We start from the raw sequence: 60,948 nt of genomic DNA on the forward strand, positions 1-60,948 counted from the left end.
GAACTTAGAGACATGGGCAGCAACGAAGAGCCCTGCCTTCATTGCTGTTATTTTCCCTTCTCTCTGCCAGCCTTACACACTGCCACTGTATAAAGTGGGGGCTTTGGAGCCAGATGTATACAGTGCTCCAAGGTATGGTTGAGGGGAAGGTTTTATTGTAGATATGAGGGAGAGCACAGCCAGAGGCATCTGGAAGAGTCCAGAGCAGGGAGAGAAATGAATAGACTAAACAGGGCCAGGAGACGGAACAGGACCATGAAAGGAGAGAGAGTGAGAGAGGAGGACCCAGAGAAAGAGGCAAGAAAGAGGAAGGAGGTCAAGAGAGAGGGGACCAAGAGGTGCAAGAGAGCACGTGGCTGAAAAGGCAGGGCTGTATAGGAAAGAGAAGCTGGGGGAAGGGAAGCCCGTGAACCGGAGAGGTTTAGGGAACGGGGAGGGGTGAGAAGAGCCGAGTGGAGCCATAGGTACTGAGTGAGCCAGCACGCACTTAGGCATGCTAACAGGCACCATTTTCTTTTGGACATGATAAGGGTCTTGGAAGTTCAAGCCTCCCTGTGCTGGTTCGTTGCCTGTCAACTTGACACAAGCTAGAGTCACCTGGGAAGAGGGAACCTCAACGGGAAGAGGGAACTCCATCAGATCGCCAGGAGGCAAGTCTGTGGACTATTTCTTCATTAATTAAGATGAATGGGGGAGTGTCCAGTTCACTGTGAGTGCTGCCACCCCTGGACAGGTGCTCCTGGGTGGTCTAAGAAAGCAGGCTAAGCAAGCCCTTAAGCAGTTTACCCCATGGCTTCTGCCTCAGTTCCCTCCTCAAGTCTCTGCCCTGACTTCCCGTCATGATGAACTGTAAGACGAAACAAACTCTTTCCTCCCCAAGTTGCTTTTGGTCACAGTGTTTACCACAGCAATGGAAAGCAAGCTCCCACACTCCTCTCGCCCCATTCATAATTCCCAGGAAGAACTTACGCTGCTCTCTTCACTAGGAAAAGCTTTAGAGACATTATCCTTGCAGAATGGTTAAAATCAAGGTTCCTAAAACTAGCAACATGGTGTTCATTATAAGCATAAGTACTAATTCCAGCAATATGTTGCTAGGCAGTGAGAGCTGTGTGCAGGATTGCCAACTGTCTGCAAGGGCCTGAGACGGAGTCATCTGTTGTTAGGTTCCTGTTAGGAGGTCAGTAGATTATAGGGAGGGCTTTCTAAGAACACTGGCAGGCCCAGTTTCCCTCCTAATGGGAAATGTATGACTTGCCTGGGCTTAGTCTCCGCTGATTTCCCTCTTGCCAAGCCAATAAAAATGAAAACATTCCTCAGCTGGGATATGGAGAGCTCAGGTTGTCTAGCACTGTACTAAAGAGAAACCAAGCTAGCCCCAGTGAGGAAATTGATATTGATGAACCTAGGCAGAGCCACATGTTACACAAAACAAAAACCATCTTCCCAAGCTAAAGAAACCATCATCAGGAACCCCCTTCTCGGGAGTGAGAAAGAAACAAAACAAAACAAAAAAGTAAATTGAAGTACCACATCTAGGGTAGTATGGAAGTCTGGGAGACTTCATGCAGACCCGACTCACCTTCATTTTCCCTGGAGGAAAGCTGAGACTCAGAGGTGATCCCTTCGTGTGACTATTGGCAGGGCTGGAACTGCCCCCCAGGTCTGTTTACCTCCTCCCCGGGACTCAAAGCCTTCAGGCAATGCCTTGTCCAGGGCTTCATAAGAGCCCCAGGGTCATTCAAGCAAGGCAGAGCCCATGGTCTAGGATTTGAGATTTGCAACCAACTGAAGTAGCTCATGAACAATGCCTGGAGTTCATACCCTCATTTCTCCTGTGGCTGTTTAACTTGTAAATATATTTGTCTTTACTCTGTCTCTTCCTACCCACTGGCTACATAGTGATTTCTAAGCTACTGAATAGTGAGTTTTAAGCCCTGTCTTTAAAAAACCAAAAATAAAATAAAAGTACAAAATAACTTCATTAAGGCAACAGTGAAACATTTAAGTCATCCTGGGAAGGAGGTTCCAGGGCTCCTCCGGGGACACCAACATCCTCTGGTGCTTGAGTTTCCCCTCTGTCAGGAAAGCATTCAATCCTCATCATCTGAAAAGAATAAATCCGTGTTCCCACATCTCTACCCAAGCCCTTTTGTTTGATGCTGCTTCTCTTTGGAAAGGGGAATGGGGACCACTGCACATTTTTAAGCCTCCTTCATCCTCGCCGTGCCTGAAGTAGACTTTCAAGACACTCCTCAATGTGACCAGTCGTGTGTAGGTAGAGTTTTCCTGCCTGGCCCACAGTCAGGACAAATCTCTGTCACCCGCCAGTCCCACAGCCGCTCAGACCCGACCAAGTAAACACAGAGACTTATATTGGTTACAAACTGTATGGCCGTGGCAGGCTTCTTGCTAACTGTTCTTACAGTTTAAATTAATCCATTTCTATAAATCTATACCTTGCCACATGGCTCGTGGCTTACCGGCATCTTCACATGCTGTTTCTCATCATAGCGGCTGGCAGTGTCTCTCCAACTCAGCCTTCCACTTCCCAGCTTTATTCTCCTCCTTGTCCCGCCTACACTTCCTGCCTAGCCAATGGCCAAACAGTGTTTTATTTATTGACCAATCAGCAACACATTTGCCATACAGACCATCCCACAGCAGTCGTGGATCTTGCCGATCTTCTTTCCTCTTGGCCTTTTGGTCAGTGTGACTGGCCACGGCTTCCCTCGACCATCTTCTTCCTGTCTCCAACAGCCTCCGTTTCTTCCTGATCTACCCTTGCAGCTTTGTGCAGATCTATCCATCCTGCTTTGTGTCTTGAGCATCACACTGGTCTCGAACTTAAAGTCTCTCCTCTCCGGGACCAAAGGTATCAGCATAGTGCCCATCGCTCAGATGGAGGCAGGAGGCTGTACAGTCTGACATCTCTTTCTGTTCCTCCCATTCCATATTCAGTTTACAAAGTTTTACAAAGCTGCCTTCTTTGGGTCACCTCCTCTCTTACCCTTGCATGTCCCTTTTTGTTATTTACGTTAAGACACCTAGCTTGTCTTCCTGATCACACAGTGAGAGATCTTTATAAAGGTACAGAGTCAGGTGTGGTGGCTCATGCCTGTAATCCCAGGACTCAGGAAGCTGAGACAGGAGAATTGCTGTGAATTCAAAATCAGCCTGGACTACATAGTGAATCCTAAGCTATGGAATAATGAGTTTTAGGTCCTGTCTTCAAAAAAATAAACAAAAACAAAATAAAAGTACAAATATAACCACATTAAGGCAACAGTGAAGCATTTAAGTCAGCCTGGGGAGGTGGTTCCAGGGCTCCTCCTGGGACACCAACATCCTCTGGTGCTTGAGTTTCTTACATAAAATAATATTTCCATATAACCCACACATATCCTCCTGCATTCTTTAAACCATCTCTAGATTACTGTGGAGAGGGAATTCAACAGAATGCAGAGTTGCTGAGGAGACAGGCCTCTGGGCTTGCCTGTGAGGGAGCTGCTATAGTAAGTGAATTGGATGAGGAGACCTACCCTAAGGGCACACAGCACCATTCCATGGGCTGTAACCCAAGGCTGCATGAGAAGCAGAAAGCTGGCTGAGCACCACCATCATCTCTCTCTGCTTTCTGACAGTGGATGTCGTGTGACCAGCTGCCTCAAGTCCCTGCCACCATGACTCCCCCATCATGACCATGACGAACCATGTCCTCAAACTGAGATGCAGTGAACTCTTCCTCCTTGACTTTGCCTTTATCACACATTTTATCACAGCAGCAGACAAGTAACTAATGTAATTATTTACACTGATATAATGTAAACATGGTGAGAGTAATTGTTATACTATACTGCTTAGACAAAACTGCAAGAAAAAAAACATCTGCGTGCCCAGTACAGACACAAACCTCACAAGCTCTAACTCCATGGCACTCTCCGATGTCAGTTGAGTTGGTGAACGGGATGCACAGACCTCCATATGGAGGGTCAACTATAAACCAAACTGACTACATTTGGGCCCGAACTTCCTGGGTTAGAGTCAAGACTCTTTGAAAAGGAAATTTGCTGCTTCCAACCTTTAAAGCCACTTTAGGTCCACGCAACCTGATACCACAGCTCTCTCCCACTGCCTTTGCTCCTCAGCTCTCCTTCGTGAGAGTCATACACCTACCTATACTTCATGATCAAATGTCCCTCTATCCAGGTGTCTCCCCACCTGCACCATCTTCCTCCCTGATCAACCACTGGTTTTATGTGAAATGTCAGGGGCTGATATGTGGGCCAAGTGTGTGAAGGGCAGAAGACAATTTTGTTTTTTGAGACAGGGTCTCTTAGTGGCCAAGTAGGTTCACTTAGCTGGACAGCAAGCCCCAGGGATCCTCCTGTCTGTCCCTACCTCTCTATTGGTGAGATTACACACACACACACACACACACACACACACACACACACACACACACACACACAAACACACACAAACACACACACACACACACACAAACACACACACACACACACACACACACACACACACACACACACGCACACACGCACTCATCATGCCCCCGAATTTTTACATGGGTTCTGAGGATCAAACTCAGGTCCTCACGTTATGACAGGGCTATCTGCTCAGCTCCAATCTTGTTCTTCTAGAATGCAACTGTGTCTAGCATGGTAACTGATATACCATAAGAGCTTCATAAAAGATAAGGATGACCATGGAAGTCCACAAATGAGTGATTAGTAAGTATAAACTGATGTTTCCAGGACTTTCTGGAAGGAATGAAGGTGAGAGATGGGAGAAGGCCAAGGCAGAGAACACACTAGCCTATTTAGATCAGGGAATCGTCCATTGACTTTAAATGGCAGGATCTGGCAAACACTGACTGTCTTGGGTATCCCAGAGCAGTCAGAAATTATAGCAAGCCAACGGCAGGGCCTGTGGTGACCTGTAAGGTCTAAACTGAAAGGTGACAGCAGACAAGTGATAAAAACAACAGCCACTTTATAAATTTCCCTCAGGCCATTTGTCAAATAACAGTTCACAGGGTTGGTGGATTGGCGTTATGAAGAGAAGAGAGAAAAATCCCTGAAAGTCACAGAGTTTTTTCCAAGAAGTCAGATTCAACAGTGTGGTTAGGGTGCCACCCTATGGCTTTACACAGAATGAGTAAAGACTCCCAGTGAATGTAATCCCAGCCTTCCAAACTGAGTTCCAGCCTGAGCTACAATAAACAACAAAATACAAAAAAAAACAAAAAACAACAACAACAAAAAAACCCAAAAAATCCAACCAAACAACAACACAGTATAGCTAAAACAATCCCGAATAATAAAAGAACTGAGGAGATAGTGCTATCCCTGGTTACAAGTTGTAAACAGACATGCTGATCCATGGAATCAAATTGAAGACCCAGACATAAATCTACCTACGGACACCTGGTTTTCTATAAAGAAGCCAGAAACATACACTGGAAAAAAACAAAGCATCGTTAACAAATGCTGCTGATCAAACTGTACAGCTGCATGTAGAAGCATGCAAATCAATCCATACTTATCACCTTGCACAAAACTCAAGTCCAAATGGATCAAAGACCTCAACATAAAACCAAATACATTGGGCCTGACAGAAGAGAAAGAGGGAAATAGCCTTGAATGCTTCGGCACAGGAAAAGACTTTCTGAACAGAGCACTGTTAGCACAGGCACTAAGATCAACAATCAATACAAGGGACCTCATGAAGATGAAAAGCTTCTGCACAGCAAAGGACACCACCATCCTGACAAAGTAGCAGCCTATAGAGTGGAAAAAGATGTTTACCAACTACATGTGTGATAGAGGACTAATATCCAAATATATAAAGAACTCAAAGAACTAGTTATCAAGAAAATAAATAACCCAACTAAAAAATGGTTAGAAATCTAAAAAAGAATTCTCAAAGGAGGAAACTCAAATAGATGAAAACACACTTAAAGAAATGTTCAACATCCTTAACCACCAGGGAAATTCAAATCAAAACTACTTTGAGATTTCAACTTACACTTGTCAGAATGGCTAAGATCAATAAAACAAGCTGCAGTTTGTGCTGTTGAGGATGTGGAACACTCATCTATTGCTGGTGGGAGTGCAAACATGCACAGCCGCTATGGAAATCAGTTCCCCAGAAAGACAGGAATTGATCCATGTCAAGATCCAGCTATACCACTCTTGAGCATATACCCAAAGGATGCTTCATCCTACTACAGAGACACTTGCTCAACCACATTTATTGCTGCTTTACTGATAATAGCCAGAAATTAGAAGCAACCTAGATGTCCCTCAATAGAAGAATGAATAAAGAAAATGTGGTACATTTACACAATGGAGTATTATTACTTAGCTGTTAAAAAAACATAATGAAATTTGCAGGTAAATGAATGGAACTGGAAAAAAAATCATCCTAAGTGAGGTATCCCAGACCCAGAAAGACAAATATGGTATGTATTCATTTATATATGGATAGTAGCTGTGAGGTCAGTGATAACTAAGCTACATCCAAAGAACCACAGAGGTTAGGCATAGAGTAAGCAATGGGAAATAGAATATAATTATGGATGGATGGGGAACTGGAATAAGAGGATCAAGTGGGGAGGGGAAGGAGAGAAGGGAATGAGGGAGGGAGTAGTGGAGAGATAAATTAAGGGACATTTGAGGGGTAGTATGGAAACCTATTATAGCAGAAACTTCCTAAATTATATACATATATGAAGAAGATCTAGATGAGATCACCAAGTAATGGGGGAGACAGAGTCCCAGCTGGCCATCTTTTGACACCAAATGAAGCTTCCAATACCAGGATTGGATTACACCTAGTTGATTTGTTGGCCAAAGGAGTCCCATGGGAATCCTCAAACAACCCAGGCAGTTGCCAAGACTGTAGGTTGCTCTCCTCAAAATGAAGCCAAGGCCCCATTGCTGAAGGCAACACCTGTACAACTCATTGAACATGGAGAAGTCAACCTGGTGCTTACATAGAGCTTTCACCCCTATGTTCTAGCACCTTTGATACAGGAAGTTACTTTTCATACTACCAAAAGAGAAATGTAAATACCAAGCCAGCCATAAACCCTTTGATCTACAATGGTCTTCTGCCTGCAACATATGCTAGGGCAATGGTGCACAAAGCTTGTGGGAGTCACCAACCAATATCTAATTTGACTTAAGGCCTCTACCATGGCATGGAACCCATACCCAACACTGTTTGTCTGACCAAGAAGCTGAGACTAGATAGCCCAGAAACATAGGGTAAAACTTAATACTATTATTGTAAAAAAAATAGCAATAAAATGACTCCTGATGACATTCTGCTATACTGATCCATGCCCTACATAGCCATCATCAGAGAAAGTTCCTCCTGTGGAAAATAGAAAAAAAAAAAAAAGACAAGACCCACAGCCAGACATTATGAGGAGAGTGGGTGACCTTGGAACACTCAGCCCTCCATGGGATTTCTCCATATTACAGCTTCCAGTTTAGTGGGGTTTTTGTTTGTTTGTTTTGGGTTTTGTTTTGTTTGAGGCAGGGTTTCTCTGTGTAGCCGTGGCTGTCCAGGAACTTGCTATGTAGACCAGGCTGGCAGATCCACCTGCCTCTGCCTCCTGAGTGTTGGGATTAAAGTTGTTCACCCCATGCCTGGCCAGTTTAGTGTTTTTATAAAATTCCTGAGTGTGCAAACAAGTAGTGGATCTGTGTCTTGTGCTTTTTCTTGGGCTCTTTTCCTTCTGTGTGTTTATTCTGTCCTATTCCAATGTGTTAGTTTTCATCTTAATCTTCTATTCTATTATCATCCCTAAAAAGCCTGCTTGTTTTCTAATGAACAGAGTGGGAATAGATCCAGCTGGGAGAGGAGGTGGGGAGGAACTGGGAGGAGTAGACGGAGGGAAAACTATAATCATGAGATATTATATAAGAAAACAGTCTATTTTCAATAAAAGGAAAAAGGCCAAAAATAAGTAAATTAATTAATTAAATGAAGCCAAAACAAAATGGACAAGTTTATAATTCACTGATTTTTTCTTAAGCTTTCATCTTATTTATATTCATGTGTGTGTGTGTGTGTGTGTGTGTGTGTGTGTGTGTGTGTGTGTATCTGTATTTGTTTTTCTGTTGCTGCTATAACAAATTCTACAAATTTTGTGGCTTAGAAACAATACATTTTAAAAAATAAATTCTTACTGTTCTGTAGAATAGAAATTCAAAATAAATGTCGGTGGGCGAACATCCAAGAAATGGCAGGTGTTCTCTTGCAGGATAAGAGTTTGGGGAACCTGTGTCCTCACTTTTTCCAGCTTCTTGAGACCTCCATAATCCACAGCTCACCGTTTCTTCCACCTTCAGAATCCTCTGACCCTTCTCTGGCTACACTTCAGGCTCCCACCTCGTCTGGGATAGTTCTTCCATTAAAGAGTCTAGATAGAGTCCATCTCAAAAAAAAAAAAAAAAAGCCAGAATAATAGTCCCATCCCACGACTCATAATCACACCAGCAAAATCTCTTTTACTACAAAAAATGTATTATATTCTCAGCTTCCAGGGATTTCGATGTTGTTGTTGGGGATCTCTCCTGGAGCTGTCCCCTCCAAACCCTGCCCCTAAGAAAGCCCGCCAAACATGGGCTCCACCCCCAGAGGGTATTTAAGATCTGGCCCAAGACTTCCCCTGGTGGTTCCCCTTCATGGCTTCTCCTCTTCCTCTGGGATCACCCAGAAATGCTCTGCTCAGATTAAACCTGGATTTGCTAATCCAGCCTGATCTGATTTATTGCATCAGTGGTGGTGCTGCTGCTGGGGGATTTAAACTTTTCAGTTGTTGGAGATCAGGCAACTATTCCCCGGGATGGCTGTCTGACACACTGTCAGGCCGGAGAAGCTGCTCAGAATCCAGGTTCCTCCCACCTTGCCTGGCTTGTCTCCTGAGCACAGGGACAGGCTCACTCTGGAACTCACTTATCTGACCAAGGAGAGAAGTCTTAACCCCACCACCACCACCATCAAATAACCCCAGAAGATTAACTACCAGGATAAGAGATGCTACCATCTCCACACCTAGGACACCTGCCTAGACAGCTTTTCCAGTTTTTCTTCTTTGCACACATGGATGCACTCTACCACTGAGCTACACCTCCGGCCTCTCCACCCCCTTGACTTTTCATCTATTCTTCTGAGGGCAATTCCTGGAGATTGCTTAAGAGCCTTTATCTACCCACCCGGCCAACCTTTGTTCCTCTGTACATTCCTTTCCCCATCTCTCCCACAGCCTGCTGACAACACCCTCCAGAGGATTCCAAGCCTCTTCCTAGCCAAGTCCCTTTTCTTCTCCATAGCTGAGGAATTATGAAAGCCACAAGTATCAGAACTTTTAGGAGAGATTAATCCTCTGTTCTGGTCTTGCCCAGTGCATACCCTCCCTTATCTGCTCCCTGCAGCAACTGAGGGCAGCCAGGGTGGGTTTGGTTACTGAGACTTAGACATAAAGGCATCTGCTCAGGCACTTCAAGGGCTAAATCTGGTTTGCCCAGGCCCCTGTGTGTATGTGTACCTTAATCATCTCCTAAAAGGAATGTGCCAGAAACAACCGCTTTGTTACCCAGTAATGTGACCTAGCCAAATCTGGGTCCCCACCCTGAGAACAGGATTTCTCCTGAAATGAAAGCCCAAAGGTAGACGAACCAAAAGCACCTGGATCCAACATGATTGTCAGAGAGTCCACCAAACAACCTGCAATTCCATTATGATCTCATTTCCATGCTAAGTGACGTGCGGGGGACATTTGTTTGAAGAGTGCCTGGGGCAGCAAATGTTTGCAGTGATTTCTGCTTGTCCGTGCTTCTCTTAACTCCTTTCCATCTGACCAGCACTGAGTGGGTGGGGGCAACACCCGCTGCACTGACATCATGCACCAGCTGCCACACTGAGCCACGTGACACGCAGGCAGCTCCTTTTTGGAATTGTCCTAGGGAGAAGACAACCTGTAGAAAACAAAACCCCACCCATTTGTTCGGGGAGCTGGGAGGAGGGCAGGGCAAGGGCTTCAGTGAAAGAAAGAAAGATCCGGACAAGGTAGGAGCAAAGAATGCCTACAGAGAACTCTGCTCTAAAGACAGGAGCCGGCTTCTGCCTGTAATCCCAGCATTCAAAGGTAGAAACAAGAACTCTGAAAGTTTGAGGCCATCCTGGGCTATATAGTGAGATCCAGACCAGTCTGCTCTATGTGACAAAATACTCCCCAACAAAAAAAAATATTTTTTACTTAAAACTTGTAGGCATAAAAAAATTAAGCATGTGTAAACTCCACAATAATCATAATAAATAATAAACCTTCAATAAATGAGCTACATCCAGTTGACCAGAGGGATTTATTTGTCTGCCTTCCTTTTTGGATGCCTTTTTCAATTTAGTGTGGAGTCTACTGTCCTCTTCTGGAAAGAATGGGAATTGAACCTTACTTTGTGCTTGTGGAAGTCTGAGGCCAGTTTCGCTCTGAGAGTGAGCTAGAACGGGCAGGTGGCTCCAGACAACGGAGAAGTGAGATGGAAACAGATGAAGGTGGCAGCATCGTGGCATCTTTCTCAAAATATGAAGAAAGGTTTCTATGGCCTATTTAAACTTGAATAATGATTCATCTAAAAAATGGAACTGTGGTGGTGAGTTGGTTGAAAATATTAGATGGAGATCTGAGTTCAGATGACCAGAACCCAAAAGCTGCATGCCTGTAATCACTGCGCTACAGAGAAACAAAGGTAGACTTCCAGGGCTTGCTGGTCCGACAGTCTACAGTGTGCTCCAGGTTCACTCTTTCTCCAAAAAATAAGGTGGAAATCAATTAAAGAAGGCACCTGATGTGAACTTCTAGCTTCCACAAATATGTGCATACACATGTACATGAAACTATATCCATACACATAGGAAAAACCTCTACTAAATGTTATTCATGAGCAGACAGCATTTATAAGGATCCTGGCTTAACAAGGAGGGGACTCACACTTGGGAGTCGTGTTGGTCTGAGTTCAATACAGGCTCTGCTCTTTGCTGTGTGAGAAGCGACAATCTGAAATCAAGTTCATCATTTAACATCTCAGACTCAGTTTTTCCTCTGCAAAATGGTACCATCATGCCAAACCCAGTGGGATAAAGTGAGAGGCCATTTAGAGTACCACACATCATGAATTTCCTCTTGAGATATGTAGTTAAGGAAGATTATTAAAACCCTCAGGAAAAAAGATGAAAAGGAATCTAAGCTGAGAAATGCCTGAGATCTTTGAAAGTCAGCACAACTCATTAGTGGGGATAGAGTTAAGATTCTTGTAGGTGGGGCTGAGTAACTAGGAAGAAACATGAGGAAAAATGTGTTTTCTTTCATCAGACAATATATATATATATATATATATATTTTAATTTATCTCCAAATTAATCAAGTATACACTTAAAACCTACATGTGTTGAATGTGTTACACTCCAAATTAAAAGAAAGTGATAAGGAGAGAAGACTAGAGAGAGAAAAGAAAGGAAAGGAAAACACTGGGGTGGGTGGGGAAATCTTAGCTGTGGTGTCAAGACAATGATCTCAGCCTGTTCACCCTGCCCCACCACACCCTTTCTAAGTGTCCTTGCGCCATCTGTGGGCTCTGGAGCCTCAGGAAGAGACAGCCTCATGCAGAAGCTATGCGGAATCTGCTGGTGCAGCTGTGAGCAGAGTCAAAGCAGCCGAACCTGTAACTTGACACAGGGAAAAGGAAAGTCGATGGAGAGAGATGGCAGCCCCTGAAGGAAACACAGAGATGCGAGCAAAACAAAACGTGGTTGAAGAAAATTCCACCCCCAGTTCAGCAGTGAGAAATAATCATGCAAATAAGTATCATTTAATTTAGAAAGTCAAGATAAAACTGTATTTGAAAGCTGAAGGGCAGGCAAGGGGCCAGCCAAGATATTCAATGTCCATCTACCATTCAATGGAAACTGTAGATTATATCAAATTGCTATCAAATCAAGAAAAAGCTGGGCAACTTCCATACTATAATAATCCTGCTGCAGCATTATAACAATAGTAATAATAATAACAGATAAAAATATGAAAATCAAGGATAGCAGCAACTAATGGGAGCAGATACAGACCCCCACAGCCAAACATTAGGTGGAACTCAGGGAACTCCTCAGAAGAAGGGGAGGAAGGATTGTAGGAGCCAGAGGGGTCAAGGATACCACAAGAAAATGGCCCACAGAATCAACTAAGCAGGGCTCATAGGGGCTCCCAGAGACAGAAGTGACAATCAGGGAGCCTGCCTGGGTGTGTGCTAGGTCCTCTACATATACGTTATGGTTGTGTAGCTTGGTGTTCTTGTGGGACTCCTAACAGTGGGAGTGGGGTGTATCTCTGATTTTACCTGCTCTTGGGACCCTTTTCTTCCTACTGGGGTGCCTCATCCATCCTTGATATGAGGGTTTATGCCTAGTCTTGTGGTAATTTGTTATGCTGGGCGGCCTGCTCTTTTCTGACGGGAAATGGAGAAGTGGATCTGGAGGAGAGGAGAGGGGGCAGTGGGGAACTGGAAGGGGTGTAGGGAGGGAAAACTGCAGTTGAGAGCTGATGTATGAGAGAAGAATAAATTTTAAAAAAATAAATGAAAGAAAATAGAGGGTGGGATTCACTAGCCATAAAGAGTGGCTCAAAAACTGTTGAATTTTTGAAAGATTTTTGAAAGTGTATCCATATGTATGTGTGTGTGTGTATACTATAGGCATGCATGCAGGTGCCCGTGGAGATCAAAGGCAGGTGCTGAGGTTACAGGCGGTTGTGAGCTGCCCAGGGTGGGTGCCAGGAACTGAACTTGGGTCCTTTGGAAGAGCACTCTTAAATGCTGACGCATCTCTCTAGCCCGAAACTGTTGCGACTTTAATATGCACCCATTGGTGGAATAGCGGCACAACTGTTATAGTGTTAGCTAACTGCTCTCTGGCTGGATTTGGACTGTTCCACAAGACAGTCTCCATGCCTAGTATTATAAACTGAGTCAAAAACCCATGATGGCAGTGGTCTTAGGACCTAAGTGAGAACATACTACTCCTGCATCGCTGAATTGACACAGCATCAAACCACCTTCTAAATAGCTATATTTATATGATAAACAAAGGCTACTTTCCACCTCACTTAAAGAAAATTTCTGTGGTGATATTTTAATTGTGCTGAAATGTGATTTTACTTGTATGTTAATAAATAAAGTTTGCCTGGAGATCAGAGGTCACACAGCAAGGTCACATAGCCATAAACAGGAGTCAGGCGGTGGTAGCACACGCCTTTAATCCAATCACATGGCAGACAGAGTCTCTGTGTGGTCAAGGACACAGCCAAGTGTGGTGACATGAGCCTTTAATCCCAGTACCAACCATAGAGACCTGGAGGTCTGTATAGACAGGCAGTGATGAGGAAGTGATGCGGCTGGGCTTAGAGCCAATGAGAAGGCAGAAAAGGAAGGCAATAAAAGTGCAGGTTAGGCAGGAAGAAGCTCTCTCTGGCGAAGGTGAGGTGTAAGATAAGGTAGTCGTGGCTCTTCGCCAGTTCTCTGCTCTCTTTGGCTATTAGCTCTGTGTTTGACTCTGTGTTTCTTATTTAATAAGACTGTTTAGAAATTCGTCTACAAATTTCTCTTTGCAGTGAGTGGCGGTGAACATGGAACCCATGGCAACACAAGATGCCAAGAATTAGGCTGTTGAGGTCTTAGCCCTAAACAACACATCTATACCCATCTATACCACCTCCTTAAGGCTTAGTGATCATCTTGGAAGAGGAGGCAGACAGAAAGAAAGATCTGGGAGACAGATAGAAGAGCTATGAAATGCCACCTTCTAGGCATGAGATGGCCATGGTAATCATGAACTAGCAGCAACTGTGTTTACTGGCGCTAGGCCAAAACAAGACTGTCCTGGCCAACAGTCAGTTGTCGACTGGGGGGCCTCGTGGAACTTTACCAGTTACTGTTGAACTACAGGCAGCTAACAGATTCTAGAGGGTGAGGCATAGTATCTAATTGTGTGCCAACTGGTGAGCCCATCATCCAGACCCATAGTCACAGATGACCCGAGTTAAACTCAGTCAGAAACAAAACAAAACAAAAAAGTCATGAATGGAAAAATGAGATTTGTGAGGAAGTGGGACTTGCATGGGTGGGAAGGAGATAAGAGAGAATGTGGGAGAATGTAACTAGAATGTACTACATAACATATATGGAACTGTCAAGAAACAAAAGTTATTAATAAAAATCTGTCATATTTTTCATATATGAGGTATTTTGTTTTAGCTATGGTCATGCATTGTTTAATAGTTACAGTCTATCAATCCATTATGATGAAAGAATCTTTAGGTATTTTCCTGGTTGTGGGAACATGAACTCAGACAGAGCCTGGCCTGGTGGTATAGGCCTGCCATCCTAGTTTCACAGGATGGAGGTCGGAGGATCATAAGTTCAAGGGGTGTGTGGGATATGGAATGAATTCAAGACAAGCCTGGGTAACTGAAACAAAACAAAAAGCAAAAACAAAGACGAGGTATAACTCAGTGTACGAGCACTTCCTGGTTGACAAATCCTGAAGGTGTGGCCCAGCAAACTCCTGGCTACATGGTATAGCCTTCTTTGTTCCTAAGCCACAAATCCGCAGGGCTCATTTCTGAAACTGAACACTAGAGACAATGGTAGAACAATTCAGGTAACTCCACAAGTGGTTAAGCATCTGAGTATCTAAATGTATCCAAATCAATAAAAGGTACAATGGCAGGACAGCATGAGAGCCTCAATGGCACACCCACTGGGGCACGTCCCCTAATGGAGCTTGCAGGACTAGAAGTCTGGGAGTCAGGGACTGGGTGGGGATGGAATGCGGAAGATGTCACCATACCCTGCTGAAGGCCTTATGAGCACTATACACACGGACTTCGCTACATCTATTTTAATTTATTTTAAGTAATAAACTAATTTAGGTTGCTCTAACATTTTTACTTTAAAAAGTTTCTAATTTTTCTGGGTTTCTAAAAATTTTTTTTGTCAAATAATACTTGGCTAAAAAAAATACAACTATACAAAAATATTTTTCTAGGTGAGCCTAGTCATGCGTGACTGTGATTACAGGACGCGGAAGGCTGGGGCAGGAGGATTGTTTTGAGTTCAAGGTAGACCTATGTTACTTAGGACAACCATCTATAACATACCTCCAACAAACAAAAATAAACCCACTAAAATATTTTGTCTTTACAGATTCATTATATAAACTTGTTGCTACTTTTAAATTTATTTTTTTTTTGTTTATTTTTTTTGTTTTTCGAGACAGGGTTTCTCTGTGTAGCTTTGTGCCTTTTCCTGGAACTCACTTGGTAGCCCAGGCTGGCCTCGAACTCACAGAGATCCGCCTGGCTCTGCCTCCTGAGTGCTGGGATTAAAGGCGTTCGCCACCACCGCCCGGTTAAATTTATTTTTTTAATTAAAAATTAAGACAAAAGTATATACAGTAGTCAGACCTGTACAAGGTCTTCTACCTTTTTCTTACTGGAAGTTTTCCAGAGGTAAAAGCTTGCATGGACTTGTCATTGCCCCTATAATAACAATGCCTGAATTCTTCTGAATGAATCCTAAAGGACTTCCCTGAAGCTGTTCTAAATACAGTAAGTAGGGGCTGCAGATGGAGTTCATATTAGATGCACAAAGCTGGGGGTCCCATCCCCAGCACCAATATAAACAGTGTGGTGGCACATGATTGTAATCCCAGCACTCAACTCTGGAGAATAAGGAAGAAGGATCAGAAGTTCAAGGCCGGTCTGGTTACATGAGACCCTGTCTCAAGTGTGTGTGTGTGTGTGTGTGTGTGTGTGTGTGTGTGTGTGTGTGTGTGTGATCATCATAAAAAGTATATAATGGGGGCTGGAGAGATGGCTCAGTGGTTAAGAAAGAGGACCTGAGTTATACTCCCAGCAACCACAAGATGGCTCACAACCTTCTGTAACTCCAGTTTCAGGGGATCTGTTCTCTTCTGACCTCCAAGGACATCAGACATTCACATGGTACAGGGACATGCATGTAGGCAACACAGTCATACATAAAAAAGTAAAATAAATAAATCTTTAAATAGTGCAACATGGTAAATACATAAACCCACTAACATGGTTATTTATTGTCATTAGTAAGTGTCACACACATAACTGTGCTCAACTTTGACATGACTGGCATGGAAGGTGTATATACGCCAGTATCTCCATAGACAAGTGTGGCATTAAGACAAATCACTAGGAAACGAGAATATTTGAGCTTTATTATAATCTCATGGGACCACTATCATATTCAATCCACCGTTGACTAAAGCATCTTCATGCAGGAGACTGTGTAATGACTCAACCTGGTGGACAAATCTAAACAGACCTTGATCACTCTCCTGCCTCTGCTAACACTGTGTTCTTCATTCTCTAGAACAAGAATAAAAGGGGGAGGGAGAGAAAGGGGAGCTGGAAGGACAAAAGGAGAAGGAGGGCAGGGAAGAGGAGGGGGGAGGAAAAGGAGAGGTAGAAGTAGAGGAAAGAGGGCAGAGAAGAAAACGGGCGTGGGGGGTTACAATTGTATTTCTGCGATGGAGGCGCAGGCTTGCTGCCTCTCGGCTTTGCTAAAGGCCCTTCACAGAGGCCCTGGCCCTGACTCTCTGAAAGCTATGCCTACATCTTATACATGCAGAGGAAATACAGAAAGCCACGTCTGCAGACGCTGATGCTTTGGCACAGACATGTGACAGGACAACGTCCAGCTCACATAGACAGGCAGGACAGACAGGCAGGTGTGTGAATTAGTCAGCTTTCTTACCACTGTGACTAACTCCTGCAGGATAGCTGGAGGCTCCTGGTTTCAGAGGGCTCCAGCCCATGGCTAATGGCCCTCCATATTGGGGCAGAATGTTAGGATGGCACATGGCAGAGGTCCTTATTCATCTAAAGGTGGCCATGAAGCAGGAGAACAGGAAGGAGCCAGTACAAGACAGCCCCTTGAAAGACCCCCACCCCTGTGACACACCTCCTTCAACTATGCCTCGCCTTACAGTTTACAGAACCTCCTAAAATAACACCATTGACTGGGAACCAAGCATTCAATATGTGAGCCTCAAAGGGATGTTTCATATTCAAATCTAACACTTCGTTTACTCCTACCCCTGTTACTTACGACCGCTCTTCTCTTAAGCCCCTCCCAGCATAACTGGAGAACTGTCTGGCTGTATTCTTCCATGATCCAGAGAGTGTGTGTCTGGTACACAAGGTTGTAGGGTGAATTCAGGAGGCCCAAACTGGTGATGTATAATCCCTATGGATTCTGGTGATGGCCCATGTAGCTCTGCCTACACAGGTACAATTAACAAGAACTAACTAAAGACCCCTCAGACTTCCTGCTGCGTGCCACCTGTGGGACCTGAGGTGCTATGTGGACAGGTTACATCGCCCTTCCTTCATGTCAACCTCAGAGGACTTACACACGAGAGTGACAGAGTGCAATCTTTTCTAACAGTCACTTCTTCAACTCATGCCTTACCATAGAAGAATGAATCCCATAAGGAAGACAACACACTGGGAGAGAACATTCTTCAAGTCACCCCAGTCTCAGCTCACTGACATTGTAGGACCACTCAACTGTGGACGCATCCTGAGGCTCTGAGGATACCATAAGCAGACCTTTCTAGAAGGTGCAAGCCATGTTAATCCTAGCTTCTTGGACTTTGGTTCCTCTCCATATGAGTTTTCCTGTCTCTCCCACACCACTTTCCCTGCCATCATCCTAAATATCTTTTCTGTATTTCTCCAACCCCTCCTGTTTGGTCTGCCTCTCCATGAGATGCGGCAGTGCCACACATTTGTAGTAGGAAATAAAGGCTTTACGTTTGTCTACACTCTGAGAGTATACAACATCTCACTGGCATTTTCTTCTGCCTTCTTTGCACTGCCTCCTTTTATGAGGAGAAAAGTACATCTCAGTTATTTTGTGGGGCAGATCATCTGCTGCTTGGAACAGCTGCTGCTTTTTCACTGGATTGACATTTTCAATTTTTGAAGATTGTTATGACCTGCCAATGTTTGAGGCTTACCATGCATTCTTTTTATGTTTCTTACAGGACCACTAATAAAGACTAAGTTTATCCTCCAGATAACTTCAGCTAAATTCTTCCTTTGTTTTGAAATGCTCACTAGCTGTCCCTGTAACAAGGCCGACTTTTATTACAAACCCCACCCACATGGATGTGCCCCCTCCCTTCCCTCTTTAAAGCTCTGGTGGCCTGCATACGTCTCTCTCTCTCTCTCTCTCTCTCTCTCTCTCTCTCTCTCTCTCTCTCTCTCTGCCTTCATTGGGAACTATGGCTTAGATATTCAGGTAAATTATGTGCTAATTTCACCTTTAGGCTTCTTCAAAATGCGAGAAGCATGTCATTGCACTAAATGATACAAGTCTATCTGGTTCTGCAAATCAAGGAAGTCTAGTTTTAAAACCAAACTCCTAAAAACACATCCACTAATCAGATTATTCATTGTCTACGTGACACAGATTCATGCTGTGACACTACATGACACTCATATTGAGAGTCAGCCAAAATGAGTTCTAGTGAATTAGGGTTTGTCCTGAACCTATCCAGCTCCCAGGGAAGAACATAGTCACCCAGGTGTCACTCCGGGTCAAGGCTGAACATCCCTGTCTGACATCAAGGCACCTCCACAGCATCCTTTCTCCACCTCTGTCTCTGCTATTATCCCCAACCCAGACCTGAGCATCCGTGAATAGTATATACTCACTTGGGTTGTTGGTAAATTTTATTCTGTTTACTTAAACAAATGAAAACTACTTAGGGTAAGTGTCATGTCTCCAGTACCCTTGCTTCTCCATCACCCAATAACCATTTCAATAATGTAGCAAAATTTACAACACCCACTGTATTTTCCCACACACTCTCTCCTGCCACAAAGAGGCATCTGGCTTATCATGTCTGAATTGGATAATGACTTACTCATTGACACGTGTGAACAATGAACGACTTATTCTTCTCCTGGTGTTAGGAAACACACATTGGGAGACATTTCAAGTTTCTCTTCACTTCATGCAGAGAACTCTTGAGTCTAATGCAATGTTCTTGGTTTGGGGTTTTGCTTGTTTGTTGGTTTGTTTTCTGTCCTTCAGCTTCTTTTATTTTAAGAGTTTAAGAGGTTCAGGAAAGATACAAACACAGACGTAACTCAAGCCTAAGAAAGCTGCTTGTTTTCTTTCAGCTGGGTAATGAAAAAAGTAGGAAGGCTTCATTTAATGAGGGTGAAGTCATTTTACACATACACCTACACATAAAGATATATGTATATATACATATATATATTTAAAATAAGCAAAAGACTATCTATTGAAGCTCAACTGGGAAAAGCAGGGGGAACAAATCACAGGACAGAGATCAAATCTCATGATCTGTTGGGAATATGTCAAAGAAAACCAGAGAGCAAAGCCGGGCTTGCCATTGGTCCCTCTGGTTTCACAGGCACATTGTTCAGGACTGCCTGCAGGAAGTGAGTCATCCCTTGCAGAACTTGTCACAACTCAACTTCAATCAGCCTCACTTTGGTCTGTCAGGAAGTAGCACTGTCCTCCCACAAAAAGCGGGCCACCTATGGCATCAAAGCAGAGGGAGAGTGGTGGGTTGCACAGGTGAATAAGGGCAAGACATCACTGAGAAGGGAGGAAGGGAGACACCCAGATGAAAGGGAAATAAAACCCGTCCAATGGTCCACAGTGATCTGGTCCCTGGGGAGCAGGTCGTCACTGAAATCCAAGCCTTGTGGAGTCACCTGGGATGGGGCACAGGTATCACCCTCTTCAGCTACTCCTCACTTCCAGGATCATCACTGTTCTCCCCTAAGGGAAACTCCTTTGTGGGCTTCTGGGCTGCATACATCTGGGTCTCCATGGGACATTCCTGGCTCAGAATAGCCTGCAGCAAGAGACAAGAATAGATGTTGCTGCATAGCTTTGACCATCCTGTTTCGTGTCCACACTAACATATCCAAGTTTAGTGTTAGAAAAACTCAAGATGTAAGTATAGCATCCTCTTTCTGCCTCATGGATAGGCCCAGGCCTTCCAAAGTACCTAGGCATATCAAGTCCAGTCAGGACAAACATCTGGTATGCTTGTGTTTGAATCCTAGCATCAGTGGGTACAAGGCATAGCAAGAAGTTGGCTGAAATGGGTACTCCTCCCTCCAGACCGTGTGCCTATTCCTGTTCCTTTGAGTAGCTTCTACATCCTACCTGAATCCATGAGGCCCCTAAGATGCTGGAGTGTTCATGCTACAATAAGACCAAAGTAGCATACCATGTGCAGGATCTTCTACCTGGAGACTATTTTTTTTAACTTTAAATGATATGGCCTAAGCTGCAAGCAAAAGGACTGAGCTTGAATCCCCAGTGCCCATATAAAAGACTGCATGATCATATGCCTGTAATGCTAGTACTGGTGAATACAGACAGGCAGGTCTTGGGCGCTCCCTGGACAGCCAGCCAAGACAAAAGGGCAAGCCTCTAGTACACTGAGAGACCCTGTATTGAGGCAATAAGGCAAAGAATAATAAAAAGAAGCCGGGCGGTGGTGGTGCACGCCTTTAATCCCAGCACTCGCGAGGGAGAGGCAGGCGGATCTCTGTGAGTTCGAGGCCAGCCTGGTCTACAGAGCTAGTCCAGGACAGGCTCCAAAGCTACAGAGAAACCCTGTCTCAAAAAACCAAAAAAAAAAAAAAAAAAGACTAATAAAAGAAGACAACATCCTCCTCTTACACACTAACTTGCATGTGCCATACACAGACAAAATAAATGAAGTAAAATTTTTAAAAAGACATCACCAGATAAGGATAAAGGCAGATTCAAATGAATGAGTATGTGATTAGATGAAGGAACATACTCAATGGAATGCTGCTATTTATAGAAGAGATAACTTAGTACATCGAGTCTTGCTATAGTAACCACAGGATGCCTTGTACAGCTAATATCCCTAACTCTTAGTAAGATTCACATTTTTCTTTTCTTTTTTTTAAATTTAGTTTTGTTTTGATTTGATTTTTTATGAGTAGGTCTTATGAAGGCCAGGCTAGCCTTTAATTCCATATGTAGCTGAGGATGACCTTGAACTTCTATCCTACCACCTCTATCTCCCAAATGCTGGGATATCAGATGTGGGTGACCATGCCTGCTCCCCAGTTTCCTTCTTTACTTAAGATCCAGATAATCGGGGATCTGGTTGCTTAGAGAAAGAAGGAAAAGTCAAGGATAAAAGGGAAGGAGAAGTGTGTTAGGAAGAACAGAAATGCTACAAAACAGAGACATGACCAGCAGAGAGGAAATGAGCTCAAAGTGAAGGGTCAGGGGAGCACAGGAAGAAAGAGACATGTATTTTATTCAGCACTCAGAGTGCCTTACAAGCTTCTCCTCCTTCGCTGGGGGGTTCTGCAGGAAGCAGCAGAGAGGGGCATAGACGATATTGATGACACCAATGATGACCATGAGCCATGGGAAACCAATGACCTGAACAACAGCACCCCCGGTAGATGGGCCTGTGGAAAAAGAAATCAAATTCCAAGTGTTTGTCGAATCAGTCACCTGTAAAACACTATGCTAGGGATATTGGTAAACACAGAGGCTGTAGCAGATTCCACGATCTTCAGATCCCTAAGAGACTAAGGCCTCTGGTTCCACATCCAGGTAAACTACAATAGAGAGGGGAGACTGGGTCACTTACACCTGGGAGCTCACATCTGCCCCCAACCAACATACCAATAGCAAAGCCCATGCAAAATGCCACATCAGCAATGGCGTAGACACTCCCATACACAGAGGTGTGGCGTAAGTCCACCAGGTATCCCATGATGGGCATCAAAGAGGAATCCACCATGCCTGTGGCCAGAAAAAAAAGCAGGATGCTATCAGTCAGCTTACCCATAGCTACAACATCTCCCTCCACTCTGCCTCCCTGGCCTGCTGTCCCCACACTCAGAACCAACACAGGTCTAGGTAGGAACCAGGGGCCCACCTCTGCACATCTGCCAGCTTCCCTCCCCTTCCTGCCTTTCCACCATCCTCTTCTGATGGGAAAATGAGGAGGAAAGGAACCCCACCCAAAGGAAATTTTCAAAGGCTTCATTTTGACTTTGAGGGCACCACTTACCTATGGCAAAGCCAAGGCCTGCATTGGGGCCAATGAGACCAAAAATATTGTGAGCCAGAGGCACCTGGAAGGGGATGGAAGAAGAGTTCTTCAGAGTGCCACTGGGATGAGGGCACGGAGGGCAGAGTTTTCATATGACATATATTTGAGACATGTGCCACATGTGTTACCTCTGATTTCTCACACCTTCTTTTGAAGAATAATCTTCCTTTCCACTTTGATCACATGAAAACTGGACTGGTACCAACCAAAGTTATGAAGCCAATAAGCAGCAAGATCAACTTTGAACCTCAGACTCAATTCCGTTATTTCAAAACAAGGGATCCTTTCTGTTCATGAACTATTCTTCTTCATCATCTGCCACTCTCTACCAAACACACACTGCTGTCCTCATTGGTCATGTGGTCATCTTTCTTTTCATCATTGACATCATTGAATTTGCTTGTTATTTATTTTACAGTATTGAACCTAGGGCCTTGTGCACATTAGGCAACCCCCCCTTCTATTTCTTTTGAGATAGGAGGTCTCACTAAGTTTCCCAAGATAGATTTGAGTTTACTCTGTAGCCCAGGCAAGCCCTGAACTTCTGATCCTCCTACCTTAGCCTCCTGGGGTAGTTGGCATTAAAGGCCTATACCACCCAATTAAGTCCTAACATCTTATTTGAATCCCCAACTTGTTAGCCCTAGTGACCAAAAAGAAAAAAAGGAAAAAAAAAAAAAAAAAACGAGCCAACAGTCCACAGCTCATCAACTGGAGAGATTGGTGGCATCACGTGGGTGCCACAAGAGCAAGCTATGGTGTGTATTCACCCTACTGAAAGCCTGTCCTTCCCTTTCAGGCAGTGTCCCTACCCTTTCCTTGGTACCTGTTACCCCACCCACTATTCCATCACACAGCCCTCAAGGTTTAGCATGCCATTTAGCATTGACAACTCATTATACTTATGGATAACCCCTCAAGAGGTGCTCATATTTATCAATGGCAGGGCTGACTTGCTGAGGGCTTGACATGGTGTCCTCTCCATGCTGCAGTCTGTGTGGATTACCTCAAACATCCTGTGAGATGCAAGCAGAATCCTCAAGTGAGACTACTGAGCAGGGAGGTGACTCAGTAGCTCAGGGCCACACAAATGGCAAGTGGCAAAGCTGGTGTGGAAGCCTGAGCTCATGCCTATCTCCAGGGGTTCCAGCTCGTCCTGGGTGCAGTGCTCAAAGCTCTACATACCCCTTGAGCCTGGAGCCAAATGGACTGATGGACTGATAGTCTCCACTGAGACCAGGAAATAGTAAAGGCCTAGGAGTGCAAAGGCCTCTTAAAGATGGAAATCCCTGCTTTCTTCTTCTTCTACCAAATTTTCTGGTTCTAGAGACTGAGCCATTGATGGTACCTGCCCTGGTGGCTGGTGGGAACTGTCACAGTAGATTGAACAAATGGATTCATAAAACACCATTGGCTGGCCAGCTCCAGAAATAGATACCAACATGTTTCACTTCACACGTCTATGTGCACAGCCTCACACCTCTGGTTCCTCCCACCCACAGCCCCTACGCCTCTGTTTTTTCCCCTTCTTTTGATGGCATGCCATTTTAGTTGATGGCATCTCCTCCAGCACCAATGTCTGTTCATGTACAAATAGTTTTCTAGAAACTCCTACCAAGTCAGCCTGCTGCTCATTTGAAGCAAAGTTGTCTTAAGATGTCTAGTGTGCTTCCTTTTTCAAGTGGGTCTTGTACTTACACAGAGCAAGCTGATTCCTACTGCCACCATTCCAATGAGGGAGCACAGCCACCTGGAAGAAAAGCGCACATGTAAAAACCACATGTAAATATGCCTACCTCTTCATACCTATAACAGCACTTTCAAATGTGTTTTTAGAATCTTCGTGCTGAGTTACAATGATAAAATTAAAACCAAAGCTATTTCGTCATTGTAGTAGGGAAGAGAATCTAGATTCATACTTCTTGGCCCCCTTGTGGGCTTCTGTTGTTCCTGTCTAAGAATACCCTAGGGTTCCATGGAATAGACTTCGGCAATGCTGCCCCAAAATACATACTGCTTCCTTTTTCTTTTTTGCAGCTGTTGCCTATTGGGCTGGCATTACCTCTTTAGCTGGAAAGAAAGGGCTATCTCTATGTAACCACTGCCTCTTCCAAAGCAGTCAGCTTAGGATAACCCATCCTCTACTGCCCTCATCACCTACCCGTCAACCTCCCTTATGGCAATTTTTATCATTGTGTCCTAGACTGTCTCAGAGAAGCTGTCCCAAGTACAGGGACAAGCTGAAAGGACACTGTTAAGTGATGGTTCAGTCATTCTTCCAGTTTCCCAGGCTACATACCGACCCATCTTGTTGGCCAATACACCAAAAAGGTTCGTGCCAATGAGGTAGGCCACACTGGCAGGCAAGAAGGCCAGACCTGTGGAGGACACAGAAGCTCACCTTAGGACATGCTCAACTTAACCTAAAGCACCTAATTTCCTACAGTTCAGCAGAGTACTCCTGATACCTCCAGGTCCCCAAACCACTTTGTTGTCTACTTTGGAGATCTTTGTGTTCCTCCAGAGCAGAAGTCTCAAGACCCTGCAGCCCCATTTTTTCCTCAGGACCAGGGCTTTTTTAAGCCTCAATATATTTAATATGCTCTCAGCTCCCAGACTTCCTGACAAGAGACTCAGTAAGCCACTGGCATGTATAAGATTGACTTGGTTATCAGCACTAGAGTAGGAGATTCCTGGGAAGTCAAATCCCTCGCTTGCTTGTGACCTATCCTCTTGTTGCTTTGCCTGTGGTCTTTGCCTTTCTCAGCCTTGACTCCCACATCAGAGCAGAGCGAAGCTGTCACTATATGCTGCCAGTAACGGTGGGGGCAAGTTGGACAATGTTTGTGAAAGCCTTTCATTAACTACTGCCCTGGCCACATGCCTTTACGACAGTGGAGTGAGATGATCTGGAACATGGGTTTTGGAGCACACAGTTTGGGGTTCAGTATGTGGCTTGGCCACTTGTGAACTATGTGACTTGGAAATTGTACTTGTTATTTCCGAGTTCTTCCCCCACCCCATCTCTTTCTTTCTTGTGTTCTGTCTGATGAGCTTTTACCATTGGCAGGTAGTCTGAAGGCCAGTAATTGAGCAGTAAGTTAGAGCAACACAGAAGGGCTGGAGAGATGGCTCAGGAGTGAAGAGCACTGGCTTCTCTTACAGAGGACCCAGGTTTGATTCCCAGCACACACATGGTGGCTCACAACTGTCTGTAACTCCAGTTTCTTGGGCACTAGGCACGAATATGGTGCATAAAACATACATATAGGCAAAACACCCATGCACATAAAATATAAAATAAAATTTCTTTAAAAAGATAAACATAGAAATAAACACGGTGCAAGTCTGCAATCCCAGTACAGGGGAGGCCATAGGAAACACAAGGAAAATGTGCTGTCTTCTCTACCAAAGCATTAAACAAGAGAAGGGGAGCGCTATTTTAATAGAAAAATTATTTTAAAAAAAATAGAAAAAATACAAAAATTGGCATTTTCTCCAAAATCAGAATATATGGTCAAATGTTTTATTGTGCTTAAACTGTGCCAGTGTCCATAGACCAATGAGGTAAGAATGCAAAGCCAAATTCTAATCACTGAGAATGAGGCACAGGAGCCCCGTGGAGTGCTTGCTTGATTACGCAGTTAGCAGATAAGTACCCTTCTACCTTTTTGCCTTACAGAAGTACTTTGGATAATGTGGCCATTTTTTCTTGAGACGCCTGATGGCTGTTCTACTAGGCTGGATGGAGAGGATTGTAAAATTCAAGGTCTACATAGCAAGACACTATCTTAAAACACACGAGTACAAGCAAATAAACCCAAAGGATGATCATAACTCAAAGGGAGTTCACATTCAAGGAGAGACAGATAGTGAATGATAAAATAGTTTATTTTATTATGCTAAGTAATAGTGCTAAAATAAACACTAAAAAAATGAAAAAAATGTGAAAGAAATTTCATGTAGCCATATGTCAGCGTGACTGGAGGAAAGACAACCAAGCATTTGGGAAGCCAAGGAAAGGCTGATGGGTGGTGCTTAAGCTGAGACCTAGTACCAAAAAAGAGAAGACAGAAACATGTGCAGCACCTAACCTGAGCTCAGAGGCATAAAGAAACCACTTAGTGTGCTACAGGAGCAGGAAGGCTGCCTGGGTGGCTTGGGACCTGTGAGCAGAGAGCACACAGGAAGTTTCAGCGAGGAATTACACAGCCCAACTTGTGTTTTCTATGAACTCCTAGAAGAATGGGTTCACAGGACGAGAGTGAAGCCAGAGATCATCTCAAGCCCCGAGGAAAAGTCAGTCTCCACTTGGAAGCCATAACAGAGAGGAGTAAACAAAATTGGAAGTATTTTTAGGGTGGAGCTATAGAGCTTCCTCTCGTGCCCTGGGGTGGGGGGTGGGGCACAAGGAGAGTGAGAAGAGAGGAATAATGAGAACTAGAGCTTTTCGTTTCCATCAACTGGGTGACGGAGATCAGTGGGGAGGAAAGGTCAGGGGGATCATGAAGGGCTCGAAACAGCCATGTGGAGGGCCAGACAGGCAAATGTACTAGGGCAGGGCTCCAAGGAGAGGTCATGAACACACAAGCTCAGGGCTTGCTGGTTTCTACTTGGTTTTTAAGGGCATGAAAGTGGGGATTGAAGAGATAGCTCAGTGATAGAGAACGCTTACTGCTCTTGCAAAGGACCTGACTTCTGTCCCTAACAACCACATTAAGTGGCTCACAACTGCCTGTGCTAGCTCCCGAGGGATCTGACACCTCTGGCCTCTGTGAGTACCTGCACTCACATGCACATACCCAAGGCCACCCACAAATATTCATAATTATAGAGGGGTTTTTTTTGAGACAGGGTTTAACAGTCCTGGCTGTCCTGGAACTCATTGTGTAGACCAGGCTGGCCTTGAACTCACCTGCCTCTGCCTCCCAAGTGCTGGGATTAAAGGCATGCATCACCACCACCTGGCTTCATTTTTTTTAAGAGCACATACTCTTTTTGTTTTAATATTGGAAATGGTTGGAATTATCTGCAAAAGCTCAGAAAGAGAATAGATATCCAAGTCAGCACACCACAGTATAGGATTCCCTTTTTTTTCTCTTCATAACCCTGACTGTCCTGAAACTCACTATGTGGACAAAGTTAGATCTGAACTCACAGAGATCTAGCTGCTTCTGCCTCCTGAGTGCCAGGATCAAAGCTGTGTGCCACCACACCCAGGTTAAAATGTTTTCCTCATGTGTATCAGTGTGTGCCTGCTTGTAAATATGTGCACCATGTCTATATGTGCATCTTGTCCATGAAATGCCATCAGTAGGCATCAGGTTCCCCTGGAACTGGAGTTACACATTGTGAGACAGGATGTATGTGTGCTGGCGATAGAACCCCGCTCCACTGGAGAAGCAGGAAGTGCTCTTAACCCCTGAGCTATCTCTTTACCCAAGGATGAAATTCTTATCTTTGAAAGGTAGTGCAGTAGGAGAAGAGAAGCTGATGAACTGAGGGGTGCAGCTAAGGAGGCAAGGGGGAGTCACTGGGATGCTTCAGCCATCCCCAGAGAGAAGGCAGCATCTGAGGGCACAGGAAAGGGGGCAGATGGTGACAGAACCATAGGAGCCCCTTGGAAGATGAAAGGGAGTATATAATAGCGGCATATAGGAAGGCCATTAGCAGAAAAACATACTTTAGATGTGTGGTCATAAATACCAGGTGAGAGCTGGGAATGGTGGCTTATGCCTTCAATCCCAGATACTCAGGAAGCCAAGGCAGGAAGACTGCAAGTTCAAAGCCAGCCTGGGGAAGTGAGTGTAGCCTATCTCACAGTAAAATTTGAAAGGCTGGAAATTTAGCTCAGTGGCAAAGTGTTTATCTAACATATGTGAGATCCTAGGTCTCTGCTACTGCAATAATAAAGAAAATAGGGATGGATCTCATGGTAGAGCACTTGCCTAGCATTCATGAGGCCCCGAGTCCAATTCCCAGCACTACAAAAAGTAAAATAAGATAAGGGAAAATAGCCTGGCCGTGTGTTATACTGTTGCTCTATTTGCTGTTCCTGACAGAGTCAGGGCTAGAAGTTCTAACCAGGACTTTGCCAGAAAAGAATCTCAGAAGCCAAGAAGAATTTCAAAGAAAGTGACATTTGTGCAGGGCTCGAGAAGCCAAACCAAACTTTTTTTTTTTTTTTTTTTTTTTTTTTTTGGTTTTTCGAGACAGGGTTTCTCTGTGTAGCTTTGCGCCTGTCCTGGAACTCACTTGGTAGCCCAGGTTGGCCTCGAACTCACAGAGATCCGCCTGGCTCTGCCTCCCGAGTGCTGGGATTAAAGGCGTGCGCCAACCACCGCCTTTTTTTTAACCGGGGCTGTGTGTGTGTGTGTGTGTGTGTGCGCGCGCGCGGGGTGGGGTGGGGGTGGGGTTTAAAGAATGTGGAAGGTGCAAAGTAGCTTGCCTGGAACTGAGATTCCCGAGGATTAGTAGTGGTGTTAGCAGCAAGGGCGTACACAGGATTGAGTGGTTAAATTGGGAGAAAAGAGTCCCTGCATGAGAGCACATGGAGAAAGTGGGAGGTTAAGGTGCTGACCGCCTCGTCCACTAGGACAGTGAAGTCACTATTTCAGGACAGGAATAGCACTGGAAAGGACAAGTGTGACAGTTTTTGTGGGAGAACGGGTTTCAAAGAGGTCAGTGGATGGCAGTAAAAATTGCATGGACATCAAAAGGACTCAGGGGTCTTTGAAGGAGAACAGGGGAGAAACTGTCTGGAAGCAGCAAGAGAGCAAAGCCTGGAGGAGCAGACTGCCAACAGGGTACAGAGCAGACTGTCAGCATGATGCTCTCGGGGAAATATCCAGCTTTTTAGAAAGGGTGAGATGTGCAGGGAAGAGGAAGAAGATATATTGATACTTGCCAAGGTCAGAGAGTCCCACCAAGCCCAGAACTTGGAAGGGCCATGGCATACTGGGTCAGGTGAAAAGAATCTTTTAAATAAAGGTTTATAAATGGTTTGTATGTCACACGAACGAACACACATACACACACACACACACACACACACACACACACACACACACACACACACATGAAAATTCATATGCTGAGAGCTTGATCCCCAGAGGTTTTCTGTGGGTGAAGAGAGTTTTAAGAGCAGGTCTGTCGTGCAGATGTAGCTTAGCTGGTCAAGTGCCTGCCTAGCATGCACAAGAGGCCCTTTCTTCTAGCCTCAGCATCATATAATCTCAGCACGGTCACACACCCCTGTAATCCCAGTAGTCTGGAGGTAGAGGCAGAAGGATCAGTTCATTCTCAACCTCAGATACACAGTGATTTTGAAGCCACCACATGAGACCCTGCTGGAGGTGGGGCCAGGTTCTTTGATTGTCAGAAGGGTTTTCCTGGAGACATATTAAGGTGGCTAGAACTCTCCTAGAGTGAGTTAAAAGATGGAATTGAATTCTGAATTGTAAATGCTGCTACCATCCCCCGAAGTCCCTGGTTAGACCAGCACTATGGTGTTTGTACCATCCCCCGAAGTCCCTGGTTAGACCAGCACTATGGTGTTTGTTTGTACCATCCCCTGAAGTCTCTTGTTAGAACCAGCACTATGTATGGTGTTTGTATCATTCACCTCCAAAACTTCGTAAGTTTATGAAATCAGCCCACTTCAGATGTTTTGTTATAAAAATAGGATCAATTAACACAGTGACAGGCTGGTCGTGATTCACCAAGAAAATACTGCATAGGCTCTCAGTTCTCATTTTAAAAAAAGCTTCTTTTTGTAACAGATGGAGGCTATTACAAAGATCCACAACTGGTCAAAATACAGAGAATATATGACTCTGTCCCCAGATGGACAGAGTAACAAAACCCTATATCTAAAACTCAGGGAGCATTGTGGAAGATTGTAAGAGTCCGAGGACAAAGAGACTGTTGCTAAACGGTGTGCTCTAGATATGACAGGAAGCTGCATCCATGAAATCTCACTAATATGGTCGTCTGCACAAGACCACACCAGGCAGTATTCCAATGTACCTGGGGGAAGGGCTCACAAAGTTCCTCCCCTCGGTGAAGATCTACAGGCATCAGAAAGAAGGGGATTCAATTTTCTTCGAGGATGAGCCCCTATGAAAATTGTCCATGCCCAAGTAGTCAGCCCAACACCCATGAGCATATGAACAACACTATTGGACTCACTATTGGGCCCACACATATGCATGAACACAGTGGCATGTACACACACATGCACATGTACACATACATGAGCACATACACACACACTAAAAAAAAAAATAATTAAAGACAAGGCCATCATTTTAAAGGGAGGATAGGGCAACATGGGAAGAGTTGGAGAGGCTGGGGGGCTGGTTATGATAAAAGTACTAGTGAAATTATTTAAAAAAATAAAAATGCTTGTAGGAAACAAAAATAATAAAACATAAAAAGTAAGAACACACTGCATATCTTTTACACTGGCTTGGCACTGGCCTAAGGGTCTGCTTGGAACCAGAAGTGTGAGTCTCTTTGGGTCTCACTAGCCCCTCCCTGTACCACTTCAGACCTCGAGAAACAATATAACCAAACAGAAAGTATCATGACTCTGATCACAAAGCCCAGTGTAAACAGTTGGCCAGGACCTGGCAGCAGCTTATTTGCTTTCAATATTGTCTTCTGTGCAGCAGAAGTGAAGCATGCCCTCCTGTGTTTGCCTACTTTATTGGCCCAGGGTGGCAATCTGTTTTAAACTGTACCTGTTCATTTGTGCTTAACTGCTTGTGAAAGTTTAGAGGTAATAACTACTGAATGGTGTAGCTGATACATAGAAAGAGGAAGCTCGCTGGCCTAGCTCCCTGTCTCCTTGACATCCTTGTAAATTGTGTGAAATTTCCTAAATGAGGCTTTCCTTAAGCACTCACTTGTTCCACAGCACCTGACTCTAGCTGGTATTTCAGCAGTACTTTGTGTTCTAGGCTAATCAACACCCACATACTGTTCACAGCCTGTCTTCAAGGGTAGATCACACATAGCCATGGTTGTCAAGATGAATTACTAGTTTAGTAAATCCTATAATCCATGCACTACCCTAACCTCCCTGAAATAAGTACAAAGACCAAGACAAGACCCTCCAAGATATCTTCACTTTTACAAATGAAAATGAAGACAGGCATGATGGTGCACACCTGTAATCCCAGCGCTCAGGAAGTTGAGACAAGTTCAAGCTGTATAGTGAGATCTTGTCTAAATAAATAAGTATAAGAAAAGAAAAAAGCAGAGCTCTCCAACATGATAATTGGTAAATGGATGTGCATAAATTCAAACCATGGTGCACCTGTTTCCAAAGCCAGTGTTATCTTCTGTATGTAGTAGCAGGATGCACTGGCCATGTGGTACAAGGTCTAATTCAGACCACATATCATTCTCAACCGATTTTGTTGTTGTTCTTGTTTGTTTGTTTGTTTGTTTTTTTTACCTTTGCTCCTTCCTGAAAACTGGAGAAGTGTTCTTCATGGCCATTGTTTTTCTAAGAGTGTTTGACAACAGGTGTGGTGTATACCATTGTCCCCTGGAAACTCATTAGAAATATCGCTTGTTCCACGGGGAGTGTGAGCACATGCCTCAAAGCCTAAGGTACTAGCACTTGGAAGATGGAAGCAAGAGGATCAAGAGTTCAAGGCTAGGTTGTCTACATATCCAGTCCAAGGCCAGAACAGGCTATGTGAAACCCAGTCTCAAAACAAAAACAAAATCAAGATCAAAAAAAATGGGAGTGTAGCCCAAGCTGGCCTCAAACTTGTGATCCTCCTGCCTGAGCCTCCTCCAGCAAATCATACCAGTGTGTGTCATTACAGCTGGGAGTCAGGGTGTCTCTGACTCTTTCATCTGCTCTTGGGACCCTTTTCCTCCCACTGGGTTGCCTCACCCAGCCTTTGATATGAGGGTCTATGTTACTATATCTTGTTATGCCATGTTCAGTGGACATCTCTGGAAGGCCTGCTCTTTTTCTGAAGGGAATGGAGGAGGAGTGGATCTGGGAGAGAGGGGAGATGGGGGCGAGGCGTGGGAGTAGGGGAAACTGTGGTCAGGATGTATTGAAGACAAAAATAAATGGAAAAAGAAGAGTGGGGTGGAGCTGACCTGTTTTGCCAACTTGCTTCGAAGCCCCGAGCATCATCTAGAATGTGTAGAGTTTATAGGTGCAGACAGCACTAGGGAAAGTAACAAGAGATGCTGGTTCATGGTAACCACGTGACTTGTAACTTGCAAGTGAGGCTGCTAACTGGATTTCCGGGGTAGTGCTGCTCCAGGCTGTAGTGCACTCACTAGTACCAGGAGCCAGCGTGGCCAGAACCCCCTCAGAAGCGATGTTATCTGCACTGAGCTCTGCCTAACTCAATTAATTGTCTCGGTCAGAGGCAGTTACAGCCCAAGAAACTCAATTTGAAGTTGGGTGTGCAGCTGGATCCCTGCTTAGAATTGGTCCCTTGAAATTAGATTCTGTATTTTTTATGGTACATTGAGCTATATCCGGTTCTTATCAGCTTCCCCTCTGGCACCACCAGCCTCTCCTGCCTGTAGTGACTGAGCTGTTTGCACGTAGCTTCTCCGGCTCCCCTCGTCCTCAGGTTTCCTGGAAGAGGCCCAGACATTCTCTCTAAGCTCACTCAAATACAAGGCCTCCGTGGAGCAGAAGAGGCTGGGGGCCTCCATTGTGGACCTGGATGGAGGCTGAACACCCTTTCTAGAGTATAGAAGACAACAAAAGGAGGTGTAGTGACAGTGTGGTTGGTTGTGATCCTGCACAGTGCACAGGTGCAGAGCACCATTCATTCCTACAATAGCTCTTGGAAGCAGAGAGCACTGCCGTGTTCATTTCAGACGCTAGTCAAGTGGTACTCAATTGTGAAACCAAATTATTTCAAAATAATGTGGTACAAAGTCATGGGAAAACGTTCATAGGCACTAAGGTTTATATCTTAGGTCTTACTAAAGAAGATAGCGGGGCTGGGACTGGAGCTCAGTGCTAGAATCTCGCCCAGTTTGCATGGGGACCCTGGGATTTATCTCCAGAACTAGCCAAAAATAAAGAGCAGACGGCATGGTTGTCTGTAAATGGAGCTGATATTCTCCGGCCCATCTGCCTCACTGGCTGGAACAACAAAACAAAATTTTACCTTATAATTTTATAAAAATAAAAGAATCTTTAAAGGTGATGCTTATAAAGTGTGGTAGTTAATTTGATCAATTACTGGGTCGGACTCTGTAGGAGACACACCCCTGGAAAGTCTGTGAGGGCATTTAAAGAGAGGTTTAGTGAAGAGGGAAGACCTACACTGAATGTGGGAAGCACCGTCCTTCAGGCTGGGGCCCTAGTCAAAAGAAAAAGGAATTTGAAAAGAACACAAGATGAGTCCGGGCATCCCCTGCCCTCCATTTCATGATCTCTCCAGAACTGAGGCCATTCAGCAATATTTAACGCTGCAGGCCTTCCCCACCAAGACAGATCGTGAGCGAAAAGAAGTCCTTACTTTGTTAGGTTGCTGTTTGTTGAGTAATTTGTCACAGTAATGAGAAAAGTAACACAGAAAGAATAAGTGGTTTTCACAAATTTATATTGCCAGCCGATGCTCTGGAAACAGAAACAGGCCTTGGGCTGGAAATACTGAAGAGTTTTACAATAGTACTAGGCTTGACCTTTCCACTGCCCACCATCTTTCACAAGGTGACTCTCCACCCACCCATCTGGACTCAGCTCACGGGTGTGGACATGGGGCTGAGTCTATGAAAGGAGTGTACTGTCCCTTAGAGAGACTGATGACCCGGACTTGATGGTTGTTGATTACCTTCAAAAAGGCCCCCAGCACCTGCCTGGTGCCTTAGCCTTTGCTGGGGACCCAGGTCACTTACCTAGCTGCCACTCAGGGGAACACATGGTCTGCATCATCCATATGGGCAGTGTGGGCTCTAATATGGCGACTCCCATGTTGGCCAGGCAGATGGAACCTGAGAGATAGTTCTGTGAGTCAGTACCTAAAGCCTGACTCTTCCCACAGAGAGGGAGGTCGGGGTCAGCTTACCTGCTGCTACCAGGATGTAAGGGTCTTTGAGAAGTGTCAGAAGTGGAGTCCCCATTGCACTCTGAGAAAACAAATAACATGAACCTTCCATTTCTACAGATTTTACAACCCTTCTGTTTTCACAAGATCTAAGATAGGATCTTAGACATCCTTGTCTCCTTTACTGCAGAGACCAAGAAACTCCGGTCTAGGGAAAGGGAGTGGCCTGTTTGGAATCCCAGCTGGAGACAGAGTCCATCTTGTGTACAAGTCCCGAGGCAATCAGGGCAGCATACCATGTATTGGATATAATTCCTACCTCCAATGACTGGAAGCAAGGCCAGGATTGTCAATAAGTGACCAGGGCTTTTCCACTACATCTCTCTGTAAACCGTTTGCCCCACAGGCAACATTTGACCACAGGCAGAGCACTTAACCTCAAGGTGAGTGTGGAATTCTACAGGAGAAAGTGCCTCAAGCTGTCCAGGTTCTTCTTTTAATCCATTCTGAGCTACACTGTGCTGTGCAGTCGGGAGCTTGAACACCTGTGTTTACGTGCTGGTCCTAATGGCCAGCCTTGATCACCCTGCTCTCACAGCATTACCCTTATACCAGTTATACCCCACCAGCCTTTTGTTACATTTACCTGAATTACCACCCTTCTCCTCTCCAGAGTTCTCCATCTTACCTGTTCTTCCAGATCAAGTTCAAATCCCACCTTTCCCACAGTGTTCCCTGACTCAGTAGTTGGAACCATGGAGTATTTCCTAATCTCTGGTGTGCAGTCTACTCTACCACATGTGAGATTTAATAGTCTGGATACAATAACCACGTACGATGCACACACAACAATGGACAAATATAGAGTTGCCAAAACCAAAATTATAATATCCTCACCCCACATGCAAATCAATGTGAAGCAATGGATGCAAACAGTAAACACATACACAGAGAAGTAAGCCAGCATCACAGTTAAAGATACGTAATGATTGCTGCTGGAGCTGGGGGTATGTACAGCTCGGTGGTGGAGTACTTGCCTAGGCTGTGCGAGGCCCTATGTTTAGTCGCTACTACAGTACTGCCGGAGGTGGGGAGGGAGGGAAAGACAGTCAGACAGAGAAGAAAGCACCACTTCCAACATTATAAAATGCATGTTCATGAGGTTAATAACTGAAGTACTGTTTGTGATGGCAACATACTGAAAACCACCTAAATGCACAAACAGGAAACAGAATGAAAGGTTTTCTTCCCTAATGGGGATCATACAACTGCAGAACAGCATGGGGGTGTTTTCTTCAGGATACATTATTAAATGGGGGGATGTAAAGAAGCATATAGAATGTTTCCTTTTATGGAAGAGAAGTGGGGTAACCATAAGAAAACACACAAATCATTTGGCAGAAAAACATAGAAAAGAATTAAAGTGATCACTTTCAAGAGATAGGGGTGAGAGAAGGAAAGGGGAAATAGCAATAGAGATATTAATACCATTTGAATGTATCTTTCTAGATAGCTTGGGCTCCTAAATGGTAATGGTCTATACATCCCCAAAATACTATACCAATGTTACAAAATGATTGTGTCCCTACCAATACATACAGCAAAGTATTATACTACATTCAAAGAAAACTTCTTTATAGTCTTCCCACTGACACTCAGGCCACAGTATCATCATCCTCACACAGTATGTTCTTTCTATCAAACTTTGTCAAGGATCTCACCCCCTCGCTCTTCAGATCTAGAATCTCCTCCAGCTCAGACGCATCCTTGCCCTCCCAACGGTGTCCAATCCTTTCCTAGCTCTGTTGTTACAATCCCTTCTCTGCTGGCTTCAGACGGTTCACCAATGCGAGGGGGACCTGGCCCAGGAATCGTGGACACACTCATCCCTTCTCCATTGGCACCTCGACTTCTGTCACACGACATATGCTTGCACCCCAGCACCTTCTTGATCACTGCTCACACACTGGCAACTCCTTGCTCAACGCTGTGCCCACATCCCTCAAGTATAGCTTGATCTGGAGTTCTCAGAGCCATCTTTGGCTTGGAGTCAGATGAACACAAACTCTAGTATTTCTTAACTAGAACTGAATGGTGGTCAGCTGGGGATGCTCTTGGTTGTCTGGAGGTCTCTGTCACCTTCTTCACTCCTTAGAAAACACTTGATTCTTTCTATAGCCCCACTTCCATCTTTGAACAACACCAAGCCAGACTCCTTTGCTACCCTAAGTGTAGGCCTGCCTGGAATCCAAATCTGGGGTTCACTTTTCTTGACTTCCCCTTTCTCCTATGCTCAGCCATGCTATTTATCCCAGAGCAATGGGGTTTCATGTCCACTTACCTCAGAAGACACTTTGGAAGGCCATAGGATGCAAAGCTGGAGAGCTGATAAAAAGGGAGACAGAGGGACAGTTCTGTTTATTCACTGATTATCTGGGGCTCTACTAATGGCTGCATAGCTACCACCCTGACTCCCTCAGTTCTTCCTGTTTTCCTAGAATGGGGTAGTCCCTGACCCATCTAAACATGTCATGATAGACACCATGGCATAATGCATTTCCAACCTGAGCCAAGCTACTATCTGTCTGGAGGCACCAGCATTGACCTACCTCCATCCAGAAGTGCCAAGAAGGCCAAGATGAGGAATGGAGAGGACTTGCCCACAAATTCATACATCACACTTCCAAAAGGTGCTCCCACTGAAAGGAAAGAAGTACAGACACCTGCAATGGGACTCTTCCGGATCACCCACTCAGTCTTTACTGGAGGCCTGGAGGGCCTAAGCTCCACTGAGGCTGGGGGGCAGGTTCAGAGGTGAAGATTCAGTCTCTGTCCTCAAAGACTTCCCTTTTAGTAAAGGAGATTTAGCAGGGCATGGATGGGGGAGGCAATAGGACAAGTAATTGAAATGTGGCAAAACGCTCCACAGTAAATGATCTTGTGCACAAAGTACTGTGTAAGCCCAGTGGAATAGGTCAGAAAGGCCGGGTGGTCGTAACCACTTTGCCAAGTCCATCGCACCTGGGGCGATGTGTAGGAGCAACACTGAAGGGTCTGAATGGGGGTACATGTGGGGGTGAAGATTGATGTCAATGCCGCATGAGTATTGGGGAAATGTGAAGGTGAGGATGGTTGAGGCAACATCAGTCAAGGGCTCCAGAGAGCCAGATGAGGTATCTATTGATGTAACCAACAATAGCCTTGTTGGTTATTGAGAAACATGGTACTTTTTAGCAGAGAAGAAATGCCACCAGGTGTAGGCTCTTCTGGTAGTATGTATCATGAAGGAAGGAGGGGGTGTGAAAGAGAACCTGTAAGAGATTAGTGCCATGTTCAAACCAAGAAAGAGGGAGGGGCTGACCTCAAAGGGGCTCTAAGGGATGTAGCATGCTCATTTTACTAAAAGTAATTGTGATAAAGGAGTCTAATGTGACCCACATCCAAGGCTGGGTATCCCCATGGCTACTAACAAAGAAAGGGCTTTCTTCCCTCTCTTCTCTACCATGGTGGCTGGTAGGGGAAGAATGAGACTTGGATCTCCCCCTCAGCAAGCTTGTAAACTGCCTGAGGGCAGAACATTATCCGAAGCCTTTAACCTCTATGCCATCCGCGCCAGCATTATGTGCTTGGCATGGAGAGAGCACTCAGCAAGAGGAAGCAGCTTGTTGAATTAGTCAATATGAAGTCTAAACATCAAGGAAAACATAGGTATATTTATTATTTGGAGCTGGGACTTCTGAGAACAGAAAATCGGAGTCCTTATCCCTGGCCCTGGCATTACTTTGGATAGCTCCTTAATCTGTCTAATATCTCTAGCCTGGGGACAACCGTTCCTCCTTCACAAGTTGGTGGTGAGGATTAAAGGACATTGCTTCTATGAAACCAGCAGAGACTCTGGCAAAAGCTCAGCTCTCCTGTGGAAAGCACCAGCTGTGCATGGACGCAGAGGTGAGGGAGGCAGTGCCCGGTAATGTAGGACATTCGCTCCCTTGGACAGGTTGGCCTTCAGGACTTCCCCAGGCCCTCATGCATTTCACAGCCGCTTAAGGAGAAAGAAATGACACCTGTCCATAGTGATCTTTCTGAAAGAGTCAACACACTTGGGCCAGAGAGGCAAGGAAAATACTTACTTGTCTTCCACGACAGGGAAGTCCCTGCCTCTTGGAGCCATCTTTGTGGGGTTTGCAACACCCCCATCTCCTGAACTCAGGCCTCTGTCTAGGTGCTACTTACCCAGAAGCCCCAAAGCCAGGCCCCCCAAAGCAATTCCCATGGCTTTCCCTCTCTCATAGTTGTCAGTATAGACACTGGCCAGCATCCCGAGCCCTGAATAGGAAAGGACAGCTGAGGTTAGCACATGGGAGGTTGCTGATTGCTTCTTACAGCCCTTGGTCCCAGCCCTATAACATCTTAAGTGGCTGTCTTTGCTGGATATTTCGTTTGCGGGGTTTTATAAAACTCAGCCCACAGTATATAGCAAATACTGCCTTCCACAGTTGCCTCTCTCTCCTCCCCTACACATAACTTATTAGTTTGGTGCTGATGTTGTTACATTGTAAAAAACAAAAAGCCTTCGAGGGAGGGTAATACAATAATACTATTGTCTACTTATTTCAAGTTTCATAGGCTTTTGTCATTTCCTACTAAATCTCCTTGCATGTGGAGGTCACAGACCAGGCCAGGAAGGGAAGACATATGAGTGGACTATTGTATTCAGTATGGCGCTCAAGGAGGACCATTAAAATACGAGGCACCTGGGAGAGAAAATGGGCTGGCAACATCTAGTAACTGTGCCATCAGGCCATTCAGTTGGGTGAGTGGCATAGCACAGGAGCCCCATGGGAGACTGTGACATCTTTGCTTAGCAATACTTTGAAAACTATGAGGACATTACTGAAATAACAGTTCCCGTTAAATAAAAGCAACACTAAGGAAAGGCCATGATGTGGGAGTAGATGAGAACCTTGGGCTTCTTTTGATTTGAGCTAGCTGCACCTGTATAACTTCTGAAGTAATCCAGGCCAGGGATCTATGGACCCCTCCCACAAGTCCACAATCACTTTATTCCTGAATCTTAATTGCTACCTCCCTGGATGGCATTTCCTTTAATTTCCTCATATAAATTTTATGTAGTACCTAAAGTAATTAAGTAGTGGTAAAAAAGGTGTGTGTGTGTGTGTGTGTGTGTGTGTGTGTGTGTGTGTGTGTGTGTGTGTGTGTGTGTTGCAGCTTTACCTGCAACTGATGAAAATGAAGATCCGATGCCTTGAAGGGTTCGAGCCACAAAGAGCAGGGCATAGGTGCCAGAGAAAGCAAACACTGGGAAAGAAAAGAGTCAGAATGATCCTGGTCGGCGTGAGGAGAAATATTTTCCTCAGTGGTGTAGCCTCTAGTAGGCTGCTCATGCTCCTGTACACAGCCCCCCACCCGTGCTTCTGTAAGTAACCCTAATGAAACTTGTTGGGTCACCAAAAAAGACATGAAAGTAGAAGGGGACTTGTTGGGAAGAGGAAGAGCGAGGGGGGATAAAGGAGGGTAATTGGGGATGGGGATGAACATGCTCATACTATAATGCATGAAACAATCATAACAAAGCCCATTATTAGATATTAGATTAACTGGTTTGTCACAGTCAGATTCAGCAATCAACTTGACATAGCCCAGAGTCATCTGGGAAGAGGTAACCTCAGTTGAGGGACTACCTAGGTCAGATTGGCCTGCGGCCATGTCTGTGAGGCTTTTTCTTAATTGTTAATTGATACAGGAGAGCCTAACCCAACATGGGCAGTGCCATTCCTTGGCAGGTGGTCCTGGATTATATAAAAAACGTAGCTAAGCAAGTCATTAGGTGCAAGCTAGTAAGCATCTTTCTTTCATGATCTCTGCACCATTTTCTGCCTCTGGTTTTCTGCCTTGGCTTTCCCCAACCATGAACTATACTCTGTAAGCCAAAGAAACCCTTTTTTCCACCAAGTTGCTTTTGGTAAGAGTTTTTTATCACAACAAAAACCAAAATAGGGCATTAATAAAACAACATTTTTAAAAAAAGAACGATTTTTTTTTTAGGCCAGAGAGATGGCTCAGTGGGTAAAGGTGCTTGCTGTGAAGACTGTGACATGAGTTTGATCCAGAACCCACGTGGTGGGAGAGAACCAACTCTTGCAAGTTGTCCTTTGAACTTAATGCATTCGGTGGCATACATATGCACGTATAATAAATAAATAACACAAAAAATAAATGTCAGATCTTTCTTAGGAAAAAAAGAATTAGCAAGCTGACTCAGATTCCACAGAGAGATGAGTCACTATTACATGGATCTTAAGCATGCATGATGAGATGAGACCCATTATTTAAATATAAAAGGGAGAAGAAAGCATGATGATGTTTGCCTTTTGTTTTTGAAGTTAACTACTTAATCACTCCAAGCCTTCAATTAGGACTGATTTTGAATTGATGAAAATGCTGAGAAGCCACAGATGCGTGAATCAAGTCAGTACATGGTGGAAGGAAGGCGGGGTCTCTGTGCTGCTTTGCTGAGAGTCTGATGTCCTTCCCACTGAAACTGGGAACTGGTACCTATCCCTACTCCTGGATCCTGCATTACATCGCACTGACCCCTTGTCATTGCTGGGCCATCCTGGGCCATCTGTTGTGTGCACCTCGAGGGACATAGGCATTGGATAGAAGACATCTTATATTCTGTCTGACCCTTGGTGGAAGATGCTTCCACCCAATCAAATTGGGATTTACTAAGTGATACTGAGTGTGCTGGACTGGTGGCAGATGTGAAAAAGAAAGCACATCAGCTGACGTCCTTGATGGACCATCTACTAGAGATTAACACAAATGAAGCTGAGAGGCTAACTGGAGAGCGCTGTCTCAAACCAAATTACAGGTTGTAGAGGTTGTGTTTTTAGACCCAGACATTGCTCATCCTCGACTCCCAAACAATATCTCCAAAGAAAAAAAGAATCCTTCCCAAGGTGTCTGAACCAGACAAACTTTAATTCTCCTGACCACTTATTATAGGTGTGTTTGGTTGTGGTTTTTGTTCTTCAGTTACAACCCAACATGACCACACCCAACTACTCATTGTCTCCCCAAAACACACAATCTCTGTCCCTCCTTTTTTGGCCTCCAATGCCATTCTCCAACTTTCTAATATCTGGTATGCTCAACACCATTATTTTTATGTCCTTAAAGAATGGAGTAGCCTATTTGTCTTTCGTTACCCGGGACTTTTTTAGTTTCAGAACTGAAAGTCACATTGTGGAAAACCCCAATCTCAGGAAAATCAAGACAGTTGGTCACACTATTGAGAACAAGCAATCATTTTTCTTTTCATTTTTTTCTTTTTTGTTTGTTTATTAGGTTTTGGGTTTTTTTTTTCAAGGCAAGGTTTCTCTCTGTCCTGGAATTCGATTTGTAGGCCAGGCTGGCCTCAAACTCACAGAGATTCACCTGTCTCTGCCTCCCAAGAGCTGGGATTAAAGGTGTGTGCCACCACCACCTGGCTCCTTTTCATTTTTCTAAATTAATATGGGCCATTATTTGTCTCCCAGTTACATCAAGAAGTCCCAGATAGAGGTTTTGAGAGGAGTGATAAGCACCAGCAACTTGTTAATAATTTTGTTTTTTTGAAACAGAGTCTCACGTAGCCTGGGCTGGCCTTGAACTCACTATAGCTAAGGATGACTCTGACCATCTATGCCCCCTACTTCTCACTCCCAAGTGCTAGGATTACAGGCCTGTGCCAGCATGCCCAGTTCTTACTTATTGTTTTATTCAAAGCCCAAGTAAGGCTTACAAAGGCTATCCTAATAGGCAAATTTATTTCTTTTGTATAAGATTAGGCTAACTCCGTAGAGCAACACTAGCGACCTCCTGGAAACTGTAATTGTTGTTTAACACACACAGTTAAGTAAATAGAAAGAGGTTTTAATCTACTACTTCTTGACAGAGGAGCAGGCAAGGATTTTATGCTAAATACCTTGGGTCACAGATACACTTCGTGGTCTTATTTTGCAGGGTATGGTCATGATTCCCAAGGCAACAACCACACCCTCCTCTAAATACCTAGAACATATTTTATTCTTTATATGTGTTCCAGAAAAAAATTTTAATGAATTTCCAAGTCACATTGGATAACTGTGTTCCTTAATTTGCTCTCTAACATGGGCTGAACCTATGGAAACTAATGAACTAAGTTGAACTTCCTAATTTTCCTCTCTTATAGTAAATTTTGTTCTTTCACTGCTTCATACTTGTACACTCTGGTTCCCACCCCACCACCCTCTCCCATTTCCCTCTGGACCCAACCGGCCCCTCCACCTCTCTAAGTCTCTTGCCTTCATTAACTGGTTTAGGCTTTGTTTAGTGTCCCACGGAGTTTGATGAGGACCTTCTCTGTGGCCCCGAGTTTAGAAGAGGCGGCAGAGCCTGGTGACTTCATTTTCTTCCATTCTGTTTTAATTACCCAAGCGTATTTCCAGTTCTCAGCAAGAACATCCCATTTCAAACTCTTGCACTCCAGCCTTCCTTCTATCCCTAAATGCAACTAGTTCTTGTCAAACTTTAGATTGGGTCAATTCTTACTCTGGGGGTGGGGGAGAAAAGCTGAGGAGGAAGAGAGAAGAGGATGTGTGGTAGAAAACTAAGAAAAAATCAAGAGGGAGAAACTGTGTAATTTGGAGCAAGGAATTAGAGAAGCAGTGGGAACCAATGGTAGGTCTACAGGTGTCTTCCCTGCATTGATTCTCTAGAAGTGGACACCCCCACCCAGTGTGCTTCATCCCTTCATATCTCGGGGTCAAACATGAGGCTTATTCATCTCACTGTTTTGATTCCACCTCCATTTTATTAGGAACATCAAGCGGATACTGGATAGGCTTTGTAATTTAATTTCCTGTTTCTTTAGCAAATTTACTTTCCTAAGGTGTAACCTAAGGTGCACTTAGTTGAGAAACAGTAGGATTTGGGGATTTTTCTAGTTACTATGATACAACATTCTTTTGTTGTTGTTAGTCACCCTTTACCATAGCATACTAAAACAATATCTTTATCATAGCATACTAAAATAATACTATCTCTTTTTAAAAGATGGGAGGCTTGCAGTAAGCTTGCTCAAGAGATTAGTTATGTATACACACATACACATACACACACATACATACACACATACACCTGAACAAGTAAATGTACATATACATATACATAGTGTGTACATTCAAACAGCTCTTGTGATTTTCACTGAAGTAAATTAAGAATCTGTTCTCCTGTAGAAGAGGAGAATGATTCCAATATGGTTACTAACACTATCCCAGCCCCTGTTCAAATGACTACAAAACATCTCAGCCAGTGTCCCAGTTGGCTTGTTCAGATGTCTTCTTTCCCTCTGGGAAACTCAGTCCTGCTCCCTTACACAACATTTACACGATGGCTCAAAGATGCTTAGTGAAGGGAGGGAGGAAAACGACTTACTGAGTGTGGAGAGAAACATGATCAGAAAGCCAGCAAACATGGGAACGTGGTAGCCAATCCTACAACGGAAGGGAACAAAGAAAGATAGCATTGTAGCACACATTCATAAGCTGGGACTGTATGCTTTTTAATCTCAGTAGGAACAGATACAGGGGTAATCTGAGAGCATTCTTTTCATATGTGAATGCATACATATAAATAAACAGACATGCAAATCTACCCCCAGACAAGGCCCAAATTATCCTTTCCTGAAAAGGTATCTCTCAAAACCTCAGGATCGTCCTGGATGACGTTTCCAGATTGCCAGAGCTTCCAATTGTATTCAGACTGTCCTGTTCTCTCCTCCATCCCACTCAAACCATGCTCACCAACTTCCAGCTGCTCACTGCCCTGTTCTCAGTATTCAATATTCACATCACTGAGGAAATGTGATGCCTCTAACATTTCACCGATAACCTGTTATCCTTTGGGATAACAAGCTTCCAAACTGCTGGCTCCCCTGGAGGCCAGAGCATTCCTTTTTTCTCTTCTAATCACCTATATAATCAGTTCTCAACCTGTGGGTCATGACCCCTTTGGGGTTGTATATTAGATATTCAATTACAATTCATAACAGGAGCAAAATTACAGTTATGAAGTAGCAAGAAAATAATTTTATGGTGGGGATTGGTCAACCACAACAAAAGGAACTATATTAAAGGGTTACAGCATCAGGAAGGCTGAGAACTACTGACCTATATGAGACCTGGGCCTCGGTGCTGATACCAAGTTTGTACTTTGTGGATAGGACACTGTGGCATTTGAATAAGAATGGTACCCATAGGCCCATATATTTGAACTCTTAGTCACCAGGGAGTGGCACTTTGAAAGGAATAGAAGGATTAAGAGGTGTGTCCTTGTTGGAGCAAGTGTGTCACTGGGGGTGGGCTCTGAGGTTTCAAAAGTCCTTGCCAACTCCAGAGTCTCTCATCTCTCTCTCTCTCTCTCTCTCTCTCTCTCTCTCTCTCTCTCTCTCTCTCTCTCTCTCTCTGCTTATAGATCAGGATGTAGCTCTCAGCTACTAGTGCAGTACCAACCTGCACCCTGCCATGCTTCCTGCCATGATGATAATGGACTAAACTTCTGATACTGTATGCAAGCCCCAAATTTAAATGCTTTCTCTTGCAATAGTTACCTTGGTCATGGTGTCTCTTCACAGCAATAGAGCAGTGACTAAGATAGACACTGTGGCTACTGAGTTTACCTGTTGGTAAGAGGTCCTACAAATGGGTTGACCAGAAGTTGCATCAAAGCCTTCGAAGCAAATAGAACCCCAACCCGGACGTTTTCTTCTTCCAAGAACTCTATCCCTTGCAAGCAGTTGTTTTTAGGTACTGAGACAGCTTCAGTGACCGGAGGAGGGATGGTGCCATTTGTCCACGCTACACGGAAGAGTACATGCTCTTCTACAGTCATGGTGGTGTTGTCAAAGAAGGAGAATATGGTAGAGAAGGCAGGAGAGGTGAGAGCTTGCTGGGAGCTTACAGAAGGACCCCTATGCAAAGAAGAGTTGACATCTTTGAACTCTGTCGCATACAGGAAAGTGGGCACAATGGGCACTGAAAATCAATGAGGATACATGAGAAAACTCAAGGACAGAGATCCTGTCACCACTACTAAGTTCAAAGGCATTTCTATGAGGTCCAGTTTGATGCAGAAAGAAGACTCCTAAGTGACAATTTTTAAAGCCTACCAAAGATCATGTCTGTTCAAATCATCCTGTTAGCTAAAGGACCACATTCTAGTCACCATATAGCTAGTCTTCGTGAACTTGTGACATCCTTACCAGTTAGTTCACCTACTTGTAAAGAATCAGATATAACCAAAGAATCAATGCTTGATGATGATCTACAATGATTTTTCACAGATGAGTGCACAATGAGAAAAAATATTCCTCCAATACACATATTCTAGCTGAAGCAGAACAAAGCTGGTGCTGCCTCTTGGAATCAGTCCCCAGATGACCAGAGGGTTGAAGGCTAAGGACCCAGGCAGGGTACTGTGAGAAGCTCAGGCTCTGAGGCAGTTCACAGGTATTGAATTCCAGCCCCAGCACTTGCTAGTGGGCAGCTTGGGCATGATGTTTAACATCTTTGAGCCTTTTGTAAGAGACAGAACCTCCCAGGACCCATTGATGTCAAGATTTAATAATTTCTGTGGTGGAGTGGAGAGTGTGTATGCATATTTCCCTTTGATATAAAGATTTCTTATTTGCTATTTCAGTGTTTGTGAGAATATAATAATAGAATTATAACTTTATTATAGGATTATGAATTATAGAACCACAAGAAATGAGTATTGGCTGTATTGGACTATCTACTTCTCACAAGAAGACGCTTCTTTAAAGCATGCATTTCACCCAGGAGAGACAGCATGCAAGTACTTAGTCATCTGCTTCTGTAATGTCATGTAAAAGTTAATGAAGTGTCAGCCAGAAAATGCAGGAGTGTGAGGCAATGAACTGCAAAAAGGCTGGGCTTGGTATGGATTTGCATGTCCTATGTTTGCAAAGGACAGTCTGGAAAAGCATCACAGGAAAACAGTGCTCACTGCCCCAGGTGTCTCCAGAGTCACCAGCAACCATGGGAAGACATAATAGTGAAGAAGTGACATTCTGGCTCGGGTCTTCTTTTCCTGCCAGCACCTCTGAACCTGTTTTGGTTTGGACCTCTGGGGTCATTAGTCTTAAGTCTGACAGCTTTCAGGCCCTGCTGCCTACAGTTTCCTCCAACCCTCAACAACCTCCATGTCTTTTCCATATGAGGAACTGAACAAGTCGGCTCAATGATGAAATCAAGCGGGGTAGGTGCATGCTGCCTGCTGTGACCCAAAGCAGATACACCCTCACCACAGAAAGCCCCAGACTTACCCACCACCGTGAGCAGCATGTTGTCCAGGAGCAGAGCCACAAACACCACCACCAGCACCAGCTGCCGGGACTTCCTCGCTTCCTTCAGCAACTGCTGAGGAGCACCCAGAACAACCTGGAACATGGCAAGGCTGCAGGAGTGGGCTGGGGAGGGAGTGGGAGAGTGGGGGCCTTCTCCTCCAGGCGCTTAGGAAGGTCCCTTGACAGCTGTGGGTCTTCTGTCGCCTTTATAGAAGAAGACGAAGTCTGCCTGGTCCAGTAAAGCTCACTGTTCAAATCAAAAGTGTGAAGGGTTGCTGTTGCAAGTAACAAAAGAGTTTGAATTTTTCATGCCTGTCTGCTCATTTCTTATATAATCTCAATAAGTCCACATTTCCCACAACACCTTGCAGAAAACTTTGCTTATCAGAGGTTTATGTCTGAAATTACACCCACTGCATTAAACAGCCTCCACAGATGACCAGCCTCCTTGTTTCTCAGCTGACAGACATCAGCCTCTCATCTGAATGGTGTAGGCATCACCTGAGCCACTACAACCTGTTTTCTTCTCATTTTTAAATAGGTTTAATTCTGAAATACTGCACACCTGTAATCCCAGCACCTTGGAGGTGAAGCCAGGAGGACCATAAGACTGAGGCCAGCCTGGACTACATAGAGATCCAGGTCACAGGTACACAGCAAGACCTGGCCTTAAAAATACTGTAAGTACAAATAAAAGCAACTTTGTGACTATGCAAAAAAAAAGTCTTATGTTTATCACCACTCAACAAATTATAGCATAGGAGACTATGTGTAGCATACAAAAGTATGTGTCAAAAAAAAGGGAGGGGGAAGAATGTGTCACCCAGGCTGTCTGTCCACTGACAAGCATTAATCAGAAACAAAACAGTTTAAAAAAATCAAAGACTCAGGAGCTGGAGAGATTTGTCCTGGTCACACGATTGGCGTTAAACGGAGGTAAAAGCCCAAGCTTCTCAGCTTGTATACTTGCACTCTACCTTTTCCTGCGGATATATGTCAGAAGTACTTGGATTTTTGTATTTAAGCTACAGGACCCTGTTCAGAAAGGCGTGTTGCTGTGTAAATAAGGCACTAACTTTCATGACGAGTTTCCTAAGTGGACTTCTCTATCAGTAGCTTCCTATTTAGGAACCTGTATCATATATTACCATTAAGTCCCAGTTCCTTGTCTAACTTCAGGGAATTGAAATTTCTAAGAGGATTTTATTTGCTTTTTATGAGGTTTCTGTCAGAGTGCCAACAATACCAACAATGTCACACTTAAAAATGGACTACTGTCATAAAATGTATGATACGGATATGACATTACATTCATAGCTTGACATTTGTATGTTAAAAAAAGGTGTGCTTATTTTTAAAAGACTAGAAAGATGTACATTCAGGTGCTGGTTACTTATAATCAGTGATTTTACTCTTTTCCTCGTTTATCATTTTAAAATATTCTATAGTGAACCAGTTTCATAGAACAAGTAGTAAATAATTTTGAATGGTTATCTCTGGGATTAAACATTAGCCTCAAATGGTAGAAGCACTCCAGGCACTGGGCTACTGTCCTCTAAGTCCCGGGCTAGAAGAATATACTCCACACTGCAGTTCAAGGAGCAAGCTCCCACGTGAAACAATTTCCCAGATAACCTTGAACCAGGAACCACATACAGTGACCCAGGAGCCTTCATTTCCTTGTATAATAAGAAATTTTGAACTACAAACTTACTCAAGACACATGAGAATGAAAATAAGGAAAGACGAAAAGAAAGCAACAGAAATGAAGTTGCCAAGGAGAATAAAATATGTAGGGAGAGATGAAACATACAATAAAATGACTACAAAAACAAAACAAGAAATCTGTTAATCCATCAGTAGTAAACTTCACAGTCAAAATCCTCTAATAAGAAACAGAAATTTTAAGGAAGAGTTAAACTTGTCCAAAAAGAAAAAAAAAATCTTACCTTACAGTTCATCTTGATATGAGGCACTCAGAGAAAAATTGGCAGCTGTTGGCTAGAGAGCCGAGACTCTGCTCTCTCCAAGTGGATGTGCTGATGGATTTATTGCTGTCTGTTATCTGAGGAGACTCGTGTGTGTGTGTGTGTGTGTGTGTGTGTGTGTGTGTGTGTGTGTGTGTGTGTGTTGCGCGCTGTGTCCACAAAGACTTAATTGGAACCTCCAACAGGTTTCATTGAGCCCCTTAGTTCCCTGCGTCAAAGGCAGGCAGGGCTGGGGCCAGAGAGGACGGAGGGGGTGGATTTCTTCCTGAGCAAAGAGGTTCTGGGCTGTGCTGGTTTTCATCTGTGCTTATCTGTCATACCACTCACTTAACTCTTGCCTGGATCTGAATACAAACTGGAATGCAAGGTGGAACCAGGGGGCACCTCCTGTCCTCTGCCACTTCAAGATGCCTCCTGGGCTCCAACTCTTTCCTTAAAAGTAATAAATCTTCAGTGAAACCCTGTCTGGAAAAACCAAAAAAAAAAAAAAAAAAAAAGTAATAAATCTTGAAACTTTTATGTGAAGACAGATTATGTGCCTACTGTTCTTTAGCCATAAAATCTAACATCTGGAGCTGGGGAAATGACTCAGTAAAAGGTTCGCCACACATGTAGAAAGACCTGAGTCTGATTCCCAGCACACATTTGCTGTTAAACAGCTCTGGAAGTCTGAAGTCCACACAGCTGTGCCTAAGTTCAAATGAAGGTATCCTCGGGGCTTTGTTCCTTCTGGAGGCTCTCGGGACAACCCAATCTTTCAGCTCCTAGAGGCCACCTACAATTCTTGGCTTCTAGCTTTCACCTTCAAAACCAGCAGCACTTGCCTAACTCTCTCCCTGCTTCACTTACGAGAGTGCTTGTGGTTACACTGAGCATGCCCAAATATTTCAAGATTGGCTTCCTGTCCCCCGGACCTTAACATAATCATACCTGCAACACCTGTACCTTTAAGCACAAGGAGAAACAGTCACAGGTTCATGACTAGGATGTGAACACCTCTGGGTGCCATTGTCCTGTTATCACAGAGGGCAGAATCCCCCAAAAAAGGTATATGAAAATGACAATTTGGGGAACTGAGGGCTTAAGAGGACAGGTGTGACTGAAGGATGGTCATATGTTACATTAACAGAAATATAGTAACAATGACAACTGCTGTTAAATGCCTACTCCATTTTTAGCATATTACTAATATGTAGCCATATGTCATATGTAATATATATTATATTCAAAACACACATATACATTTTCAGCTGTGCAGTGCTTATGTTCATAGGCAGGACAAGTAAGTCTTCACAGATACCGATGAGCACAGGAATGAGTGCTCATCTTCCTCTGGTTAATTTTTTCATTTATGGATGTTGGGGGGTGCGGGTACATGTGTGCCATGACACATGTGTCAGTGGACAACCCCAGATGGCTTTCTTTACCTTCTACTTTGTTGAGACCTTTTTTTTTGTTTGTCACTGAACTCACCGGGCTGGCTGATCAACAAGGAGGTCCAGTGAACCCAACTCAAGTCATCAGGCTTGGCAGCAAGCGCCCTTACCACTGAGCCATATAATGTGCTCTAAAATACAAATGTGTGTGCACATTTTCAGGCATGCACACACTTTTCAAAAGCTGAAAGCAACCCTGATGCCCCCGATGAATGAATGGATAAGCAAATGTGATAAATAGTCACAATGAGATCTTATCCAGTGTGGATTAATTAATCTTGAGGGTATTATGCTAAAAGTATGTCATTCACCACAGGTAAAGCTCTCTAAGATTTCTTCTATATGAGGTTCCTAGAATAATGGAATCATAGAAACAGAAACTGCAGTTTGCTAGCGCCTGGGGGAAGGAGGAATGGGAAGTGGTTCTTCAGTGAGTACAGGGTTTTGGTTTCACAAGATGAAAAGCTTCTACAGATTGGCTGGCTGAACCAATGTCAGTACACTTAATACTGAATTGCACATTTAAAAATGGTTAGCATGATAGGTGTTAGGTCTCTTCTGAAATGACTAAACTTTTTCAAAAATTGTATATACATTGTGATTATATATAATGTATATTTGAATATATATAATAAATATTGAGAAATATACAAACATATTTTTTTAAACCAAACACAATGGCTCACATCTATAATCTCAGCACTCTGGAAGCTAAGGTAAGAGACCTCCATAAATTCAAAGCTGGACTACACAGTGAGTTCTAAGACAACCTACACTACAGAGTGAGCCCATGTCTAAGAAACCAAACAAGACGGAAACTACATATTCTAGCTAGTCGCGAACTCACAATCCCTCTGCCTTGCCCTCTCAAGTACGTGATTGTGCACCTTAACTCTACATATATTCCACATAATAGTGGAAAAATCAAAACTAAAGAGGAACTAGTAAAAAGCAATAGTGCCATCTAGATACAGATATGCCAGTGGCCTCTAAATCCTTGCAAACTCCTCTATTTCTGGTCAGAGCAAAGTGGAAGTGTGAGGCTCTCCACCCATGGTTCTGTTCTTTCCAGTTTAAGTGGCTGGCAGTTGGGACCTTCAGACAGACAGCTTGTTCTCTACATACACATAAAACAATGACTGGATCTGAGGTTTACATGACCCTGCCACAACAGGCGTGGATCCTGTGACTCGGATCTGGGGGGTATTTTTGTTTCTCATTTCTTCCTGTTTCCTTTAGCTATTTAAATATTTAACAATCACTTCATAATTCCTCATATTTAGCAGATGTGAGGGTTGCAGGCCCAGACTGCAGGGGCTTGGTTCCCAAATATATGACTTTGGTTCAGAAGTTATGTGCAGACTTCTGAAAAAAAAAACAAAAAACAGGGATGTTTAGGGGGAGGGACTGTAGCTTTCTATGGACATGATCTTCCTAACACTGAAGGTCCTATGGAATAAGGATGTGTCCAAAGGGTAAGGACTCACTGTTGTAAACAAAAATAAGTGCTGGATTTAGAACCAGGGGAACAAGGCATTTTAAAATGCCAAAAATCAAAGCCAGCAAGATAGTCAAGCTTCCTTCCCTGAGCCAAGTCCCTTCAACTCTGTATGGATGTCCTTCAGCTGTGGCAGAAGCATGCAGGTGTCTCAGGAGAGTGGAGAACCCAAAGCAGGGTTCTCTGGTAGGATTTGAATTTGAGGGCTCTCCTGGCTGTTGTTTCTCACCATGACCTCAGCCATGACCTTTGCTGTAGACCTAAGTCTCATGTTCACACTCCTACCCACTTCTGCTTTCCGTTTGCTGTCAAGCGCCCTTCATCTCTTTTGCTCGGTGAGGATCTTTCCATCCTTCCATGGGCTCCCTGCTTCCCAGCATGCCATTTGAAAGAGCATTTTTTTACTTCAATCACTAGATTTCTTTTTAAATTAAATTTTGCATTTATGCGTGCATTTGTACACATGGAAAGATGATCTATGCACTGTGACTCAGTGTGGAGATCAGAAAAGAGCATTGGATCCCCTGGAACTGGAGTTACAGGTAACTATTCCTTTAAGGCAGGGTCTCCTCCTGGTTGGGTGTCTTAGTTGGGGTTTTTATTGCTGTGATGAAACACCATGACTACAATGCAAGTTGGGGAAGAAAGGGTTTCTTTGGCTTACACTTCCACATCACTGTTCATCATTGAAGGAAGTCAGGACAGCAGTTCAAACAGGGCAGGAACCTGGAGGCAGGAGCTGCTTACGGGCTTGTCATGGCTTACTCAGCCTGCTTTCTGTCTTTCTTTTTTTTTTTTTTTTTTTTTTTTCCATGAAGCAAATAGTCTTTATTGGGCTCACACCAGGAAGAGCTGCTTCTTCTTCTGATAGTGGATCTTGGCCTTTTCCTTCCATTTCTCCTCCAGAGTGGCTGTTACTGCCTGGTACTTCCCCCCGACCTCATGAGCCAGACGTCCCAGGTAAGCAAACTTTCTGGTAGGCTTCAACCGCACAACCTTGAGGGCGGCAGGGACCACCATCCGTTTTTTCTTGTCATAGGGTGGAGGGATCCCATCCAACAAACACCTTGAGGCATTCCAGGGCAGCCTGGCCTCGCTTGGTCTTGTGGGGCAGCATGCCTCGCACAGTGCGCCAAAAAATGCAGCTCAGGGCTGGGAAGTGGTGGGGGCCTTGAGAGGGGTTGGTGTTCATCCACTTTCGGAGAAACGCCAGGTACTTTAGCTTGTTTCTGTAGAAATTTCCAGAAATGTTGATGCCCTCACAGCTCACAACCACCACCTTCGGGCCCAGCAGTACCTGCTTGGCCACAATGGCCGCCAGGCGGCCCAGAAGATGGCCTCGGCCATCCAGCACTAGAATCTGCCCCTCCGGCCATCCAGCACTAGAACCTGCCCCTCCTCCGCCATCTTTGGCAGCCGCCTGGGCTCAGCCTGCTGTCTTATGGAACCCAGGACCACCAGCCCAGGGCTGGCACCACCCACAATGGGCTGGACCCTTCCCCATCAATCATTAATTAAGAAAATGCCCCACAGGTTTGCCACAGGTAGATCTTAAAGGGAACATTTTCTTAATTGATATCCCTCCTTTCAGATTACTTTATCTTGTGTCAAGTTAACATAAAACTATCCCAGACACTGGGTTCGGTGTATGCATGGGATGCCTGCATTATTACATGGGCCATAGCATCTGAACTCTGGTTCCCATGTTTGCAGAACATCTTCACCTCTGAGACATCTCTTCAGGTCCCAAGTCCTAGAATTCTCAATGCCTCGAACTGTTCAGATTGTCGGACCACAGTCCATCATGGCAGGATTGTATGGTAGAGGAGGTTTGTCTGCTTTATGGCCGCTGAAAAAGCTAGGATCCCATATACTCTTTGAGGGCATTCCCCCAAAGACCTAACTTCCCTCTCCTGGACCCTACCTCTGCTACTTCCCCCACCTCCCCTTAGTGTCACAGGCTGGCCTCCAGGTTTTTGTCACAGAAGCTTTTGAGGAACATTTGCATAACAATAACTATATGTTCCTGCTTCTATTAATATTACTGATTTTAAATCATTCTTGACTCTCCAGGCTTCACAGAAGCTGGGCTGAAGTACCGAAGGCCCTGAAGGGGACTCAACGCATTCCCAGAGCCTCTTTGCTTAAGAATGAGAGTGAAGAAGCATCACCTTCCATGTAGACTTCGGTTCTGAAACCCACATATGCTGGGCTGTGTAGGCAGAATTCTACTTCTAACAGGTGAACTCTCAACCCCAGTATTGGCTCCTTATAAAATCTGATCCTCATACCATTAGACAAGAGAACTGGTGGAAATAGTTGGGACTTTGCTGGAGCAGGAAATGCAGTGTCATTTAAGGACAATGGACATGTATTCCCTAAACTCAGTTCTCATCAAACTCATTCCTGGTAAGTACACTGTCTTGGTTAGGGTTTTCATTGCTGTGAAAAGATACCATAACTATGCCAACTCTTATAAGGAAAACATTTAATTGAGGGGGCTTGCTTACAGTTTCAGAGGTTCAGTCCATTATCATCATGGCAGGGAGCATGGTGGCCTGCAGGCAGATGTGGTGCTGGAGGAGTAGCTGAGAGTCCTATATCTTGCAAGCAACAGGAAGTCAACTGGGACACTGGGTGGTACCCTGAGCATAGGATACCTCAAAGCCTGCCCCCACAGTAACACACTTCCTCCAACAAAGCCATACCCACTTCAACAAAGTCACACCTCCTAACAGTTGTTGTAATTTAAAAGCAGCAAGAAGGAATCATGCCATACAACAGGGCTCACGTGGGAGGTTTATTGGGGGAAGGGCAAGGAAGAGGGCAGAGAAGAGGACAGAGAAGGAGGCGGAGACTGGTTCCTAGGGAAGAGAGTGAAGGAAGAGAAAAAGAAAGAGAGGGGAGGTGGCCAAGGCCCACCTTTTATAAGGAAACGTAGCAAATGTGCACAGGGGATGCTCTTAGTGGCTGCAGCTGACAATATATCCTGTCAGGACCCTAAGTGCAGGCCAGTACAGATGCCTAAATGCTAACAATAGTGCCACTCCCTACTAGATTATGGGGGCCAATTACATTCAAACTACCACATACACATTTCAGTCCTTACTTGGAAAGTGGGGGGGTGGGGGGAAGCAGTCCCTTTAACCATCAGTTTGGGTCCTAATTATGCCATTGAGAACTGTGGAACCATGGGCAGCTGTTTTATTTCTCTATGCCACCGACTGCTAACTTGTAGAGATTTTGTGGGAGGTTAATGAGTTAGCAGCAAGCATTTAGCAGGCCATGGTGATGCATACTTTTATGGAGGCAGACGCAGGATGATCTCTGATTTCCAGGGAAGCCTGATCTGCATTACGAGTTCTAGGCCAGCCAGGGCTATATAGTGAGACCCTATCTCTAACAACAACAAACACTTACAAGAGTGTCTGTGTTACAGGCCTCCAGACAACTGACACCATGACGGAAGTACTACTCAGGCCTTAGAACCCAGCATGTAGGCAACAACACCAGCCAAAATGAGAACAAAGACCATCATCAACGTCCATAATTCTGGGAAAGCCCCTAAATGTACTAACCTTGCTTGTGGCTTCTGTAAATCTGCTTCTGGCTGTTTTTGCTAACTCTTGTGTGTCAACCCGGGATGTGGATTTTGTGCTTAAAAGCTCATCCTGAGAAAGGATCAGGGCAGCCCTCAGGTCCTGAGCACCCAGTGTAGTAGATGGCAGGCTAATAAATACTTTCTATTGGCTCGAATCCATGTCTGAGTGGTCTTCTCTGGTAGATACCTCACAACATCTGAGACATAGTAGGCATACAGTACTATGATGTAAGAACTTAAATATCAGAAAAACCTGAAGACATGGATTCTGCTCTGCAGAGCCCCTCTACTTGTAGGGAGAATTTCCAAACACTAAGTTCCCTAAGTGAATTTCCCTATGAAGTACGCCATCTGTCCTGACCACTTCAGAGCTGTTACTTCTTCCTCACCACAAAAATTTACAGATTGCTCAAGACTTAGATGAAACACCCAGCACTCTTCTTCCCATCTACTTCTCTAAATTCTTTTTGTCTTTTTTTGTTTTCAGTGCTGGAGGTAGAATCTAGGATCTTTTACCTGCTAAGTGAGTGATCTCACCAAGACCTAGCCCCTCTTTAATAAATTCTAACTGAAAGGCCTACCTCCTCTCTCTCTTCCTGGTCTTAATTAACCCTAGGTGACTTTTTTAAAACCAGGTACACAATCTAGCATTTCATTTTACAATGTTTTATATGTCATCTCTGTGGGATCATATGTGTTGGTCTTATCTCCACTACTTAGCCCTGTGTTCCTTAGAAATATTGTTCTACAAGTAATGCCATCTTTGCTTTAGAGATATGGCATGGGCCCACAGACATAGAACTAGTGAAGAGTGAGCCTGGCCTGCTCCACCTAGCTTAGTGCAATGTATTCATGGCTCAGAACAAAAATGTGCCCTACAGTTCTCTAGAGTTTCTCCAGGGACCACACTATGCTGAGTTCATTACTAGTGTTCACATAATAGGCACTTGCTTACAGAAGGCATCATTTGAGTTTTGATTCTCTGATCTTTTGATTCTCTGGCTGCTGTTGTCGAATAATCTTTTTGTACACTGTGAAGATGTGTTGCTCTCATGGGCTGAATAAAGAGCTAAATGGCCAATAGCTAGGTAGGAGGAGGTGTAGGCAAGAAAGCCAGACAGAGATAACTCTGGGAAGAAGAAAGGTGGAGTCACCAACCAGATGGAAAGGGAGAAAGACATGTAAGAGGACAGGTAAATGTCATGAGTCATGTGGCAACATGTAGATTGATAAAAAATGGGTTAAAGTTGTAAGGGCTAGTTAATAACAAGCCTATGCTACCGGCTCAGCTTTTATAATTAATAATAAGTCTCTGTGTGGTTATTTAGGAGCTGGCTGGTGGGACAGAATACTCTGCCTACAGAGTGCATTGCAAGTAAGCCAAGGAATAAGAGCTTTCATGGCACTGAGATTCAGACTTAGAGACAGTGCAGGTAATGACAGTGATGGGAAGGCAGAGATGAACCAAACCCTAATGTCTCTGGAGCTTCCCCTGAGAATCCACAAGCTGTAGTTCCAGTTTTTCCCCCAGCTCATCTTTGATATTAGAGAAAGGGCTATTAGTGGATTCTTGTTGTGAGCCTGGGGCTTGGATTCTCATTTCAAATCAGAAGCATCCGCTCATCTTAGAAATGATTTGATCTTCCCAAATTCCCCATTGATAATTTGTGTCAGAGGTGTTTGTAGATTGATCTGAGTTTATACAAAAGAGATTGGCAAAACGTGTGCACAGAAGTTATGAAGTCAAAAGGCATGGTCTACAGTCTAAGAAGTTCAAATTGCAGGAAAATAGCATTCCTTTCATGGACTTCTGTTTCATGGCCTGTAAATTGGAGAGAAACATCTACTATCGCTGCATTCTAAAAATCTAACAATTATAAACTAGTCCTACGAAAAGGACAGTGACATAAGGAAACTCAGTATCTTACATGTGAACTTACAAACACAGTAATAAAGTGGAAGCACAGGAAGGAGAGAGTGAGAGCTCAGCTGCTATTTACCCTGCTGTCTGTCACCCTCCCCTTTGGTGTCTGTGTTACAGGATTCTTCACTGACCCGACGACATACTTCCGGCGCCACCAGTCACAGACCTGCTCCATCTTACAACAAACCTAAGCCGGGCTTGGTGGCACACATTTGTGATCTCAGCATACAGGAGGCAGAGGCAGGTGAGTGCCTGAGAGTTCAAGGCAGCCTAGTTTACATAGTGAGTTCCAGGCTGGCCAGGGCTGCACAGTGAAACTCTTTCTCAAACACACACACACACACACACACACACACACACACACACACACACACACACCAGCCCCCCCCCAAAAAATGCATCAGTTTAAGCAGAAGCCCTATAGCACCTTAATATTCCCCATTTTACTTCTGCTTCAAGAGTGTAGTGGAAGCTCAGCAGGTAAAACTGACAAAAAGCTTGGTGCAGTAGCACACACCTGTAATCCCAACACTTGGGAGCCTAGGACAGGAGGATTGGGAGTTTGAGGACAACCTGAAATACACAGCCAGACCTTGTGTCAAAAAGTCAAAAGGGGGCCCTGAGGTCCTAAGAGCAGGAGAGCTGTTCCTGCCCTTCATCAGCCGCAGCAGTTGGGAGAGGGGTCCCTACACCTTGCCTGAACAGCACAGTAAGAGCTGGCCCTGAAGGTGTAGATTTGGGAGAACTGCGCCCTAAGGATGTGAAAGCTGGAAAAATGGCCCTGCCCCTTGCTCATTGCTGCAAGGGGGCAATGCTGGAGAGCTCACCCTGGTGGTGAAGACAGGGGAGAGCTGGTTGGCTGACCAACACTGCAACTACCCAGGCCCAGAACCAGGCTTATGTGTTGGCCACCCCAACATCCACCCCATCTGTGATCTCCTGGAGCACAGGGGTGGGGTGGGTGGGGTTAGTCCTGTGGACCCAGGGCTGCAAGATCTCCATGACACAGGGCAGCAAACAAGATGTCCAGGAAGAGTCCCAGTGAGGGCCCAGCGTTGATGGTGTAGCAGAGACCAGGGATGTCAAACCAGACCAGTGATTCTTTGCAATGAATGCCTGCATGAAAAATCTGTGAATAAAGGGATTTACTGCATGACTCACTGAATCACACTGCAGCTTCCAATACAAGATTACGAGATTCTCCCTTTCTTCCTTTTCCCCACTTCTCTTAAATTTTATTTTGTTGGGGGAGATGGGTGAGACCAGGAGACATGAATGATGTGGAGACATGATGTGAAAGACACAAAGAATAAATAAAAAGAAAGTTTTTAAAAAGTCAGAAAGGGAAGAAGGAGGAAGAGGAAGATCACATTTTATAATTCAGAAATAGTCACTGTCAACATATTATGTATATACTTTTCTGTGTATTTATATATCAATAATACAAAATATATGGGATATATTATTTTATATATTTGATTCTAACCAATACTATACTGCGACTTTTTCCTCAATGTTTAAAATAGGATTCTATCTGGATTAGTGTCTGTAATATTCTGTCAAACAGACATATCAGCATTTATCAAACAAGGCACACAAGAGGACCATCTTGATCTGGCAGCAAGAGAAAGCCTTGACAAACAGCGTTTGAGTTTTCAGGATGTGCACTTCCACTACCAGGCTTCAGTGCAGCACCCCCTGGCAAGGGGACTCCAGCCATCCACCCTCTGAGATTTATGTTTAAACAATTGCACTGCTCTCCTTCTCAACAGCCATTGTTCTGATAATAGAGGGCCCTCTGCTGTTCCTCTCTTTTTCACAACACATTCGTGACCCTAGTGATAATGACAGAAATACGGAACAGAATCAGAGATCTCAGCTTTCAGGTCAGAGTCATTTCTAGCCTATAAATTTCACTGTTTCTGATGGTCAGGGGGAAAAAGGGGGGGGGAGAGGAAGAGAAGTCAACCCAACAACAAAGAAATAATTTTAAAATTTCTCTTCTCTTCCATTTTATGGTGGAATTTTTATACTGATAATTTTATGTTGCTTTATTCCATTTCACATAATATTTTCCTTGAGTCGGATTTTCCAGCAAATAAGAAAGATTCACATTCTATGGGAAAAATTAAGTCACTGGCATGAGCTCTTCTTGCCTTTCCTTCCTTATTTTTCTTCCTCAATAATGTCTGTAATAAAATACAATTTCACATTCCTTCCAGAATTGCTGAGTGCTACAAGCCTAATTTTAAATCCTTAAGAAAACCAGGCTCAAAATACCAGCTGTAGGAGATGGAGACGGAAGGATAAGGAGTTCAAGGTCAGGCTCACTACATAGTGCCATAGCAAATTGGAGGCCAGCTGGGTCTACAAAAAATGGTCTCCAAAACAAATCCAACTAAATAAATTCTTAAAAGATACACAGGACATCAAATATTCCCTACTCACAGATGGCAAATGGGAGACGGAACTGAGAGTTGTCTCAAGGTCACATTGTGTATTTCAAAGAGACAGTCAACACTGAAACCAGGCTCGCTGACTCCGAGTCTCATGCTCTGACCACATTCTCTATGGCTGGTTCAGTTACTCTTGCATTCCTTGAGAGTAAAGGAAGGTACCTTAAAACCATTCCATGTGGAAGAACAGAGGTGTGACACCTTTCATTCATCTGATAGACATGTATTAAGTACTAGATGCAAATTAACTCCTTAGGTGCTTCAGATAAAAGACACAAGAAAATAGCTGTTTAAACAAATTGGTTAGAGTGACATGTCATTTAGTTCTTAGGAAATAACAACACAGTGGTTCTCAACTTGTGATTCATGACATCAGATAGCTGCATATGATATAGTTACATTACAATTCATAACAGTAGCAAAACTACAGTTATGAAATAGCCACAAAATAACTTTATGGTTGGGGTCACCCCAACATAAGGAACTGTATTAAAGGGTCACAGCATTAGGAAGGTTGAGAACCATTGGTCTAACACATAGTAATTCATGTGTAAAGGTTTATCAATCAATAAAAACACATAAGCAATCTCAGCTAAGAAATACATAGACTTGCAAGCATAAGACCTACACAAGATCAAGCTAGCCAAAATCCCAGCACAGACGGGGAAGCAACTCCTGATGATTTACCTCACGTTGAGGAACTATTGGCAACTGATGGCTGCTAAGGGGAGAGGAGAGTCGATTTTGTTCAGAAATGTGGTCCCCGAGAGACCACCCATGTAGATGGGCCTACACCCATGCTCATACCAGCAATGCAAAGAGGACTCAGTAGGCTTAAAAAAAAAAAAGCACATGAACTTGGGAGGGACAGAATGGCAGCAGGTGAGGTAAGAATTGGGGGAAAGAGAATTAGGGGGTAGATCTGATCAAAATGTATTATATGCATGCATGAAATTCTCATATAATAAAATGTTTAAAAGAAATACAGAACGTACTGTTTGCATTCTCTATCTCTTTTAATAATTTCAACAATTTTATGGAGAAGGATTTGAAGGATTGTTATGCATGGAAATGAGTAGACTCCAAATAACCCAGGAATATGTACTTCACTCGTCACACCAATTGGCCAACGTTTAGCTGAAATGCTTGGGACCAGGAGTACTTTAGGTCTCAAATTTCTTTTTTCATTTTAGAATATTTGCATTTACATGATGATATGTCTTGTATATCGGCTCTAAGTCTAGAGATAAAACTCATTTATATTCCATGCATATGTCACATATACAACCCAAAGGGAATTTTATAACA

The 60,948-nt window shown here is 44.1% G+C and overlaps 1 protein-coding gene and 1 pseudogene across 2 annotated transcripts; both read right to left on the bottom strand.

The window, feature by feature from the left end:
- Nucleotides 1-18,922: 18,922 nt before the first annotated feature.
- Nucleotides 18,923-48,847, bottom strand: Slc18a1 (solute carrier family 18 member A1). Of its 2 annotated transcripts, XM_052752814.1 has the most exons (17): nt 48,687-48,847; nt 46,717-46,984; nt 45,052-45,406; nt 43,809-43,867; nt 39,564-39,647; nt 38,562-38,654; nt 36,938-37,027; nt 36,670-36,713; nt 34,350-34,410; nt 34,180-34,275; nt 24,581-24,659; nt 23,980-24,031; nt 22,240-22,303; nt 21,849-21,968; nt 21,495-21,628; nt 19,874-20,016; nt 18,923-19,693 (listed from the first exon to the last, which is right to left on the bottom strand). In XM_052752814.1, exons 2-16 carry the CDS (start codon nt 46,838-46,840, stop codon nt 19,906-19,908), a joined length of 1,566 nt encoding a protein of 521 aa, XP_052608774.1. In that variant the 5' UTR covers nt 46,841-46,984; nt 48,687-48,847; the 3' UTR covers nt 18,923-19,693; nt 19,874-19,905. The 2 variants fall into 2 exon arrangements, with proteins under 2 accessions (XP_052608774.1, XP_052608773.1); XM_052752813.1 differs by having other exon boundaries at nt 18,923-20,016.
- Nucleotides 48,848-52,496: 3,649 nt separating this feature from the next.
- Nucleotides 52,497-57,359, bottom strand: LOC128119334 (60S ribosomal protein L13a-like; annotated as a pseudogene).
- Nucleotides 57,360-60,948: the final 3,589 nt, after the last annotated feature.

This window comes from Peromyscus californicus, unplaced genomic scaffold (assembly GCF_007827085.1).
Source record: "Peromyscus californicus insignis strain IS unplaced genomic scaffold, ASM782708v3 Scaffold_23__1_contigs__length_62951481, whole genome shotgun sequence".
Taxonomy (NCBI): domain Eukaryota; kingdom Metazoa; phylum Chordata; class Mammalia; order Rodentia; family Cricetidae; genus Peromyscus; species Peromyscus californicus.

What these genes read in the sequence shown, in the direction of transcription:
- Slc18a1 (XM_052752814.1), bottom strand. Translation starts at nt 46,840, where the DNA reads ATGTTCCAGGTTGTTCTGGGTGCTCCTCAGCAGTTGCTGAAGGAAGCG. An exon ending in CTTCCAAAGTGTCTTCTGAG is followed by an intron (nt 34,411 to 36,669) that starts GTAAGTGGACAT and finishes TTGTTTTCTCAG; the next exon opens with AGTGCAATGGGGACTCCACT. An exon ending in TTCCCCTGAGTGGCAGCTAG is followed by an intron (nt 24,660 to 34,179) that starts GTAAGTGACCTG and finishes TGTCCTCCACAG; the next exon opens with GTCTGGCCTTCTTGCCTGCC.